The sequence below is a fragment of the Solea solea genome, chromosome 14 (assembly GCF_958295425.1).
Source record: "Solea solea chromosome 14, fSolSol10.1, whole genome shotgun sequence".
NCBI classification, from domain to species: Eukaryota; Metazoa; Chordata; class Actinopteri; order Pleuronectiformes; family Soleidae; genus Solea; species Solea solea.
The window spans coordinates 6,537,810-6,609,898 of NC_081147.1; the positions used below are offsets into that span (position 1 = coordinate 6,537,810).

General features: G+C 40.4%; 2 protein-coding genes across 2 annotated transcripts; one reads left to right on the forward strand and one right to left on the reverse strand.

The window, feature by feature from the left end:
- Positions 1 to 9,715: 9,715 nt before the first annotated feature.
- On the forward strand, positions 9,716 to 11,511 carry LOC131472782 (uncharacterized). The gene is made up of 2 exons (XM_058650234.1): positions 9,716 to 9,802; positions 10,137 to 11,511. Exons 1-2 carry the CDS (start codon positions 9,754 to 9,756, stop codon positions 10,871 to 10,873), a joined length of 786 nt encoding a protein of 261 aa, XP_058506217.1. The 5' UTR covers positions 9,716 to 9,753; the 3' UTR covers positions 10,874 to 11,511.
- A 3,926-nt stretch (positions 11,512 to 15,437) lies between these two features.
- On the reverse strand, positions 15,438 to 20,268 carry LOC131472753 (hypoxanthine-guanine phosphoribosyltransferase-like). The gene is made up of 9 exons (XM_058650193.1): positions 20,236 to 20,268; positions 18,582 to 18,688; positions 16,789 to 16,972; positions 16,408 to 16,473; positions 16,213 to 16,230; positions 16,051 to 16,133; positions 15,882 to 15,925; positions 15,660 to 15,736; positions 15,438 to 15,485 (listed from the first exon to the last, which is right to left on the reverse strand). The coding sequence occupies exons 1-9, from the start codon at positions 20,260 to 20,262 to the stop codon at positions 15,438 to 15,440; spliced, it is 654 nt and encodes a 217-aa protein (XP_058506176.1). The 5' UTR covers positions 20,263 to 20,268.
- Between the last annotated feature and the right edge of the window lie 51,821 nt (positions 20,269 to 72,089).

Below are 72,089 nucleotides of genomic sequence, written 5' to 3' on the forward strand. Positions count from 1 at the left end.
CCCGGGTTCACAAGATGCTGATGACTTTGTCTTGGGGACAGGAACCAGGCATGATGTCTTCCACAGCGCTGGGACCATCCCCTGTTGGAGGCTCAGGTTGAAGAGGTGCTGCAGGATCACAGCCAGCTGGGTAGCACAAGCCCTCAGTAGCCTGGGGCTAAGACCGTCCGGGCCTGCAGCCTTGTTCTGCTGCCGTCTATCCAGCTGTCTTCTGACCTGGGTGGTTGTCACGGAGAGGGGGGGGGGGGGGAGAAGGTGGTGGGGGAAGAGGTGGAGAGGTGGGGGGGAGGTGATAGAGTGTCCAAGCGGTTCTCCAGGGGGGGCAGAGGGGGGAGAGGTAGAGGCAGGGGGGAGGGAGGGAGGGAGGTGTGATGTGTGGGGGAAGCAGCAGGGGGCTGTGTAGAAGACTGGGAGCTGAACCTGTTGAAGAAGAGGTTCAGCTGATTAGCCCACTGTGGTCATTGTGGTAGCTGTTTACATCCCACCAGATGCTAACGTTAGCACAGCCCTCAGCCTTCTGCTTGCCATCATCAACAAACAGCAGCTTGCACACCCTGATGGAGTCTTTGTTGTTGCTGGTGATTTCAACAAAGCATCTTTAAAGACTGTGTTACCCAAATTCGTTCAGTTTGTGAAGTTTGCCACCAGAGGGGATAGTACGTTGGACCATGTTTACTCCAACATAAAACATGCATACAAAGCTACTCCCCTCCCCCACCTGGCTGGATCTGACCACCTCTGCATGTCCCTCACCCCCACTTACACCCCCCTGCTGAGGAAGACAAAGCCTCAAACAAAGACAATAAAAACTTGGCCAGAGGGAGCCCTCTCTCAACTACAGGACTGCTTCTCCACCACTCTTTGGGATTTATTCTCAAGCCACAACCTCCAGGAGTACACAGACACTGTACTCTGCTACATAAAAAACTGTATTGACACTGTCACCGTCAACAAAAGGGTCAGGGTTTTTCCAAATCTAAAACCCTGGATGAACAGCAAAGTGCAGTCCCTCTTAAAAAGCCGAAACGCCGCCTTCAAGTCAGGGGACTGGGCCCTGTACAGCGTTGCCAGGTCAGACCTGAAGAGAGGAATCAGGGAGGCCAAGGCGGCATATAAGAGGAAAATTGAGGACCATTTCGCTGTGAAGGATCCCAGAAGAATGTGGCAGGGAATAAATCACATAACAAACTATAGAAGCAGTAACCAGGCGACTGCTAGGACTGATGCCTCGCTGGCAGAGGAACTAAACAGCTTCTTTGCCCGCTTTGAGACAGACAGGCCCTCAGCAGCCACAGCACTCCCACCCCTCCCCAGCACTGGCATGATGACACTTCAGGAGCATGAAGTGAGACATGTGCTGAGGACTGTGAACCCCAGGAAGGCGGCTGGCCCCGATGGAATACCCGGCAAGGTACTCAAAGCTTGTGCCGACCAACTGACTGGAGTCTTCACAAACATATTCAACCTGTCCCTGGCGCAGGCCATCATCCCACCCTGCCTCAAAACTTCCACATTAATTCCCGTTCCCAAGAAGACAGCAGCGCACAGCCTCAACGACTACAGACCTGTTGCACTTACGCCTGTAGTCATGAAGTGCTTTGAGAGGCTGGTCTCCCAGCACATCAGGGCCTGTCTGTCTCCCACACTAGACCCACACCAGTTTGCCTACAGGGCAAACCGATCCACGGAGGACGCTATCACTATAGCACTCCACGCCGCGCTGAGTCACCTGGAGCACCGGGGGAGCTATGTCAGAATGCTCTTCCTGGACTTCAGCTCAGCCTTCAACCACATCCTACCGGAGATCCTGGTGCAGAAGCTCTCACACCTGGGTCTCTCCAACCAAACCTGCCTTTGGATTAAGGACTTCCTGTCAGATCGTCCTCAGTCAGTCAGACTTGGTCCACACCTCTCCAGCACCATCACACTCAGCACCGGCTCCCCACAAGGATGTGTATTGAGCCCCCTCCTCTTTACTCTCTACACACACGACTGCTCCCCGACCCATCTCTCAAACAGCATCATAAAGTTTGCGGATGATACCACCATAGTCGGGCTCATTTCAGATGGTGACAAGTCTGACTACAGAGATGAGGTCAACAGACTAACAGCGTGGTGTTCAGTTAATAACCTCAAACTGAACACCACTAAAACAAAAGAAATAATACTGGACTTCAGAAAGGGCAGAGCGGCCCCGACCCCACTGCACATAAATGGGGACTTAGTGGAAAGAGTCCACTCCATCAGGTTTCTGGGCGTGCAGATATCTGACGACCTCTCCTGGACTGTCAACACCACGGCGGTGGTAAAGAAGGCCCAGCAGCGTCTCCACTTCCTGAGAGTGCTCAGGAGAAACAACCTGGAGGAGAGGCTGCTTGTAACCTTCTACAATGCCACCATTGAGAGCATCCTGACATACTGCATTACAGCGTGGTTCGCAGGGTGCTCTGCAGCAGACAGGAGAGCGCTACAGAGGATTATAAACACAGCCCAGAGGATCACGGGGTGCTCTCTGCCTAACCTGGAGACTTTTGCCAGCTCTCGCTACCGAATCAGAGCTGGAAACATCATCAAGGACTCCTTCCACCCAGCTAACCACCTGTTCCACCTGTTACCCTCGGGCAGGCGGTACAGATCCCACAGAACCAGGACTAACAGGCTCAGGGATAGCTTCTTTCCCAGAGCCATCACAGAACTAAATAAATAAACGAAAGCAAAAACATTCATAGGGAAACACCACTGGAAAGGGCAATAATCTGATGCTTCAGTCACTTTGTTTACACAAATACAGGACAATCACTTCTCTCTTTTAAAGTGCCTTCTTTTTTCTGTTTTTACACCGGTCTTGCTGCTATATTTGTTATCTTATGTTAATTTATACATAGTCATAGTTTCTGAAAAAAATGTAAACAACATTTCTTATTCTTATTTTATTGTTAATATTTCTATTTTCTCTTTTAAAATTGTTATTTATATATTTGTATTTTGCACCAAGGGAGTGGCACCCAAATTTCGTTGTCCACAAAATAACGCCAATAAAGGCTATTCTATTCTAGGTGTCTTTGCTCTGCCTCAGCTTCACCTTAAGGTCACGCTGTACCTTCCTCAGCTCCTCCTGGTCCCCATGTCTGAAGGCCTCTTTCTTTTTGTTGAGGAGAGTCTTCAGATCTCTGGTAACCCAAGGTTTGTTGTTGGGAAAGCAATGGACAGTCCGGGCAGGGAGAACCGACTACCGACTACAGACCTGTTGCACTTACGCCTGTAGTCATGAAGTGCTTTGAGAGGCTGGTCTCCCAGCACATCAGGGCCTGTCTGTCTCCCACACTAGACCCACACCAGTTTGCCTACAGGGCAAACCGATCCACGGAGGACGCTATCACTATAGCACTCCACGCCGCGCTGAGTCACCTGGAGCACCGGGGGAGCTATGTCAGAATGCTCTTCCTGGACTTCAGCTCAGCCTTCAACCACATCCTACCGGAGATCCTGGTGCAGAAGCTCTCACACCTGGGTCTCTCCAACCAAACCTGCCTTTGGATTAAGGACTTCCTGTCAGATCGTCCTCAGTCAGTCAGACTTGGTCCACACCTCTCCAGCACCATCACACTCAGCACCGGCTCCCCACAAGGATGTGTATTGAGCCCCCTCCTCTTTACTCTCTACACACACGACTGCTCCCCGACCCATCTCTCAAACAGCATCATAAAGTTTGCGGATGATACCACCATAGTCGGGCTCATTTCAGATGGTGACAAGTCTGACTACAGAGATGAGGTCAACAGACTAACAGCGTGGTGTTCAGTTAATAACCTCAAACTGAACACCACTAAAACAAAAGAAATAATACTGGACTTCAGAAAGGGCAGAGCGGCCCCGACCCCACTGCACATAAATGGGGACTTAGTGGAAAGAGTCCACTCCATCAGGTTTCTGGGCGTGCAGATATCTGACATCCTCTCCTGGACTGTCAACACCACGGCGGTGGTAAAGAAGGCCCAGCAGCGTCTCCACTTCCTGAGAGTGCTCAGGAGAAACAACCTGGAGGAGAGGCTGCTTGTAACCTTCTACAATGCCACCATTGAGAGCATCCTGACATACTGCATTACAGCGTGGTTCGCAGGGTGCTCTGCAGCAGACAGGAGAGCGCTACAGAGGATTATAAACACAGCCCAGAGGATCACGGGGTGCTCTCTGCCTAACCTGGAGACTTTTGCCAGCTCTCGCTACCGAATCAGAGCTGGAAACATCATCAAGGACTCCTTCCACCCAGCTAACCACCTGTTCCACCTGTTACCCTCGGGCAGGCGGTACAGATCCCACAGAACCAGGACTAACAGGCTCAGGGATAGCTTCTTTCCCAGAGCCATCACAGAACTAAATAAATAAACGAAAGCAAAAACATTCATAGGGAAACACCACTGGAAAGGGCAATAATCTGATGCTTCAGTCACTTTGTTTACACAAATACAGGACAATCACTTCTCTCTTTTAAAGTGCCTTCTTTTTTCTGTTTTTACACCGGTCTTGCTGCTATATTTGTTATCTTATGTTAATTTATACATAGTCATAGTTTCTGAAAAAAATGTAAACAACATTTCTTATTCTTATTTTATTGTTAATATTTCTATTTTCTCTTTTAAAATTGTTATTTATATATTTGTATTTTGCACCAAGGGAGTGGCACCCAAATTCCGTTGTCCACAAAATAACGCCAATAAAGGCTATTCTATTCTAGGTGTCTTTGCTCTGCCTCAGCTTCACCTTAAGGTCACGCTGTACCTTCCTCAGCTCCTCCTGGTCCCCATGTCTGAAGGCCTCTTTCTTTTTGTTGAGGAGAGTCTTCAGATCTCTGGTAACCCAAGGTTTGTTGTTGGGAAAGCAATGGACAGTCCGGGCAGGGAGAACCGGGTGTTCACAGAACCTAATGTAATCTGTGATGCAGACGCTTCCGCTTCAGTTCCTTCGGAAGTTCGGGCCGTGTTGTGATCAGGAGTGCCGGCTCCCTCAGCGCTATCAGCTGGTCGCGTGTGTGAACAATGCCCCCGCTGCGCTCCGTCCGTCTCGCCACCAAAAAGTAAAAAAAAGTAACAAAAGAGCCACAGAAACCGCACAAAAGTAGCGGAGTACATGGCGCCACTGTTCCGGAAAGTGTCACTCCAGATGCGAAAAATAAAAAGTTAGAAAAAAGTACTTAAATTAAAGAAAGCGCTAATACACAAAGGGAGCTGCTGTGTCAAGCTGCCGCTAGCACGGCGCCACTAGTACGGCGCCTAGAGGATATCTGACCAGAACGAACCAACCCAGCCCTCAGCCTCACCAGAAAGCCACTACGTTTACCCTGGCGGCGGTGACGTTTTCGCCGAGGAAGTGGCGCTGGAGTGCGGCAGAGGTATGACGGAAAGAGTTTTTTGTCCATAACTATCAAAGCTGACCAGAAGCTGACCAGATTTTTGGCGAATACTCTCAGATCTAACAACGTTTGGCAATCATACACCAGCAGAGTGTTGACGGTATATGTAACAAGTGTTATGAGCAAAAGAAACACACACAATAGTCGGAGCAGGTGACGGCACGCCTCGCACACTGGCGCAATTTTCCACTACCCAGATCCCATAAGAAGAAGAACCGTAGAAAAAGAACTACTCTCATTGTAGCTGCTGAGCATATCGGTTGAGAATATGTCGAAAAAAGGTTCAGCGAGTGTTTGCTCTGTTCTGGGTTGTGATAAATGGGCCAAAGACAATCTCAGTGGATATCTTTCATATTTGATGGGAATATCCCTGCTACTTTCCCAAATACCTCCATGTATGCGTCAACCTTCGGGCAATATAAAGCAGGACATAGCACCAAACTTCACCAAAAGGAAGCAGCAGTCACCAATACGTGCTGGATTACCTGAAGCAGAAGTAAGTATCATTTACAAACCGTAAAACTGTCTTTTTGTGCCTGTTCTGTCGTTTAGCATTAGCGATAGCCGGCTACAGGCTAAGCTACACGCGTTCACTTGTGTTTCATTTGCATGTATGTGTGTTTATCATCTCGGTAACCATAACGTTATCCAAGCTACAGGCTAATCGCTAAACGAGTTGGATGGGACCGTGTTTGCACGTATTTCATTTGCGTGTATGTCTCTCTCTCTCACACCGGTAAAAACAGCGTTATTCAGGCTAAGAGCTAATTGTGGTAGCGGTGTGGGAAGTGTGTGTCTATTTGCCTGCATATCTTGAGACACCCAAGACATGCAGGGAAAGATAAAGACTTGTGTTATCTTAGAGTAGGGAAGAACCTTTAGTAAAATTGGTTTGTTTGGTATTGGAATGTTATGCAGGTAATGTAACTTATAATCAACTCTGTAACAGTATTTGACAAAGTAACTTATTGGGCATCATAACATGTGTAACTAAATTTACAAAGCAATACTGTCTCATTGACCATGGCCACTGCAAAGCCAGTCAAAACAGACCCCACATACAGTAAGTCACTAATAATGAAAAAGTAATTACAGCTGGTGTTTTTTTAAATAACAAATTAAAATTTGAATTTTAAACAAAAAAAAAAAAACTAAACTAAAAAAATACCGTCTGAATGTAATGTCATGGTTCTCTGTTATATTTCAAAGGCTATGTGGATGATCTGATGAGGCTGGTGTTCGAGGAGGTGATGGAGGACCCGAGTCTTTTGCCAAGAACGTGACGAAGATCACCATCCCAGTCAGCCCAGTATGACGGATACTCAAAGGAGAAATTGATCTCCTCACATGTGACCCGCTTCAAGTCAAGGGACGGATGGAAGCCAACGTATTGTCCAGCCAGATCAGGAAACTCCTGGCTTATCCGGCACACAACACATTACTCAAATCCTTCCTATCTTATAATGACCTTGAGAAAGTTATCCACGCCTTTATTACAGCACGGCTGGATTACTGCAACTCCCTTTACCTTGGCCTCCCCCAATCCTCACTCTGCAGTTGGTCCAAAATTCAGCTGCACGCCTTCCAACTGGCACCAGGAGGCGTGAGCACATCATGCCCATACTAGCCTCCTTACACTGGCTCCCAGTTCATTTTAGGGTCCAGTTTAAAGTTTTACTATTTGTTTTTAAGGCACTTAATGGGCTGGCTCCAGCACACATCACAAACCTTGTCCAGCTTCACTCTACCCAAAGGTCCCTTCGATCCACTAACAAAGGGCTCCTACATGTGCCGCACACACGGCTCAAACAGCGGGGTGACAGAGCCTTTGCTGTTGCTGCTCCACGTCTGTGGAACCAGTTCCCCCTGGATATTAGATCTGCCCCCTCCATTTCTGCCTTCAAATCCAGGCTAAAAACCCACCTGTACTCCTTGGCCTTTCTTGTTCCCTAATCCTGTATTGCTTTTCTCTATATTTTCTGTGTTGTGTGCCCTGTCTTGAATGTTACTTGTTTCACTATTCATGTTTGATCTTATTTAATGATGACTATTGGTCAAATGTTTTTTGTATTACTTTGTATTATTTTGTGTCTTTTTTAGTATTTCACTGTACAGCACTTTGGTCAGCTTATGCTGTGTGTAAATGTGCTTTATAAATTAAATTTACTTACTTACTTACATTACAGGATGACGACTCATACACTGCCCAAGTAGCCCCAGCACCAGCTGACAAAGCTGTGGTATGCTAAATGCCTGTAACGACTGAAAAGGATAGGAAGGATAACATTTAAAAAAATAAATAATTAAATGCTGTTCTGTACACTTTTTGTAAATAGTTCTTATTAAACATTTCAAAGACTCAATGTCATTATTTTATGAATTATGTGTGTTATTATTTAAACATGCCTTTTATTTGTATGTTAAAACATGATGATATGCACATGTGATTAAAAACATACTCATGTATTGGTCTGCCCCGCAATGGCCCATAGTCTGCCCGGTAGATGTTGTTTGTATTCTGCAGTGTGTTTGGGTTCAAACAGTTAGTCCTGGATGGTGGATCATGTAATTAGGTGTGTCTGGAAGCTCATTCATTATTCTAATAACCTAAGAGGGGGCAGAGCAATACTGTTACAGTAATAGCATTAAGTGATTGTAATCAAGAGGATCACTCAAACAGAGTGGTGGATTATTACAGTAAAAACGATCATAGTTACAGCCAGGATTTGAGAAAATTGAGCTATATTATGGTGGACTGGTGTAATTTCATAATTTCTTTTCTGTGGGCATCGATATGCAGTTCCCACAAGTGCACCTTCCAGAGAGACAGAGAGTAGGGCTTGTTTGCAGCGACTAGGAGGTTTTTGACCATAAAAACTACTTCATGTTTGTAAGTACACCTCTATATCTCACATATAAGTGAGATAGGACCATGCTATAGCCTATTTAAGCTTCTCCTCCTTTGCTACAAGTCTCTCCAGTCACTTGCTCCACATTATCTGTCCGACCTCCTCCATGTGAACCGTTCCTCCTGGAACCTGCAGTCTGCTGACCTTGGTCTCCTCTCGGTTCCCTGCACCTGCAGGCAAAGCTTTGAGAACAGGGCTTTCTGTCACGAAGCGTCAGCTTTGTTAGTGTTTTGTTCTGATTAGTGTAGTTATCGTGTTCGTTTAGGTTTAAAGTCACATTAAGTTCATGTCACTTTTGGTGTGGGTTTGATTTTCACTTCCCCTTTTATTTTGGTAAGTGTCATGTCTTCCTGTCTCGTAGTTTCCTAAGTTGTTTTGACACATCTCCCCTAATTCCCTCATGCGCTTCATCTGGTGATCCTTAATTAATCACTCGCACCTGCCCTCGATTCCCTCTCTCCTATATAGTATTCCCAGTTCCTTTGCCTTTTGCCAGTGTGTCGTTAATGCGCCCAAGTTTGTTTCGCCTTCTTTCGTTGTTTCGAGCAACATGTTGTGATCAACTGTGTCGAATGCAGCACTGAGATCCAGTAGTACCAACACTGAAATTTTTGATGCATCAGTATTAAAACGTATGTCATTTATTAACACCTTAATAAGTGCAGTTTCAGTGCTGTGATGTCGTCGAAAACCTGACTGGAAAGCATTGAAGAGATTGTTTTCGGTTGAGTGAATTTATTGATAAACAACTCTCTCAATAATCTTCGCCAAAAAACGCAAGGTTTGATATTGGTCTGTAGTTACTTATTAATGAAGCATCCAGATAAGGCTTTTTCAGAAGAGGTTTGATCACTGCAGTTTTCAGAGCCTTGGGAAATTGTCCTGATATAATTACTATCTTTAATACATCTGGAGCATCACAATTAAAAACATCTTTCAGCAAGCTTGTTGGCAGCACAGGTCGTGGATTTTAGATTCTGAACCGTTTCTGTCAGAGATGTGCGGTCTACGAGTTGAAATTTTTCTAGATCTGAACTATAGGATCACTAAGATTACTTATAGTTATTAGATTATTAAGAAGTTACAAGCTTTGAAAACTAAAAAAACAGCATAAAATGAAATAGAACTTACAACGGTATGCCCATGGTTACAAGGTTAAGAGAAAAGCACAAGTCCTCTTAATTCCTACTATGCTAGCTTTCTGTTTGCAGATATTGATATCTGGAGGGTAAGCTGTGGAGAAGAAACTTGACGTACTAGAAAAAAACTGCCTGCAATTTTGGAATCAGTATGCCAATTTTAGTTTTAATCAGCATGTGAGAAAGCCCTAAAGGTAAAGCACCATCTACTGGTCAAAGGCAGTAGCACGGTCTGAACACGTCAGGACATGCCCAGTCACACAGACAAGCAGCAGACCAGACTACGTGAAGCTGCATGGACTTTCTGTGTGTTTCTAACATTATGTGTGCGTTCTTGAGGAAATGTAAGTTTGTTCTGCTTACTAGTTGTGGATATTTGATTATTATTCCTGTTTGTGTTGCATGGAACATATTTGTTGAGCTTGAGTAGATAAATCGCTTGTGTCTCAGTAGCAGTTTTGCTCTTGCTTGCATCGATATTGCAACTGAGTTTATTGTGTTTGTGACCATGCTTTAGTAAAAGACGTTTACATGTTCAATTATTCACCGATAATACATTTCTGTTGTTATGCTATTCTTAAGCAGCAATTTGCAGCTGTTAAGAATCGTTTATTGATGTAAGTACAGAATAATATTCTGAGCATTTTGTGACATGTTATTGTTTTTCTCTGATTTCAGACCACACACATGTACATGTACTCCTGTGTGATAATGGTACCAACTTTGTTGGAGGAGAACGGGAGTTACGGGAGGCCTTTGATGCTATGGCACCTGAGCTGCAAGATCAGCTAGCGAAACAGAAGATCTCCTTCCAGTTCAACCCCCCAAGTGCTCCACATTTCGTCGGGGCCTGGGAGCGGGAGTTTGGATCAGTGAAAACAGCGCTTAGGGTCATCCTCCGGGATCAGTCAGTGCCAGAGCCGGTCCTGCACACCGTTCTTGTTGAAGTCGAGGGGATTTTAAACGCTAAACCACTCGGATATGTCTCAGCTGATGCCGCTGACCCTGACCCAATTACGCCGCATGTTTTACTTATGGGACGTCGTGATTCCTCACTGCCACAGGCCTTGTATGACTCCAGCAGTATTTTGGGGACACGACGATGGAGGCATAGTCAGGTGCTAGCAGACAACTTCTGGTCAACCTTCATCCGACGGTACCTACCAAGCCTACAAGGAAGAGCTAAATGGCAGACAGATGGAGGCCAACTTGCTGTGGACCAGGTCGTTCTGATAATTGATCCACAACTCCCACGAGCTCTCTGGCCAGTGGGAAAAGTGGTCAGGATCTACCCTGGACCAGATGGAAACATCAGAACAGCCACTGTCAAGGTTAAGGACAAGACCTACGTCCGGCCTGTCGCCCGACTCATCCAGCTACCCGAGATCAGTGACTCTGAGGATAACGCCAACTGATGGACTTTCTCTGGGAGTTCAAATGTCCTCAAGACAGACTTTTGGGGGCGGCTGTGTGAGAAAGCCCTAAAGGTAAAGCACCATCTACTGGTCAAAGGCAGTAGCACGGTCTGAACACGTCAGGACATGCCCAGTCACACAGACAAGCAGCAGACCAGACTGCGTGAAGCTGCATGGACTTTCTGTGTGTTTCTAACATTATGTGTGCGTTCTTGAGGAAATGTAAGTTTGTTCTGCTTACTAGTTGTGGATATTTGATTATTATTCCTGTTTGTGTTGCATGGAACATATTTGTTGAGCTTGAGTAGATAAATCGCTTGTGTCTCAGTAGCAGTTTTGCTCTTGCTTGCATCGATATTGCAACTGAGTTTATTGTGTTTGTGACCATGCTTTAGTAAAAGACGTTTACATGTTCAATTATTCACCGATAATACATTTCTGTTGTTATGCTATTCTTAAGCAGCAATTTGCAGCTGTTAAGAATCGTTTATTGATGTAAGTACAGAATAATATTCTGAGCATTTTGTGACATGTTATTGTTTTTCTCTGATTTCAGACCACACACATGTACACACATGTATATACACAAACTAAATACACACTACATGTTGCTGTTCAACAATCTTCAATAAAAGAAGACAAAGAAAATCTCTCTGTCCAAGTGCCTTGATTCTCTAATCGGAATCATAGTCCATTATCCACCGCCTCAACCAGCAATCCTTCTTCTTGAGGCTCAGCCCTCAAACACAGCATAAAGATCTAACTCAACAGAATTCTTTTTTCGAATTGTTCCCCAGTGTAATCTGTGTCATAATGTACCTGGAGTTTGGTTTGTCGCCATTTGTGTTCAGCGTGTCTACACTCTTTTTTGAACATTTACCTGAGTGGTGTTCCTCCATGGTGACTTTTTTCTTCCAAAGATAGCTTTGGTCTTAATCGGAGCAATTGCATCCATGAACACAGTAATGATCAGAAAGATCAGTCACCAAAACATCAGAAATGTTTAGACCCTTGGAAATAATTAGATCCAATGTATGGCCGTTATGTGTTGGATCTGTTACATGCTATGAAAGTCCAAAGATATCCAGAATATTTAAGAGTTATTTTGCACATCCATCATTCAAATTATCAACATGAATGTTAAAATCACCTACTAGAACCACACAGTCAAACTCTATGCAGATAATAGACAGTAGTTTGGAAAAGTCATCAAAAAATAGTGCATTATATAGTGGGGGCCTGTAAATGATTAGAAACATTGCACAACAAGAGGCTCTCGACTGAAGCTTCCAGTACACTGGGCCCCGAGTTTTGCTGGGAGTAGTCAGGAGTGACATCTTTAGAGCCTGGACCCAGAACATATCAGCAGTCAGAGATAGAAAAATCTAAGTGTTCTAAGCCCTTTTCAGCTTAGGGAGGACGAGTCTGCCTGTGTGGGAGGGGTGGGGGTGGTGCACGTCTTAACTTTACTGAAGGTTGAGGGTATTGCAGGGGCATGAGTGGAGATAAAATTGCAGTAGAGTGGGGGGTAAGTTGTGTCCCAGCGATGACCAGCTTGTTCATTTGGTCAGAACTCCAGGAGGGGGGACAAGGCGACAACATGCTCACAGTGGATGGTGAACTGGGCGGGGTGTGGGGGGGTATCCCACACAGGCACTGGTGTTGAGGGTAGAGAATCCTCTTCCTGTTCGCCCTGACGTCTTTCATGATTGGAGCTCACTTCAGCTGGGAGCTGTGCTCGGTGTCCTTCATGATGACGTTTATCTTCTGTCTGTTTTGGCTCATCTTGCCTCTTGTCCTTGGTGGAGGCAGCAGATTGGCGAAAAACACGTTAGACATAAACAGTTTGACTCCTGATCTGTTTAGGAACAGTCCATCTTGCTTAAAGGGGACATATTATACCCTATTTCTCCAAGTTAAAATAGTTCCCTGGTGTTCTAATGAACATGTCTGTGACATGCTTTGGTAAAAATACCGTAAGGATGAAGCACCATAGCAGTTCAATAACCCTGCCAAAACCACCCCTTTCCGAACGCTCGGTTTTGTGCCTCGCCACCGGCAAGCGACGAGCTGCATAAACTGCCGCTGTATGTGACTGTATCAGACTGAGTCTGTGCTCCGAAAACTTCCGACACAAGGATCAAGCTGAACAGTGCCAAACTGTAAATCAGTTAAAAAAGACTTAACAATCCTAAAAACTTGGGTTAATCTCCGACAATTACCAGGGAAATGTTTAAAATCTCAATATTTAAGCATCTCACTGCCACTGTATTTCAGTCCAGAGTCTGTGCTCCGGTCATGGAGGACGTAATGAACAAATATTTTTAATTAGGATGTGTCAGAATGGTCAGTTATGAGCTCTATTTGACCTTTTCTTAGAAATGTGTGTGTTTGTACATCGGTGAAACGCTGGCCACAGTCTGATGCGCAGTGGTGTGAACACACATTTGCTGACTTTATCTGGCACATTAGCTTCATATATAAAATGTATCCACTAGACACGCAAATCCTCTGAGGCTGGAAGTTTGTGTAAAACACTGTGCTCCACTGTGCAGCAACGAACAGCACACTTCCCTCTGCGTTGACATAATATCACTCTTCCTCCCTCGCCTGCACTCTCGCATTTTCAAGATCTAACATCCAGGGAGCCGACTGTATTCAACAGATCAGTAAAATCTTGAGTCTTGAATCTTGAATCTTTGAGCGTTTCAGACTGCTGCTTCATCATTAATCCCTGTATGCAAAATGATCTTTCTAACAGTCGGGTTTGCTACAACAATACCAGGGATTCTTATCCCGAGGAACCATCAGGAACCATATCCTTTGGAGAACCTTCGTGTTTTCTCGTTTGTGTGAAAGGAAAAGTGGGGTCATTTCCACACAGTCCATTAATCTCCACATTTACTTCTAACCTATGGATTTTGGTTTCCAAAATGGTTGTACATTGTCTGGAAATTGTCAGTGGAGAAGGGTGGCATCTTGTTGCTACTTATCCTATATCCACTTACTGTAGTGTAGGCTTGAGCTGATGGTGGGTCGCACTCATGCGGTCATGAAAAAGCCATAAAAAACTTTTGAACAATGGCTTTGGTCAACTTAATCCACAAGTTCCAGATGATATATTGGTATCCAGGACCATGATTCCATAAAAGGGAAAAGAAAGCAGTGAAAAAATAGAAAGTAAAGCAGGCAAAGCGGAGAGCAGCTGTGCAGCAAGGAGCATATAGCCAAAACACCTGGAAGACCACAGGAGACAAGTCAAGCCGATGATTGCATAATTTGTCTGATGGTGAAAAGAAACCCCATCACAACATCCACTGACGTCAAGACCACACTTGAGAAGGTAGGCGTGACAAGTCTACAATCAGAGGGTTTACAACAAGGTGCAAACCACTGATAACACTTATGAACAGGATGAACTCAAAGAATAACCAGAATGATGGGAAGAGAAAAGTGTGGAGAAGGAAAGGAACAGCTCATGTTCCAAAGCATACCACATCATCAGTCAAACATGGAGGAGGCAGTGTTATAGCATTGACATCTATGTTTAACTACATCAAATCACAAGAAAATGTCATAGTAACAGAGAAATGTTATTTGTACCCCTATTCCTGCACACTTGTCTCTCGGTTTGGGACATCACACATTTTAAATTTCATCTGAAGTAGAGGGACTGAAGTAAATAACACACAAATGAACACTGAAACATTGACACTGAGCTCCATTTTCTTTCTCTGAGTCCTTTTGTTTCCAGAATGCTATAAAATGTCCCAATTAAAGCATGGGTGACACAAAGTGGGGGGAAAAAACCACCACGGGCACACCAGTTTGGGAATCACAGCTCTGGATCATTAAAGGTGCATCCTCATTGACCCTGACTGCTGAATATTGGTATGAAACAAATGTCATAAAATATAAATAAAATATTCATTGTCATATCTAGAAAGTTGTGTTAAGTTATGTTTAGTTTTGCCTTCTATTTTTTGTCTTGTGACTTCCTGTTTTATTTTGACATCTCTCTTTCCTCTTGTTTTAGCTAACTTGCCCTTCCCCTGTAGTTTTCCCCCCAGTCTGATTATCTTCCCCGCCCTGATTGTTTCCACCTGTTCCCCATTACTTTGAGTTCACATATAGCCTGTGCTTCCCTTTGCCCTGTGCCAGTTCGTCTTGTCTGTCATGCCAGAGAACCCACGCCAATCCATGCCACGTCAATTGTTTGTAAGGTTTTTGCTTTTCTTAGTTGCTACTTTGCTTTGTCCCTTTTTGAGCCATCAGAGTTTTTTCCTCGTGAAGAGTGATTTTGATTTGGCACCTTGCCCAGACCTTTTGTCTCCTCCCAGTGAGTGATTATAATTTGTTACTTTTGCCTTTTGCTTATCTAGTGATTCCTCGATAGAGTGATTTTCTGTTGATACTTTTCCTCCTTTTGAGAGTGATTTTTATTTGTTACTTTGTCCAATAAATTGGAATATTTTTGGAAGTTGTCTCTGAGTCGTGCTATTGGGTTCAAGTCCTTGTTCGGTTGTGACATTCATCCATTCAAGTTATATTGTTTTTGTCCTCTTCATGCCTTGTACTTCTCCTTTGCTGTTTCACTAATAATGCAGATATGCTGAAAGAGAAAAGGAATTATTTAGTATTGCAACATATTGTTGATTTAGATCATTTTTGTTTATAGTGCTTTAACCTGGTCATTGGTAATACAAAAATTGTACAAAGTCAAACGATAAGCATCATTATAGGCTACTCTTCTTATTATGTTTGTTTATCCATCTTAATTACTTACATTTAGATCTCTAAAGTACTCATTGTAGTCTAGTGCATATCCCACCACATACTTGTCAGGGATCTCAAATCCTATAACTACAAAGAAAATGGGTTAATAAATCACTGTTGTTATATTCACAGTGGTGAATTTATAATCCTGAAATAACAGAAAACGCAAAGTTTTAACAAAGAGCACATTGTGGCAAACCTTTTTTACAAACAAACACAGTCTTCCACTCACAGTCTGGTCTGTAGCCATCACTTCTTGTTCTTTTCACCAACAAACTGAGGACAGAAACCAGGTTGATTATCAGTCTTAGCTTAGCTACAAGAATATCTATTACAAGATCCATATTTTTGAACAGGACATAGTCGTGTTTATTTGAAAAGCAGGCATAAAATGACGTTACCTTGCTACTTTAATCATGTTGGGATTGTACTGTTTCACAAGTTGCAATAATGTCTTTATTGACCTCCCTGTTTCGATAATGTCCTTAAAAACAGCATAAGAAAAAAAGCATTTTAGTGATGCTGGAATTGAGATTTTCCTACGTCAATATAGTACTACATACCTCCACAACCAAGACGTTCTGTGTGAAAACAAAAGAGAAAAACATTCTTTTAGAAAGACAGTTGAACTTCAGCATTATTTATAATCCTCGATAAACTTGTTTTCAAAATGATGATGGATCTCATTTGATCATGTTAAATGCTTTGAGCTATTGTAATCATTAATAATATTTATCATGGTGTGAACAAGGACTTACCTTGTTTGTCAGAGTAGAAAGGTCATCTCCACCAATGACTTTGATTTCACTTATTGACTGGCCATTCTGTAGAGACATGTTGGGAAAATAAGTTGCACATAAAGGCATCAAGGAACAATTCAACACAAGTCATCATTTGAATATTGTACTTTATATACTTTGTACTTTATGATGGCCTATTGCTGAATGTCTTGTCAGCGTAACATGTTGATCAGTGGAAAAGCATAACCCCCCCTTTAGAATCTTTAAGTGCAGAAGTATACAAATCTGTAAATATTTTTGAAAAAGGGAATAGAGTTGTTAGAATTGTTTTAAAAAATTATGAGAATTAACAGAAAATATCTTGATCAATACAATAAAAATGTATGAAGGTTTGTTTACGCTGTAGCTTTTGATGCGAATGAAGTCCACTGTCATTGGGATGGATTGGTCACTGTTTCTGTTCAGGACCTTGATGTAGTCCAGCAGGTCTGCAAAGAACTTGAAGCCTCCTTTGAGCACACAGAGGGCCACAATTTGCTGTCCCACCATTTCCTTCATGATTTCTCTGGCTAGTCTCTCTGTCCTGGGTCATGTAGGAGAGGGAACACATAAAATAATATAATAAATATTTTTTGAACATGTGACATCTGCTGTGTAATTTTGCCGTGCGAAATTGCGACTGTTATTTTTTTGGATCATGGTCAATTTCCGACAAATCCACAGCTTACCAATCAGAATGAGTGTTGATGACGGACAGTCCAAACAGTTAATGTGGCATCGGACTGATTGATTGTGTTTGTTCCCCAAAACCCAGTTTTTAAAAAACAAGAAAAAACTGTAAAAACTATTTGACGTGTGGAGGGGGGTGGTACTGGAGTTTCAGTGGGACGGTGCGTGTAAGCTTCAAAATAGTTTTCACTGATGTTCGCTCTGAGCTGCTGTCTCCAGCTGTAAGTGTGCATGTGTGTGTGTGTGTGAAGCCTGCTCTGGTCGTTTTGTTTATTTGCATGGTGTCTGGTGTGCAAAGACCTTTAGAATAAGTCTTTTACCGGTATGTAAAGTTAGTTAGTTGCTGTTTCTAATATAGCTCAAAAGAACATGAATGTCATATTTGAAGAGGAAAGTAGCTAATTGGTAGTGGTTTTATGGTATGCAACAAATTTTCTTCATGCATGAGCATGAGTGAGTGATTGGGCAGGAGAGAAGTAGGGGTGTGTTAGTGTGTGTGTGAATGTAACTGCATACTTTCTTGGTAATCCAAGACGTGTTTTCTGCTAAGATGGTGAAGTAAATTGCTCGTGTTGCTGCCTCCAGCAGCTTAACTTTAGCCTGACCACATTTGCAGTAAATTGTTGTTTGGACCACCTAAGACTTTTTGAACCCAACAAACACCAGAGGCAGCTTCTCTTATTGGTAAAAATGTCCTGTGTCATCCTATTCTACCTATTCTCTAAGTTTTGGAAACCTTTCCATTAATGCCACTCAATTTTTGTCTAAGCATTCTCTGAAGTAGGATGAGAGAAAGTTAATCCGAAAGATGAAGATGTCAGAATAATGCAGGCCTAGAATACTGTCCTCTACGGCTGATATCATACACAGAAAAGCACTCAGGACGTTATAAGAGCCAGTCATATTTAGTCTGTTTGTCAACTTCTGTGATATATATTGCTCAATCTCTGTGGGTTTAATGTGTGCAGTGAACACATAAGGCTTGAAATTGGCAATGGGATTTTTCATTTTAGTCACATGACATCCAGAGCCCTATAAGCAGGTATTTACTTGTCACCTGGGAATACTTACGAGAATGGAATGTACAATATATTGCAAAAATTGTTTGCTTTACAACATTGATTCCTTCGGATTTAGTTAAACTTGGTAAAAATCTCAATATAACTGTGTGAAGTGTACCCCTAAAAAAATCTCCATTTGAAGGACCAGTTAGGCCTTACACTTTACCTTACCCCTCTACCGCAACAAGAACCATGAGACCCTATGCCTACACATGAACACACAAATTGGAGGGGTGCAGGTGCAATGGTACTGAGCCCAAAGCTTTGAGTTAATGAACATGTTTGCAGCCTGTAGGGTTGGCATTTCTTATCCCGTCATTCCAATAAGCAATTTAGTTGACCTTACCATCTAATCCCATGGTCACACCTATGCAACAAGCCACGAAAAATGCTACAACCCACCTGTCCAGGATAAGTCCATGCGGGATGTAGACTCTCTCCAGGTCATCAGCATAGTGCTTTGGTATGCAGAATAGGTCCAGGTCATACCCCTGCTCCTCATCACTGATCTGAAATAAAATGTGACATAAACCATCAGGAGTATTGCATAACATAATTTACAGAGCATTCAGATAAAACAGGGCACAAAGTTGTCAGTGGATGGGGACAGGGGTAGTCTACAAGGGAACTTCAAAAATACCTCAGTCTGATTCACTAAAAGGATACAGGAGAAAGATTCATTTATTCATAAATTATTTTATTAATTTTCTACCAATTTATTCTACACATGAGTGTCATGGGGGCTGTAGCCAATCCCTGCTGACATAGAGTGAAAGGCAGGGTATACACTGGACAGGTCGCTATAGTCCAATTTAGGATACAGAGACAAACAACCTAATCTGCATGTTTTTGGACTGTGGGGGGAAACCAGAATACCCAGAGAACCCACACACACGGAGAGAACATGCAAACTCCAGTCAACTCCAGTCAAACCTAGTCAACGGGTGATCACTGCACAGCTGCGTGAAACTGCGGTGACTTTTACACGCGACACATATACATGAGTGAGTGACTAGTGATTTGTACAGCAGTTGTTTTCAGTGTAACTGAATCAAATCACTAGAATCAGTTAATTAAAAATATTTGTTCAGTACTTCCTCCATGACCGGAGCACAGACTCCGTCTGACACGGTCACTGGACCGAAACACAGTGGCAGGGTCTGCAGTGCTGTGCCTAAATACACCAGACTCCTGCTACTTTTTGGAGATTAACCCACATTTTAAGGGTTTTGTTAAGTAGTTTTAACTGATCTACAGTTCGGCACTGTTCAGCTTGATTTCTGTGTCGGACATCTCTTCCTGTGACGGCACTCTGACCAATCAGTAGCTGGCAGTCTGACCAAACATCACATATTACCTATTCAGCACGATTGGAACCTCACCAGAGCAGGTACTAAAATTAGTACCTGGAATCAGGTACTATGCTAGTGGGAACGCTACTTAAACCGTGCTGTGGTGAGGCGAGGTGAGTAGAGGCGGTGAAACATGCCTTAAGATAGAGCCCTTCACTATGTTACTGCAAATCCTGCTTTCTTTTTTAAGTCAAATGGTGCTCTTTTGTAAAAGATGGTTCTTGTGTAGCACCCATTTTTTTCTTACAATTTACATTTGCATTTAATAAATGCGTGTTGCATCTTAACAAGAGACTAAAATTTAATAGAACATGATATCTATATGGTCATTGCATACTTAACTATGGGCCACATAAAATTTTAAGATTTTGCTGTAATTCAATATGTGGCCCTTTGCTTCCTTAGTATGGCTCTCTGTAGAATGTAGTCAAATGTTGACCAAACCTGCCACAATATAGACGATAAAGAAAAAAAATTACTGCATTTACCAGATCTTACACATCAAGGTTTATAGCCTAATGTCACCAAATTCCCCTTGTGAAGCTCTACTGCTGTCATTTTTATTAGTAACTAATAACCATAATTCTGTCTCCAAGGTGACAGTCCACCACATGAATGTTCATCAACAGATTTATTCTTTGTGTCTTGTTGAGTTTGAATTTGTTGCAGTAGTGGTAGGTGCAGAGGGTGTAGGGAATTCTTACCACAATACACGGGCTGGATGTTTCCATGATGTCATTCCCTGGCTTTGATCTGTAGTGTTTTTTCTTTTTTAGTTCTTCTTGGGGTTTTTACAATGATGCATTATTTCCTTCTGAGGCAGATTTCTGCATTGAATAAATTGAGAGAAATCACAAAATCAGAGGGAATTCCTTACCCAAACACAAGTTAAAAAAGATGAAAGGATGTAATCCCATGACACTTCAGTAACATCACAATTTATTTTTATGACTCTATCAAATAACTTTGAACTTTGAATAACAACTTTGGAGAGCACCACTATATCTCTCAGTTATTATTAGAAAAAGCAAAAAAAGAAACACAATGAGCAGTACGTCAATACTCCATATTGATGTGCACCTAAAAGCAGGTACATTCAAAATTTTGTATCTCAGGTGTGACTGATTATTAGTTCCCTCAGATTTTCTATTTCCTATCCTCCCTTCTTGTTACACTCTTCCTCCCTTCAACAAGACCATGTTAAGTGGTTGCACAAATGTATTTGTTTTATATTTATATTAGTCAAAAAAACAAACAAACAATGAAATGTTTTTTTTATTTCCCAATTCGCCAAGTCTTAAGCACTTCAAGAAGTGTAGGGTGAATATACAATATTCTGTATAGATTGATGGATATTTTTTTCATCAAATCACTGGATTTTATAAGCACAATCATGAATGCGTTTCATTTTTATTCCTCTGTGTTTGTTGTAGATGTCTTCTTAAAATCGTTATTGAAAAAACATACAAACCATTGGATGACAGAGCGGTTTTAGAGTCATTTCCTGTGTGCCACGTTGGTTTACTGTAGCCAATGCCAGTGCCGTTAAATATGAGTATGAATATGTTAAATATGAATATTTAATGTCGATGCCACTCCCCTTTAGGAGCCATGTAGCATCATGATTATGTTTCCTGTAGTGTTGTACCGATACCGATACTAGTATCCGATATGGCACTAAAATGCTGGTATTGGTATCAGCAAGTACTAACGAATAACGTGCCGATGCCATTTACCGATGCTAGTATGGAACTTTGAATGTGTCTTCTCTCGCCCGACACTTAGTGCTGTGTGATCACACGTGTTCAGTGCGGCAGCTATCGCTATTGGCCCGCTTCGGGCCAATGGGAGCGGGCCAATAGCCGCTCTTTACCAATGGCGGGGCAGCTTTTTCATGTTGAGGAAAAACAAACCAGCGTGCCACGGAAGAGAAAATGTCGGCGATTTGGAAATATTTCAACATAGAAACTCCAGCGAGTACAACAGTTACATCCAAGATTTGCGGTCTGAAAGGTGCGAGAGGTGGATCTAAAGCGGTCATTTTCAATATCTCGAACCTGATAAAACATTTGAGAACATTTCACTTGTCTTTTACTGAAAAAAAATACTGCAGCAATTTGAGACCTGTTTCAAAAGCGCTGTACAAAATACACATTTTATAATGTATTATTATTTTAATATTATTTCTTATTTTAATTTAATTTTACTTCTTGTTGCACTACTATTATACATATTGTAATTACATGGATATTGCACTATTTTGGCCTTTGAAACCCAAAACTCTCAGGTTTTAGAAGAGTTTATTCAATTATTGTCACCCATACCAGGTAGGCAATAAAAAAGTTCTACTGGATTCACTCTGTATTAGCCTTTTTTCCTGTTTCACAAAGGTTTTTTAAGCAGTGCCTGACCAAGCCATGATAGCAATGATTTTACATCCAAGTGAGTATGCAGTTCTTTAGTATTAGAAGAAAGAAAGCTCTTATATTATCTTATAAAGGACTTCTTTTGGAGAAAAAAATCAGAAAACAGCCGTATCCCTGCTGAATGCGCACAAAAACAGACACCTATAGGAAAACACATCCAAACAGTGAAATTATTGCAAAATCAAAAACTGAGGGTACAGAAGTATATCTTATAAGATTTAAACTTTATTTGTGAGGTTTATGTTATGGGACAGTAGAAAAAATCGAAAAAATCAGAAAACAGCCGTATCCCAGCTGAATGCGCACAAAAACAAACACAAATAGAAAAACACATCCAAACAGTGAAATCATTGCAAAATCAAACACTGAGGGTACAGAAGTATATCTTATAAGATGTTAACTTTATTTGGGAGGTTTATGTTATGGGACAGTAGAAAAATGAAAAAAATCAGAAAACAGCTGTATCCCTGCTGAATGCGCACAAAAACATACACAAATAGAAAAACACATCCAAACAGTGAAATCATTGCAAAATCAAACACTGAGGGTATATAACTATATCTCAAGAGATGTTAACTTTATTTGTGAGGTTTATGTTATGGGACAGTAGAAAAATCCAAACAGTGAAATCATTGCAAAATCAAACACTGAAGGTATATAACTATATCTCATGAGATGTTAACTTTATTTGTGAGGTTTATGTTATGGGACAGTAGAAAAATGAAAAAAAATCAGAAAACAGCTGTATTCCGGCTGAATGCGCACAAAAACAGACACAAATAGAAAAACACATCCAAACAGTGAAATCATTGCAAAATCAAACACTGAGGGTACAGAAGTATATCTCATGAGATGTTAACTTTATTTGTGAGGTTTATGTTATGGGACAGTAGAAAAATGAAAAAAATCAGAAAACAGCCCTGTCCATGCTGAATGCGCACAAAAACAGACACAAATAGAAAAACACATCCAAACAGTGAAATCATTGCAAAATCAAACACTGAGGGTACAGAAGTATATTTTATAAGATGTTTACTTTATTTGTGAGGTTTATGTTATGGGACAGTAGAAAAATGAAAAAAATCAGAAAACAGCCGTATCCCAGCTGAATGCACACAAAAACAGACACAAATAGAAAAACACATCCAAACAGTGAAATCATTGCAAAATCAATCACTGAAGGTATATAACTATATCTTATAAGATTTTAAATTTATTTGTTAGGTTTATGTTATGGGACAGTAGAAAAAGGAAAAACATCAGAAAACAGCTGTATTCCTGCTGAATGCGCACAAAAACAGACACAAATAGAAAAACACATCCAAACAGTGAAATCATTGAAAAATCAAACACTGAGGGTACAGAAGTATATCTCATGAGAAGTTAACTTTATTTGTGAGGTTTATGTTATGGGACAGTAGAAAAAATCAAAAAAATCAGAAAACAGATGTATCCCAGCTGAATGCGCACAAAAACAAACACAAATAGAAAAACACATCCAAACAGTGAAATCATTGCAAAATCAAACACTGAGGGTACAGAAGTATATCTTATAAGATGTTAACTTTATTTGGGAGGTTTATGTTATGGGACAGTAGAAAAATTAAAAAAAATCAGAAAACAGCTGTATCCCTGCTGAATGCGCACAAAAACATACACAAATAGAAAAACACATCCAAACAGTGAAATCATTGCAAAATCAAACACTGAAGGTATATAACTATATCTCATGAGATGTTAACTTTATTTGTGAGGTTTATGTTATGGGACAGTAGAAAAATGAAAAAAATCAGAAAACAGCTGTATTCCTGCTGAATGCGCACAAAAACAGACACAAGATGGCGCCGCGGGTGGTTGCCTCGGTGTGTTTGTGCGCGTTGTTTTGTCTTGTTTTGTGTTTTAACTCCGTTTTTTGCGATTATACCCGGAGCTCTTTCACCAGAGAAGAGCTCATGAACATCGGGGTAAGAACACCAGCGGACTTATTTCCTACTTTTCTTCTCCCCACACTGGAAATTTTGGACATTAAGGTCAAAGGTGTGCTCACCTTTGTCCACGCAGTGAAACGCCGGAGGAGAGGGAAACGGGCCGGTGCGCTTGTGCGTCTTCGCCAGCGCGGATTACACACATCGCTACCGAGAATATTTCTCTCTAATGTGCGTTCACTGGCCAATAAACTGGATGAATTACAACTGCTGTTGGGGAAAAACAGGGACTTCTACTCATCGGCTGTTTTGTGCTTCACGGAGACTTGGCTGTGTGGATTAATACCGGACTCTGCGCTGCGGACAGAGACACGGAACTTTTAGGGAAAACCAAAGGTGGAGGAATCTGTTTTTACATCAACAGTGGCTGGTGCAACAATGTGACAGTGATCCAGCCGCACTGTTCTCCTGACCTGGAATCTCTCATCATAAACTGCAAGCCTTTTTATTCACCCCGTGAGTTTGCTTCATTCATTCTGGTCGGTGTTTACATCCCACCGCACGCCAGCGTGCAGGACGCACAGCGCATGCTCGCCGATCAGATACTGTGTGTGGAGCGGATCAAACCGGACTCTTTAGTTATTGTCCTAGGTGACTTTAACAAAGGAAACCTCACTCGCAAACTCCCCAAGTACAGACAGTTTATTAAATGCCCGACCAGAGAGGAGAACATTCTGGATCACTGTTACACCATAGTCAGGGATGCTTATCACGCCGTCCCCCGTGCTGCACTGGGACTCTCTGACCACGTCATGGTCCACCTGATTCCTGCTTACAGGCAGAAACTGAAGCTCTGCAAACCTGTAGTGAGGACATCAAAGAAGTGGACCAGTGAGGCTGTGGAGGATCTACAGGCGTGTTTGGACTCTACTGACTGGGATGTATTCAGGACTGCTACCAACAGTCTGGATGAGTACACAGAGGCTGTGACGTCATACATCAGCTTCTGTGAGGACTGCTGTGTTCCATTCCATCATGCACCAGGGTGAGTTACTGTCGTTTTTGTCAGGCTTCCTTCTTCTTACGAATGATAGGTGATGAGTTGATGGTGTAGAAAGAACCCCTCAGACACAAGACTCGTACTGAACAAAAGGGATTTTATTTGGTAAGTCAAGCATCAGACCGAGCGCTGCAGCAGCTCGGGAGAATGTTCTTGCCGAATCTCCGAACAATTCTGCCTCAGAAAAGCAAAACCAACCTTATATAGATTCTCTAGCATTCCTATTTGCAGGCATCACATGTTTTGACCCCCGCCTTTCTCCTGTTTCCATAATGCAACAACTTGAAAAACAAGTCGGGTCCAGGTATACCATGCTGTCCCATGATCTTTAAATTGGACAATATCACCATTTAGTCAAACAAGAGACATCTGTATTTCCTAACTGACCATATATCCAAGACAGACCCTCAAGCTTCTTGTCCTCTACAGGATGCCTATTGTACAACGTATGGTCTGACTTGTCATGTGTCCAAGAGACCCTCTTGTCTCATGTTTACTTATTAATGTCAATCATCAATACATTTAAGTATTAAACATTAGCTGTGTTAATGTGTTCTTCTTAGTTCATATGCTTCATCAGATACTACATTTCTCCCCTTCGGGACTCCATAGAGTCCCAAAATGCGACACGGCCAATTTTCTGTCACAGTATGTTGACATGCGTGCCTGCTTGCTTCAACAAAATCCACTTCATTCAGTTTTATGTCTAATGTAAGAAACTTTATTTAAAAACTTAAATTTTGGGATCAGCTAATTAAGTAATTTCCTATTTGGTGTCCTAGTAGCACAATATTTTAACTATTTTAGACTAGTTAAACTAATCACCTATCTTAATCAGATCAAATTCGGCTACACTTAGCCACATCCGTTGATCTCCCTCCAGCCACATTCCTTTAAGATTCAGATTCAAAGATTCAAAGTGTTTATTGTCATATGCACAGTAAAGAAACACGTTTCCCTGTACAATGAAATTCTTACTTTGCTGTCCACTCAAAAACACCAGCATAAAGTAGAAAAGAAATGCTTTTGTAAAATAGTACAAATATACATAAGGAAAATATAAATATAAATTTTACCAAAAAAAACTAAATATATATATGCATGAAATAAGTGTAAACGTATGCATATATACAAGAAGAAGAACTGAACATAAAGTGAACACTGGTTGTGCAATTTGATGCTGTGCAAACAGATTTAACAGATTTAAAGTGACATGTGTCAGGTTTAAAGTGACGGTAACAGATTAAGTGACAGTGTAACCAGGTGACAAGATTATTGTAGTCCTGTTCAGCTGTTAAGGATTCTGATGGCAGTGGGGTAAAAAGAGTTCCTTAGACGTGTGGTCCTGCATTTGGCACTCCTGTACCTCCGTCCTGAGGGCAGGAGTGTAAACAGTCCATGTTGTGGGTGGGTGCTGTCCTTTATGATGGTGGCAGCTCTCCTGTGGACTCTGCGGTGATAGATGCTGTGCAGAGAGGGCAGTGGGGACCTGGTGATCCTAACGGCTGTCTTTACCACTCTCTGCAGGCGTTTGCGGTCCATGGCCGTAGTGCTGCCGTACCACGCGCTGATGCAGTTGGTCAGACTGCTCTCCACGACACAGCTGTAGAAGTTGCTGAGGATCTTTGTCGACATGCCAAACTTCCTCAGCCTCCTCAGAAAATACAGCCGTTGCTGTGCTTTCTTGACCAGCTGTGTTGTGTTGGTGGTCCATGTGAAGTCCTCAGTGATGTGGACCCCGAGGTACTTAAAGCTGCTCACCCTCTCCTCTTCAAGATCCCGGATAAACAGTGGTTGGTGAGGTCTCCTCTCCTTCCTCATGTCCACTATCATCTCCTTCGTCTTGTCTGTGTTTAGGGTGAGGTTGTTGTCCTCGCACCAAGAAACCAGACTGTCCACCCCCGTCCTGTAGGCCGCTTCGTCCGCCGCAGTGATGCATCCTATCACTGCAGTGTCGTCAGCAAACTTCAGGATGGTGTTGTCTTTGTGGGAGGCGACACAGTCATGTGTGAACAGGGTGTAGAGGATGGGGCTGAGGACACATCCTTGTGGAGTGCCAATGTTTGTGATGATGCTGGCTGATGTTCTATTGCCAATCCTGACAGTCTGGGGTCTGCCAGTCAGGAAGTCAAGGAGCCAGTCGCAGAGGGTGGGGTGAATACCAAGTGTGGACATCTTGTGGGTGAGTTTATAGGGGATGACTGTGTTGAAGGCGGAGCTGTAGTCTACAAAGAGTATCCTGATGTAGGACTCTTTGTTTTCCAGGTGGGACAGGGAATGGTGGAGGACAGCTGTGATGGCGTCGGTGGTGGACCTGTTGGGTCGGTAGGCGTACTGCAAGGGGTCCACTTCATTATGATTGGAGTGAGTGCTACTGGTCTGTAGTCATTCAGGCAGGTGGGTGGGCTCTTCTTAGGGAGGGGGACGATGGTTGTGGTTTTGAAGCAGGAGGGAACGGTGCTCTGGCTTAGGGAGAGGTTGAATATGGAGGTGAAGACGTCAGCCAGCTCGTTAGCACATGCTCTGAGTGCACGGCCAGGGATGTTGTCTGGTCCTGCTGCCTTGTGGGGGTTGATTTTCTTCAGGACTTTGTGTACTTGACCTGAAGAGACTGTTGGTGGTGGTGAGGGGGGTCCAGTGGTCCAGGTATGTGTGTGTGTCGCTGTGTTGTTTATTGTAGCCTCAAAGCGGGTGTAGAAGGTGTTGAGGTCGTCTGGCAGGTTGTCTGTAGAACTGATGGTGCTGGTGGTGGTCTTGTAGTCTGTGATGTGCTGCAAGCCCCTCCACATCCGCCCAGAGTCAGCAGTGGAATAGAAGCTGTCCAACTTCTCTCTGTACTGCCTCTTTGCTGCTGTGATGGCATGTCTCAGTCTGTACTTAGCAGTTTTGTACTCAGCTTCGTTGCCTGATTTAAATGCAGTGGAGCGAGCACGCAGCATGCTTCGTACCTGAGTGTTTACCCAGAGCTTCTGGTTGGGGAACTTCCTGACATGTATGGTGGGCACGATGTTGTCAACACACGTGCTGATGTACCCAGTCACATACTCAGCGTAGTCCTGCACGCTGACAGAGGAGTCCTCCAGAGTGGCTGCAGCTTTAAAAACATCCCAGTTTGTCGTAGCAAAACAGTCCTGCAGGATGCTTTCTGTGTCTGGGTTCCAGAGTTTGATGTCTTTTATGGCTGGGTTTGCTTGTTTTAGTCTTTGTCTGTAGGCAGGGTACATAAACAGTGAGATGTGGTCAGATTGTCCGAAGTGGGGGCGGGGTGCAGCCCTGTATGCACCACGGATGTTACTGTAAACATGGTCCAGAGTGTTCTTTTCACGGGTGGGAATGTCTACATGCTGGCGGTATTTGGGGAATACAGTCCGTAAATTGCACTGGTTGAAGTCTCCAGCAGTGATGAAAACAGCATCGGGATGAGCCGTCTCCAGCGCGCTGATGACGTCATGGAGTGTGCCGAGTGCTGCGGTGGAGTTGACCTGGGGGGGGATGTAAACAGCGGCCAAAAACACAGCAGTAAATTCCCTCGGTAGATAGTAGGGACGGCATTTCAGTAATAAAAACTCCACGTCAGGTGAACAGTGCTTATGAACAGTCTGTATGTCTCCACACCATGCGTTGTGTGTAAACACACACACCCCCTCCTTTTGCCTTACCAGAGGCTGCAGTCCGGTCTCCTCGGTGCACGGAGTGAGTAGTTAGCTGAATGGCACACTCCGGGATTTCGTCCGAAAGCCAAGTCTCTGTGAAAATGAGAGCACAGCATTCTCTCATTTCCCGTTGTGTTGAGATCCTGGCTCGTAGCTCGTCCAGTTTGTTGTCCAGTGACCGCACGTTAGCGAGCAGGAGGCTGGGTAGCGATGGTCTGCTAGCGCGAGCTTTTAGCCTAGCGTGTAGCCCAGCCCGCTTCCCCCGCTTACGTCGCCGTCTCCGGAGCACCTTCCTGGGTTCAGCGTACTCACTCGAGCTCGGGGCTTCAGGGCCTGCATGGGGGTGGTGGTGGCGGCTGCGAGAGCGAACAAGCTCCGGTAGCTCCGGTGGAATGTTAAGAGTTAAATCCAGATGGTTATGTAAACTACCGATGTCCAGAAGTGCCTGCCTGCTGTAGGTTACCAGTGCATGGCATTTTGGAGAGAAAGAAAAAAGAAAACACACTAAAACACTAAAAAAAAGCCGGCATACAAGAGCGGAGCGAGCAAACACGTCTGCCACGGGGGGCGCCATCTTTAGCGTTAAAGCAAATACTCTTCATGTGTGGGTGTAAGGGAACCCATGGATCAGCTGTTATCGCCCAATCAGAAAAACCACCCCTCCTAAAAGGTGGGAAAAAGACTAGGAGACCTTTTCCGGAATAAAATTGGAGAAACCCCCATCCTTGATCCAATCAGGACAAGAAGTCTCCATTAAAATTTTAACAATTACCATCTAATTTTATGACCCTTTGCCAATTGGTCAGATAATTCACATTTTCTCTATCAATGTTATCAAACAGTAATATTGATGTGCAACAAAAAGATTTCAAACATCTATATCAGTGTCAGAGATTATGTCACAAAAACAAAATTCAGGTTTCTGTAGGTAAACCATTCACAATCATATCATTCCATGTGTTATTTGAACTTCAAACTTCAGTAGTGTTGCCTCCTAATACAATGTAATATAATGTAATGTCCAGAGTACTTTGAATCAGTGTATCCATACTGTCGTGTTCAGGGCCCCCAGTCCATTCTTTCCTTTGCTGCTGTTTTGAGCCGTAGCTCCCTTGTACTTGAAGATGTTTCCTGAAAAAACATTCAAACCAGTTTGTTCGATTGACACAACGGCATGCTTCTTTAGCCTGGATTGCTGATGATGTTGGTCTCATCGCAGTACAGGATTCTTCTTTCACTGGCTCATTCCACTTCTCTTTGGACCCCCTTCTGGTGCTTGGGTTCACAGACATCATGAGTCACTCAACTTCCTTGTCTCGAGCAAGGAAACCACCATCTTTTCTGAAAGTAAACAGATCTACAGACAAGACTATGGATGGCAGTCAGCTAATGTGGGATATTTGATTAAAACAATGCAATTGTGGGTCCTTTCAGCAGCAGTATTAGCATAGGTCGACCTGTTAGCATTTCATGCAGCATTAGCACTGGTGTGAATTAGCATGCAGTGACTCAACATACGTTCAATTCAGTGAAGTGTTAGTACACATTTCATTTAACTTAGTTGTCAACATTGCATCAATTCTCTTAAACCAAACCTTGACTTTGAATATGATATCTCTTCTGATTTTCTCCGTTTTATTTTTATTTATTCATTTATTTATTTATATATTTTTGTACATCCAGCACTATTCTCATATCATTTCTGTATTGTTGGCCCTCTGTCTTGAAGAAACCTATTATTACTAATTCTAGTCATCTTTTCTTTTGTTGTTTTCTACTTTTGGCCTATGTTTGCTGATCTCTAATTCGGACTGTACACCCATACACATTTAAATCAAACATTCCTCTTGTTGACCAGGCATTCTAATCCTGTATCTCTGTTTTCCCATTTCACTGACATCTTTTGAATGCCCTTCATAAGGTCAGGATGCTTACTCCCCACACCAATGTCTGATGTCATATACATTGTTAATTTTTTCCAATATTTTTTATATAAATCTTGAGATTTGTTACTTTGAACTTTTATTCATTATATTTTTCAATTTTAATGCTACAGCAAAATACAATTTCAGAAACCGCCTAAATATCTGAATTCATCTACCAAATTTCAAATTTCTTTAGCCAAATCTTATTAGTAACTATCCACTTTTGAATTGTATGTGTGCAGTTTACATACAGTGGCTTTAATCCTGTTTCCTCCTACTCAGAGGAACCGGGGGAGGTGACTGCATGTCAGAGAAAAAGATGATAGGGTTACATAGATAGCCCCACCTACTTCACACAGACTTCTCCAGTCTCATTTCTATCTCAGACAGCGAGGAGAACACTGCTCCAGGCCACGCCCAAAATCACAGAAATTGTGACTTTTGTGATGTTTGTATGTTTTCAGGAGATATTCAATTTGGGCAGTGCTTGTGTTTACTTAAGGCCTGAGAAGAAACAGAGCGTCCCCCATTTCCTCTCTGCCATGGGATCCCTAAAGAAGAACACAGCGTCCTATGTCTCTCCTTACGACTTCTGATATCTCCTGAGGCTAATTCATGTGTCAAAATGTTGCTCCATACAGTCAAATGCACTTTTAAAGAAGTCTATGAAGACATAAATGATTATTGATCACCCAGATTATTTCAGCCCTATAGTCACTGGAATATACATGATACAGATTTATGTGTTAGTTAATGACCACTTCAGTAATGTTCTCATCACATCAACCACATCCACACAGCACACTCCTCTTCTCCTATTATGAAATTAAACCATTTCTAATGAAACATATTCATCTTAAATACATGATTTCCCATGTATTTATTTAACTGTTTTCTCCAGGAAGGTGTGTTCCAGAGCAGATTTCACTGTTCATGAAATAAACCATTCACATACATGTACCCAACATCTCACAGACGATAACAGAATCCAAAAAGCGCTTCGTATAATTTATCAGCTGGGGCTGTTAAAAGCACTCTTGAATAGCTCAAACAAACAATAGCCCATTCATTCTTTCACATGCACACTCCAATAAAACAATCAACCACTTAGAACAAACTAACCATTTTTTTTCTTTTTTTTTTTTTTTTGGTGTTGCCAAAGACTTAGTGTCTTGATCAGGGACACTTCGTCATCAACAATTCCCATAAACGCATCGACTATCTCATGCATTATTACACAGCAAGACACAGAAACAAATTAAGATTTCACAACTAACTCTGCCCAACCAATACATCATCATCTCCATAGTGACAGGAAATCCTGCTCTTTTCAAAGAATAAAATCTCTCGGCTTGGCTTTTTCAGAAAAGCAGGCTCCTCCTCCTCTTGATCAGAACCTTTCTATTTAGCCTAATTTAATAATTATGAATCATTTGTGTGTTGGTAGGTAATTTTGGTTACAAAGCACCCAGTTACCATTATTTACTTTAATAAATGCGTTCATTTATTAGTACTGTTGCTTTCCTGTAGTCATTTATTTATCTATCGAATTTTTTTTATTTTATTTCAAAACATACTAATCAAACCTTCAACCTATTCTTTTAATTCCCGCTTATCTCTTAAATTTTTCCTGACTAATTTGACAATGTGTGCGTGTGTGTGTGAATCTAGCCTGTAAAAGATTCAGCTCTCCCCAGCAGAGCAACTGTGCTCTCTTACCACAATGAATCAACTCTTAGAACCCGTTGTTCACTATTTCTTAATCCTATTATATCACTAGTTATAACCTAACCCACGATATAATAAATTAAAGCCAAAATACAAGCTCTGACTTACTAACTTATTTTCCTTTATTTATATAAGTCTCTCCAACTCTTCAAGGGTCATCCACACCTAATATGTCTCATGCAAACTACCAAACCCTTTTTCTCTACATTCATTTTTACCCTCTACGATCAGACATTAAATGAGATAATGCTCCAAACATGGTTTATCTTTTTATCACAAATGCATTCTTTCTTCTTTCCTCTACGTTTCTTCTTTGAGACTAAACTAAATTACCTCCTTTGACTCTATTTTATTCAACTTTCTTTTGTTCTCATCAATGTCAGTCAGTCATCATCTACCGCTTTATCCTCTGCCAGAGGGTCGCGGGGGGTGCAGTGCCAATCTCAGCTACATCGGGCGATAGGCGGGGTACACCCTGGACAGTTCGCCAGTCCATCGCAGGGCCACACACAGATAGAGACGAACAACCATTCGCTCTCACACTCACTCCTATGGTCAATTTAGAGTGTCCAATTTACCTATCCCCACATTGCATGTTTTTGGACTGTGGGAGGAAGCCGGAGAACCCGGAGAGAACCCACGCACACACGGGGAGAACATGCAAACTCCATGCAGAAAGGCCCTTGTTCCAACCGGGGCTCGAACCCAGGTCTTCTCGCTGCAAGGCGAGAGTGCTAACCACTACACCACCGTGTGGCCCTTCTCATCAATGTTGTTATTATTATTATTCCCCCAAATTCAATCTGGATTAATCTGGATTTTTCCTCATTTTATTTTTATTTTCTCCAATATTCTACCTACAATGTCTGCTAGCCAGACCATACTTTAAAACAAATTTTATTTACCAATGGATCCAATATAACAATCAAATCCCTAATAAATTTCAGTAATCGCTCATGAGATTGACACCATCTCTCCCCCGCAGCCCTTCTGGCTTCAATGACCACATGTCAAAAATAGCTTTTCCTCCTCACACAAACTCTGAAGCAAGTTATGACCAGGCCTAGGGGAAAACCTGATCACAACATTCATAATGAGACTCCCTCTTCTCAATTCCCAATAAACCACCAGCAACAAGTCAAACAAACCATTTTACAGGTTTATTAAAATCAAGCACAACACGTCTACTGGCAGTCTGGCTGTGAGTGGTTTGAGGAAGTCTCCTGCAGCTGGGATGTTCAGGCCTCTTAATCAGATTCCTTCCGGGCAGGACCAATCAGCTCCCAGGCTCCACCTAGACTCACTCACACAGGTCAATCACTCAAAACATGCACACCTGCAACCCATCTCACACTCACATGCAGACACATACACACAGGGAAAAAGCAGTCACGACCCTGGGGTCATAACAACGAGCTTATGTCCACACACACATTTCAACACTTTCTTTTTATCTTTGTAAAACGTTTTCTCTTCCTCTGCGCGCAGTCATCTACGATCGATCCATTTATATACCGTTTTTTTCCTCCCAAATTTTGTTTCCACGATTATCTATCCTTGATAAACTTCTTCTCCATGCGTGCACGCTATTAACCTCAACTTTCATCATCTATTTTCATCTGCAGTCTCACTTCTTTGATTAAATAAACCCATGCATGGGATTTCACTTCTTTCCTTTAGAGATTTTCCTTTTCTTTTTCTCTTTAACTTAAGTCTTACAACTTCTATGCTCAATTTTGACTTAGTAGAAGAATACCATGTCTTACAGTTTCTTTCGAAATCTGGCACCGCATATTCAATTTACTGTGTTGTCACTCATTAGCTGAATTTTCACGCTTTCCGCCCAAAGTACATGACTTACAGGTATTTCCTTGCAGTATACAAATAGTCTAGTCATCGCTACTCATTATTCTAACTTTTTTAATCTCTTTCTCTTTGACTATTATATAAAATGTTCACGCTTTCCGCCCAAAGTACATGACTTACAGGGACTTTATTCCCTTGCAGTATACAAATAGTCTAGTCATCGCTACTCATTATTCTAACTTTTTTTAATCTCTTTCTCTTTGACTATTATATAAAATGTTCACGCTTTCCGCCCAAAGTACATGACTTACAGGTATTTCCTTGCAGTATACAAATAGTCTAGTCATCGCTACTCATTATTCTTACTTTTTTAATCTCTTTCTCTTTGACTATTATATAAAATGTTCATGCTTTCCGCCCAAAGTACATGACTTACAGGGACTTTATTCCCTTGCAGTATACAAATAGTCTAGTCTGCACAACTCATTATTCTAACTTTTTAATCTCTTTAACTCTTCGTAGAGGGGACCTACCTCCCCCCTTTGTTTTATTTTACACCTAAATAAAAACAAATTTAGACGAGGCTTCTGCACCATCAACACACCGCAGCCTGTCCCCACACAAATGATTCTTTTCAGTGTGCCCACAGGACCGCCGCAAACCAACAGCCAAATCAACAAACCCCCACTGGCTCCCACTGTGAGAAAAACACTCACCTTTTTAAATGCCGGCTGGGAGCGAGAGTGGGTCCACCTGAAGAGGCCGCTGGCGCCGCTGACCAGGAACAAAAATACCCCCCCCCCGTTTGTGACACCAAAATGTCGTTTTTGTCAGGCTTCCTTCTTCTTACGAATGATAGGTGATGAGTTGATGGTGTAGAAAGAACCCCTCAGACACAAGACTCGTACCGAACAAAAGGGATTTTATTTGGTAAGTCAAGCATCAGACCGAGCGCTTGCAGCATCTCGGGAGAATGTTCTTGCCAAATCTCCGAACAATTCTGCCTCAGAAAAGCAAAACCAACCTTATATAGATTCTCTAGCATTCCTATTTGCAGGCATCACATGTTTTGACCCCCGCCTTTCTCCTGTTTCCATAATGCAACAACTTGAAAAACAAGTCGGGTCCAGGTATACCATGCTGTCCCATGATCTTTAAATTGGACAATATCACCATTTAGTCAAACAAGAGACATCTGTATTTCCTAACTGACCATATATCCAAGACAGACCCTCAAGCTTCTTGTCCTATACAGGATGCCTATTGTACAACGTATGGTCTGACTTGTCATGTGTCCAAGAGACCCTCTTGTCTCATGTTTACTTATTAATGTCAATCATCAATACATTTAAGTATTAAACATTAGCTGTGTTAATGTGTTCTTCTTAGTTCATATACTTCATCAGATACTACATTACAACAATGACAAACCCTGGTTCACAGCCAAGCTCAGAAGGTTAAGGTTGGATAAGGAAGAGGCCTTCAGGAGTGGAGACAAAGACAGATTTAAAGAGGCAAAGTACAAGTTTAGCAAGGCGAAAGAAGCTAAACGACTGTACTCTGAGAAGCTCCAACACCAATTCTCAGCCAACGACTCTGCGTCTGTCTGGAAAGGGCTTAGGCAGATCACCAACTACAAGCCTAAAGCCCCCCACTCCTTTAACGACCAACGCCTAGCCAACGACCTGAACGAGTTCTACTGCCGCTTTGAAAGACAGAGGGACAGTCCTGCAACCATCCCCCACAACACCTCCCAACACCCCCAGCTCCAGTGTTTCACCTACACCTCCCCCACCTCAGCAGGGGCCTGGGCATCTCCACCAATGCCCACCTTAAAGGTCCCCCCCTCCACCTCCCCACCCACCTCAGTGTTGACTCTTTCCATCCACGAGAGGGACGTCAACAAACTCTTCAGGAAACAGAATCCCAGGAAAGTAGCTGGTCCGGATTCTGTCTCCCCATCCAGCTTGAAGCACTGCGCTGATCAGCTGTCCCCAGTGTTCACAGACATTTTCAACACCTCATTGGAGACATGTCATGTGCCAGCCTGCTTCAAGACCTCGACAATAATCCCTGTTCCCAAAAAGCCAAGGACCACATGACTCAATGACTACAGACCCGTCGCCCTGACCTCTGTGGTTATGAAGTCCTTTGAGCGTCTTGTGCTTTCACACCTGAAAGCCATCACCAACCCCCTCCTGGACCCACTGCAGTTTGCCTACAGAGCCAACAGGTCTGTAGACGATGCAATTAATCTGGCCCTCCACCACATCCTCCAGCACCTGGACTCTGCAGGAACCTACACCAGGATCCTGTTTGTGGATTTCAGCTCTGCCTTCAACACCATCATCCCGGCTCTGCTTCAGGAGAAGCTCTCCCAGCTGAGCGTGCCTGACTCCATCTGCAGGTGGATCACTGACTTCCTGTCTGACAGGAAGCAGCATGTGAAGCTGGGAAAACATGTCTCCGACTCACAGGTCATCAGCACCAGATCCCCCCAGGGCTGCGTTCTTTCTCCTCTGCTCTTCTCCCTGTACACAAACAGCTGCACCTCCAGTCACCAGTCCGTCAAGCTCCTGAAGTTCGTGGATGACACCACCCTCATCGGACTCATCTCTGATGGTGACGAGTCCGCCTACAGGTGGGAGGTTGACCAGCTGGTCACTTGGTTCAACCGAAACAACCTAGAGCTCAACGCTCTAAAGACAGTGGAGATGGTCGTGGACTTCAGGAAGAACTCAGCCTCACCTGCACCCATTAACCTCTGTGACTCCACAGTTGACACTGTGGACTCCTTTCGCTTCCTGGGAACTATCATCACCCAGGACCTCAAGTGGGAGCTGAACATCAGCTCTCTCATCAAAAAAGCCCAGCAGAGGATGTACTTCCTGCGGCAGCTGAAGAAATTCAACCTGCCAAAGACAATGATGGTGCACTTCTATTCCTCCATCATTGAGTCCAACCTCACCTCCTCCATCACCATTTGGTACGCTGCTGCCACGGCCAAGGACAAGGGCAGACTGCAGTGTGTCATTCGGTCTGCAGAGAAGGTGATTGGCTGCAATCTTCCATCTCTCCAGGACCTGTTCGCCTCCAGAACTCTGAGGTGTGCAGGAAAGATTATGGCTGATCCCTCCCACCCTGGACAGAAACTCTTTGAGTCACTCCCCTCTGGCAGGAGGCTGCGGTCCATCAGGACCAGAACCTCACGCCACAAGAACAGTTTTTTCCCGTCTGCTACTAGCCTTATCAACAAGGCCCGGAGACCCCCCCCGACACTCTGACTCCTCACACTCCTCCTCTGCCTCTACATGTCACATTATCATTACATCCTTTTTATGCGTTATATTAACGTCATGACTGTGAACTTTGCACCTGGTGAATATTTCAATGTTACTCACTTCTGCCCAGCTGTACTGCTCTTTACTGCTCTTTCTGTAGTGCTCTTTTTCATCTTTTTTTAAAAAAAAAATCAACAAAAAACATTTATATACTGTGTATATATACGTATACTGTTCACTTAACTTTTTAAAATTTTGTATGCTTGTTATGCACCAATGACACCAGAACAAATTCCTTGTATGTGCAAATCGTAGATGGCAATAAAGCTATTCTGATTCTGATTCTGATTCTGACAAATAGAAAAACACATCCAAACAGTGAAATCATTGCAAAATCAAACACTGAGGGTATATAACTATATCTCAAGAGATGTTAACTTTATTTGTGAGGTTTATGTTATGGGACAGTAGAAACATCCAAACAGTGAAATCATTGCAAAATCAAACACTGAAGGTATATAACTATATCTCATGAGATGTTAACTTTATTTGTGAGGTTTATGTTATGGGACAGTAGAAAAATGAAAAAAATCAGAAAACAGTTGTATTCCTGCTGAATGCCCACAAAAACAGACACAAATAGAAAAACACATCCAAACAGTGAAATCATTGCAAAATCAAACACTGAGGGTAAAGAAGTATATCTCATGAGATGTTAACTTCATTTGTGAGGTTTATGTTATGGGACAGTAGAAAAATTAAAAAAATCAGAAAACAGCCGTGTCCATGCTGAATGCGCACAAAAACAGACACAAATAGAAAAACACATCCAAACAGTGAAATCATTGCAAAATCAAACACTGAAGGTATATAACTATATCTCATGAGATGATAACTTTATTTGTGAGGTTTATGTTATGGGACAGTAGAAAAATGAAAAAAATCAGAAAACAGCTGTATTCCTGCTGAATGTGCACAAAAACAGACACAAATAGAAAAACACATCCAAACAGTGAAAACATTGCAAAATCAAACACGGAGGATACAGAAGTATATCTCATGAGATGTTAACTTTATTTGTGAGGTTTATGTTATGGGACAGTAGAAAAATGAAAAAAAATCAGAAAACAGCCGTATCCCAGCTGAAGGCGCAAAAAAACAAACACAAATAGAAAAACACATCCAAACAGTGAAATCATTGCAAAATCAAACACTGAGGGTACAGAAGTATATCTTATAAGATGTTAACATTATTTGGGAGGTTTATGTTATGGGACAGTAGAAAAATGAAAAAAAATCAGAAAACAGACGTATCCCTGCTGAATGCGCACAAAAACATACACAAATAGAAAAACACGTCCAAACAGTGAAATCATTGCAAAATCAAACACTGAAGGTATACAGCTATATCTTATAAGATGTTAACTTTATTTGTGAGGTTTATGTTATGGGACAATAGAAAAATGAAAAAAATCAGAAAACAGCCGTTTCCTTGCTGAATGCGCACAAAAACAGACACAAATAGAAAAACACATCCAAACAGTGAAATCATTGCAAAATCAAACACTGAAGGAATGTAACTATATCTTATAAGATTTAAACTTTATTTGTGAGGTTTATGTTATGGGACAGTAGAAAAATGAAAGAAATCAGAAAACAGCTGTATCCTTGCTGAATGCGCACAAAAACAGACACCTATAGGAAAACACATCCAAACAGTGAAATTATTGCAAAATCAAAAACTGAGGGTACAGAAGTATATCTTATAAGATGTTAACTTTATTTGTGAGGTTTATGTTATGGGACAGTAGAAAAATGAAAAAAATCAGAAAACAGCCGTATCCTTGCTGAATGCGAACGAAAACAGACACAAATAGAAAAACACATCCAAACAGTGAAATCATTGCAAAATCAAACACTGAAGGAATGTAACTATATCTTATAAGATTTAAACTTTATTTGTGAGGTTTATGTTATGGGACAGTAGAAAAATGAAAGAAATCAGAAAACAGCTGTATCCTTGCTGAATGCGCACAAAAACAGACACCTATAGGAAAACACATCCAAACAGTGAAATTATTGCAAAATCAAAAACTGAGGGTACAGAAGTATATCTTATAAGATGTTAACTTTATTTGTGAGGTTTATGTTATGGGACAGTAGAAAAATGAAAAAAATCAGAAAACAGCCGTATCCCAGCTGAATGCGCACAAAAACAGACACAAATAGAAAAACACGTCCAAAAAGTGAACGTGTTTCAAACATTGAGGGTACAGAAGTATATCTTATAAGATGTTAACTTTATTTGTGAGGTTTATGTTATGGGTAGTAGAAAAAATGAAAAAAATCAGAAAACAGCCGTATCCTTGCTGAATGAGCACATAAACACACACAAATAGAAAAACACATCCAAACAGTGAAATCATTGCAAAATCAAACACTGAAGGAATATAACTATATCTTATAAGATTTTAACTTTATTTGTGAGGTTTATGTTATGGGACAGTAGAAAAATGAAAGAAATCAGAAAACAGCTGTATCCTTGCTGAATGCGCACAAAAACAGACACAAATAGAAAAACACATCCAAACGGTGAAATCCTTGCAAAATCAAACACTGAGGGTACAGACGTATATCTTATAAGATGTTAACTTTATTTGGGAGGTTTATGTTATGGGATGGTAGAAAAATGAAAAAAATCAGAAAACAGCGGTATTCCTGCTGAATGCGCACAAAAACAGACACAAATCGAAAAACACATCCAAACATTGAAATCATTGCAAAATCAAACACTGAGGGTACAGAAGTATATCTTTTAAGATGCTAACTTTATTTGTGAGGTTTATGTTATGGGACAGTAGAAAAATGAAAAAAATCAGAAAAACAGCCGTTTCCTTGCTGAATGCGCACAAAAACAGACACAAATAGAAAAACACATCCAAACAGTGAAATCATTGCAAAATCAAACACTGAAGGAATGTAACTATATCTTATAAGATTTAAACTTTATTTGTGAGGTTTATGTGATGGGACAGTAGAAAAATGAAAAAAATCAGAAAACAGCCGTATTCCTGCTGAATGCGCACAAAAACAGACACAAATAGAAAAACACATCCAAACATTGAAATCATTGCAAAGTCAAACACTGAGGGTACAGAAGAATATCTTATAAGATGTTAACTTTATTTGTGAGGTTTATGTTATGGGACAGTAGAATAATGAAAAAAATCAGAAAAACAGCCGTTTCCTTGCTGAATGCGCACAAAAACAGACACAAATAGAAAAACACATCCAAACAGTGAAATCATTGCAAAATCAAACACTGAAGGTATATAACTATATCTTATAAGATGTTAACTTTATTTGTGAGGTTTATGTTATGGGACAGTAGAAAAATGAAAAAAATCAGAAAACAGCTGTATCCTTGCTGAATGCGCACAAAAACAGACACAAATAGAAAAACACATCCAAAGAGTGAAATCATTGCAAAATCAAACACTGAGGGTACAGACGTATATCTTATAAGATGTTAACTTTATTTGTGAGGTTTATGTTATGGGACAGTAGAAAAAATGAAAAAAATCAGAAAACAGCCGTATTCCTGCTGAATGCGCACAAAAACAGACACAAGTAGAAAAACACATCCAAACAGTGAAATCATTGCAAAATCAAACACTGAGGGTACAGAAGTATATCTTATAAGATGTTAACTTTATTTGTGAGGTTTATGTTATGGGACAGTAGAAAAATGAAAAAAATCAGAAAACAGCCGTTTCCTTGCTGAATGCGCACAAAAACAGACACAAATAGAAAAACACATCCAAACAGTGAAATCATTGCAAAATCAAACACTGAGGGTACAGAAGTATATCTTATAAGATGTTAACTTTATTTGTGAGGTTTATGTTATGGGACAGTAGAAAAATGAAAAAAATCAGAAAACAGCCGTATCCTTGCTGAATGCGCACATAAACACACACAAATAGATAAACACATCCAAAGAGTGAAATCATTGCAAAATCAAACACTGAAGGAATATAACTATATCTTATAAGATTTTAACTTTATTTGTGAGGTTTATGTTATGGGACAGTAGAAAAATTAAAAAAATCTGAAAACAGCCAGTTCCTGCTGAATGCGCACAAAAACAGACACAAATAGAAAAACACATCCAAACAGTGAAATCATTGCAAAATCAAAAACTGAAGGAATATAACTATATCTTATAAGATTTAAACTTTATTTGTGAGGTTTATGTTATGGGACAGTAGAAAAATAAAAAATAAATCAGAAAACAGTGTATTCCTGCTGAATGCGCACGAAAACAGACACAAATAGGAAAACACATCCAAACAGTGAAATCCTTGCAAAATCAAACACTGAGGGTACAGACGTATATCTTATAAGATGTTAACTTTATTTGGGAGGTTTATGTTATGGGACGGTAGAAAAATTAAAAAAATCAGAAAACAGTGTATTCCTGCTGAATGCGCACGAAAACAGACACAAATAGAAAAACACATCCAAACAGTGAAATCATTGCAAAATCAAACACTGAGGGTACAGAAGTATATCTTATAAGATGTTAACTTTATTTGTGAGGTTTATGTTATGGGACAGTAGAAAAATGAAAAAAATCAGAAAACAGCCGTTTCCTTGCTGAATGCGCACAAAAACAGACACAAATAGAAAAACACATCCAAACAGTGATATCATTGCAAAATCAAACACTGAGGGTACAGAAGTATATCTTATAAGATGTTAACTTTATTTGTGAGGTTTATGTTATGGGACAGTAGAAAAATGAAAAAAATCAGAAAACAGCCGTTTCCTTGCTGAATGCGCACAAAAACAGAAAACAAATAGAAAAACACATCCAAACAGTGAAATCATTGCAAAATCAAACACTGAAGGAATGTAACTATATCTTATAAGATTTAAACTTTATTTGTGAGGTTTATGTTATGGGACAGTAGAAAAATGAAAGAAATCAGAAAACAGCTGTATCCTTGCTGAATGCGCACAAAAACAGACACAAATAGAAAAACACATCCAAAGAGTGAAATCATTGCAAAATCAAACACTGAGGGTACAGAAGTATATCTTATAAGATGTTAACTTTATTTGTGAGGTGTATGTTATGGGACAGCAGAAAAATAAAAAAATCCGGAAACAGCCTTATCTCAGCTGAATGCGCACACAAACAGACACCAATAGAAAAACACATCCCCACAGTGAAATCATTGCAAAATCAAACACTGAGGGTACAGAACTAAATCTTTTAAGATGTTAACATCATTTGTGAGGTTTATGTTATGGGAAAGTAGAAAAATGAAAAAAATCCGGAAACAGCCTTATCTCAGCTGAATGCGAACACAAACAGACACCAATAGAAAAACACATCCAAACAGTGAAATCTTTGCAAAATTAAACACTGAGGGTAAAGAAGTATATCTTATAAGATTTTAAGTTCATTTGTTAGGTTTATATTATGGGAAAGTAGAAAAATGAAAAAAATCCGAAAACAGCCGTTTCCCAGTTGAATGCGCTCAAAAAACAGACACAAATAGAAAAACACATCCAAACAGTGAAATCATTGCAAAATCAAACACTGAAGGAATATGACTTTATCTTATAAGATTTTAACTTTATTTGTGAGGTTTATATTGTGGGACAGTAGAAACATTTAAAAAATCCGAAAACAGCCTTATCTCAGCTGAATGCGCACACAAACAGACACCAATAGAAAAACACATCCCAACAGTGAAATCATTGCAAAATCAAACACTGAGGGTACAGAAATAAATCTTTTAAGATGTTAACTTCATTTGTGAGGTTTATGTTATGGGACAGCAGAAAAATAAAAAAAATCCGGAAACAGCCGTATTCCTGCTGAATGCGCACACAAACAGACACCAATAGAAAAACACATCTAAACAGTGAAATCATTGCAAAATCAAACACTGAGGATACAGAACTAAATCTTTTAAGATGTTAACTTCATTTGTGAGGTTTATGTTATGGGAAAGTAGAAAAATGAAAAAAATCCGGAAACAGCCTTATCTCAGCTGAATGCGCAAACAAACAGACACTTATAGAAAAACACATCCCAACAGTGAAATCATTGCAAAATCAAACACTGAGGGTACAGAACTAAATCTTTTAAGATGTTAACTTCATTTGTGAGGTTTATGTTATGGAACAGCAGAAAAATGAAAAAAAATCAGAAAACAGCCTTATCTCAGCTGAATGCGCACACAGAGACCAATAGAAAAACACATCCAAACAGTGAAATCATTGCAAAATCAAACACTGAGGGTACAGAACTAAATCTTTTAAGATGTGAACTTCATTGGTGAGGTTTATGTTATGGGAAAGTAGAAAAATGAAAAAAATCCGGAAACAGCCTCATCTCAGCTGAATGCGCACACAAACAGACACCAATAGAAAAACACATCCAAACAGTAAAATCATTGCAAAATCAAACACTGAGGGTACAGAACTAAATCTTTTAAGATGTTAACTTCATTTGTGAGGTTTATATTATGGGACAGTAGAAAAATTTAAAAAATCCGGAAACACTGAAAATCAAACACTGAGAGTACAGAAGTATATCTTATAAGATGTACATTTCATTTGTTCAGTTAACTGTATGGTTATTTGTCATAATCAAACTTCATAAAAATATTTCTACAATGTTTTTTCAACAAATGTTGCTTTCACAGCACACATTATTGTTGTAATCATATCATTATTATTAATATTATTATTATTATTGCTGTTAATATTATTATTGTTATCATCACCATCATTATATTTATATCATAAATACATTGACATTATATTAACATAAAAAAACAAAAACTCGCGCACTCATTCTATTGGGAACAATGACATGATGATGCTGAAGGTGGCTCCACATTCGCTTCCGATTTTCATTAAGTTTCGATTCCACCTTAAATAAATGCACGTTTCGGCCAGTAGGGAGAAGTGCAATTCAGGAATGGTTGCAATAGAATTCAGTCAGCATTCATATTTGAGATGGACTTTCTCCTATAGTCCAAAGTAGATATGGCCATATAGGGGATCACTGGAAAAATAAGGAGCTGTAGTATGCAAAGCAGGTGACATATTTCATGGGAAATCATATTAGGCCACTAGAGGGCAGTGCAAAGTCACAAATTGTCAAAATCTTGACTTTTGAGCTTGATTTTCTCCAAAATTCTCAAACCAGGAAAATTCATCACAAATACCCGATCACGATATGACAATATCAAAATTCTAAGATCATATCTTGTCTCATGTCATGATATAGCTATTGTCATGCCTTCCTCATCATTCCATTTGTCAGAGATAAAATATGAATCCATAACCCATTTTGAGAGGCAGGTTCTCATAAGGTTTGGAAGTGTCAACTATTTGGGTTGCCACTGATGGGTAGACTCCCCTGTTTAAATGTTGGAATTTAGTATTTTGGGCAACACCATGTTAGTTTTTGAAACCAGAAACAACCATAGTTATAAGAGAAGGGATGGATACTGATAGCTTGTCCACTACAAATCCACCTATAACTGCAACTTTGCAAACATGAAATGCAGAGCTGTCAATCACACACGGTGGGACTGACAGCTCTGCATTTAAATGTAAAATTAAATTTACATTGTGGACATGCAGCTCTACTGAAGAGGAACTAAGACCATAAACCCTTTAGAACAATGTATGCAGGGCACCAGACTAACTTTTTACTAGGAGCACAGTAGCCCCCCCTATAACTGAATGTTTTAGGAGAGCAAGCAGAACATTTAGGGGCGCACACCTTAAACATTTCCTCTCATTTTCACTGTATTACTGATCAATACTTCGATAATAATTGAATAAATTGCAATGTGCTGTTTAGAATTCCCAGTGAATTTTTATTGTGCACTTGTTTGTTAAAGAATAAGATCACATAAGAGACATTTAGTGTACATAAAATACCATCACTGTCACTACAGTACAATTATTAACTAGAAGTGGCCCGGTACTGTCCAGTACACAGAACCGACACTTTTATTTGTGTACTGGCACATTTCACAAGATGCCGGTAATCTCTTATCAGTCCACTTGATTATGGTCCAGAGCAATAACGTCTCAGGGTACACTATGTGACGTTCACCTGTTCTCGCAAAAGTCAAGTGTTTATTCCTTGAGTTTGGAGTTTTTATTTTCTATCTAATCTCTATCTGGAAGACGACCGCTGTGGCGACCATCATCATGCTTCAAAAGCATGAGTTAGCTCATCCACACACTCATACTTTCTGATATAATAAAAATAAACATGGAGCTGGCAAGTTGAGGCTTGAAAATATCAGAGGACGATGCACAGAAGGGATTAAGCTGGGATATTGCCCGGTATCCTGGACTCTTGCTCAAAAATTAATAAATTGATAAAGTTGAACCTGAATTTTCCTTAACACTAAAACAAGTGTTAAGTTATTGCTCTGGTCCAGAGCAATAACGTCTCAGGGTGCACTATGTGAGGTTCACCTGTTCTCGCAAAAGTCAAGTGTTTATTCCTTGAGTTTGGAGTTTTTATTTTCTATCTAATCTCTATCTGGAAGACGACCGCTGTGGCGACCATCATCATGCTTCAAAAGCATGAGTTAGCTCATCCACACACTCATACGTTCTGCTTTAATAAAAATAAACATGGAGCTGGCAAGTTGAGGCTTGAAAATATCAGAGGACGATGCACAGAAGGGATTAAGCTGGGATATTGCCCGGTATCCTGGACTCTTGCTCAAAAATTAATAAATTGATAAAGTTGAACCTGAATTTTCCTTAACACTAAAACAAGTGTTAAGTTATTGCTCTGGTCCAGAGCAATAACGTCTCAGGGTACACTATGTGAGGTTCACCTGTTCTCGCAAAAGTCAAGTGTTTATTCCTTGAGTTTGGAGTTTTTATTTTCTATCTAATCTCTATCTGGAAGACGAACGCTGTGGCGACCATCATCATGCTTTAAAAGCATGAGTTAGCTCATCCACACACTCATACTTTCTGCTTTAATAAAAATAAACATGGAGCTGCAAGTTGAGGCTTGAAAATATCAGAGGACGATGCACAGAAGGGATTAAGCTGGGATATTGCCCGGTATCCTGGACTCTTGCTCAAAAATTAATAAATTGATAAAGTTGAACCTGAATTTTCCTTAACACTAAAACAAGGCCAGACCAAAAGTTTCACTCCCAGGGCTGGAGTATGCCAGGTGTAATATTATTAGATATTAATGTAGATGTTATGCTAGAATTTGATGCACAAGCCTGTTTTCTTTGTGTATTACCTTAATGACTCTGTCCTGGCAGTGCTGGATGATCTTACACAGCTCCTCTGTACCCTGAGACTCGAGACTCTGATGAAGGAACATCTAGTAAAACACAATTTGTAGTTTTGTACCTAACTTTGTGACATACATGCATGTAACACCAGACAAACTGACTCATATAGGAATATCCCATGAAATAATGTGATAATGTACTACACCCAGTTCCACAGTCTGTATTGTGGCATGTCTGTAGACAACTATATCTATTTAACTGTCCACTGAGTTATCAAACCACCAAACAATGTTCGCCTTTAGTTCTACTATGTCCTTGATCAATGCCACAGTCAGAACCTCATCATTCAACTATTTGACAAACTCTAGTCAAACAGGAGCTACAGTGTAGGAAAATGATCAAGAAATAAAATGAGTGTCAATAAAATGATTAGCTCTCATAGAAACTTCCCATTGTGTTAACCAGTTAACCAATAACCTATATTAGACTGGTTAGTCAGTAGTTGAGGTTTCACCTCTCTCATGGGGATCTGGGCCCTTTGGACAAACACTGACGGGCTGCTCACGTCAAACTGTTGCTGCAGACCCTCAAGGCTCAGGTTCACCACCTTCTCATAGCAGCTGTGCATCTTAACTGGATGGAAAGCCAGCATGGAGATCTTCTCCATGTGCTGAGGAGGAAGACAAGAAGGGAGAGGAAGAGATGGATGAGGCATGGACAGATTTGGGAAAAATTTATAATTGTGTCTCACAATAAATATACTACTGCAAAAGTATCACTAATGTTACACTAGACAAATGCTGTTTAAATCACAAACATATTTGGAATAGGAGTATAGGAATTGCGGATAGATAACATTTGTTTTGTAAAGATCCAGATTCTTGTGCTTCAACTGCGAAAATCAGAGTGCATTTTCTATACATAATCATTATATATTGTGCTTCAATTTATTTTCTCATGTTATGGGTTTTATTTAAAGCGACACAATTTTCAACCTTCACGTAATGTCTCTAAGCAGGGATGGGAAGTATTTCTGATACATGTATTAAAAAAAATACATATTTAAAATACAAAATATGCTCTTTTCTGGAGATGATGAAAAATTCCTTCAGATTTTGTACCAATATATTTCCATTATGTGTATTTTATTTAAAATACTGTAACATACATCCTATGAAAAAAAGTTATGACATAAGAAGACAAATTGCAGGATGCTGCTTCAGATTGGACGTCATGGTGCTTGTGCCTACTTTAATTTGCCAGGACTTGTAAAGATCACAATTAGTTTACATAAGAATTGAATTGAGTCAAGCGATTACCATCAGAGCTGAGTTGCAAGACTTTAGAGCTCACGCTGTCATTTACATCGATGACAGTGTTAAAGTCGCCACAGAAAATAAATTTGTATCCGACCAATAGCGGTTCTTTAAGTCTTTTAAAAAGTTGAAAAATGTTTGTTCTCTCATGAGAGGTGTACACGTGTATCGTTCGTATTTTTTCTCCTCTGTAAAAACAATCCAACATGAGCAATCTACAAGGAATTAAATTAGGAAATCATTCGTTTTACGAATAATAGTGACATCACCAGTTTTAGAAAAAAGATCCCACCATCAGCTTTACTTTCGCCAATAGAAATTACACTTAGACCTTTGTTCCACATGCTGGATACCTTTACTCTTTACTTGTGTTCAGTCTCAGTTCTTGACAACATAATATGTCAAAGTCAGTTTTCAACAAGAATTTAATTTGTTGGGCTCTAAAAGAATTTGATTGGATGCCATGGGCATTCCAAGATGAAACTTTGGGGAAGGTCATAAATGTTTGGGGGGAAGCTATGGTGTGGGTTTGTCGTCATTTTATAATATATATATATATTTATATATATTTATATATATTTATTTTATAACAAGCTTTTCTTTTCTTTTTCTCTACCTCTACAAAAGGTGTTTCATGATCATCATCAGGCTCTGGAGCGGGGAATTCAGGAGTGAAAGAGCCAAAGTTGTTGCTGTAAGGGGGGCTCTCTGCTACAGCCTGCGGGTAAAGCGGGGGTGCTGCCGACTTGCTGACTCTGACCCTTATACCTATTCCAAGCCCTACCAGTAGAGGTCCCCCAAACCCCAATTTATGAGCTGGAATAAAATGATATCAAAGTTTAGTTGGGGTGGCAAAAGACCCACGATAAGACTGGAAACTCTCCAGCTGCCAAAAGAAGAAGGAGGGATGAGACTTCCAAAATTAAAGGAATACTACCATGCGGCCCAATTGAGATATATTGTAGGTTGGTGCAAACCAGACACAGTGAAATGAAATAGAAAAAGAGTTTGGAGAAAACCCAGTACAGAATATAATTGGGGATAAAGAAACATACAAGAAGATTCAAAACCAAATAGACACAATCACGATGTTCACATACAAAATATGGTTCAGCATAATAAAAAAATATAAGATACAGAAAGTTACACTAATACACTAATTTATTGAATATGATAATTTTACACCGACTAGGTACAATATAGGATTTAAACAGTGGACAACCAAGGGAATCACAGCATGGTGTGTTTTGGTGAAAGATGACAGCTTGAGAGTTTCCAAAATATGACAGAAAAAAAGGATTTAGATAATCAACCATGAATTCTGTGGATTCCTGCAACTTAGAGACTACTATATGAAAGAGATCAGGATGGACCCCTCCTGAGAAGTGAATAGTGTGATCCAGATCATCATAATCAACGCATACAAAGAAACCACAATTAGAATTATATTGGGACTATATAAAAAAATGCTACAAAATACATAAAAAAAAAGATGTGAATCAGGATTTAACATAAAACTTAGTGATGAAGATTGGCTAAGATTGGTATAATCTGCCAGACATTAACCTCATGTATGAAACAAAGTGATTTTGAAGCAGAAACATATTTAGGTTACAAGGTCAGAGCTGCAGTGACTTCCTGACAAGTACAAATTAGCATTTCATGGGTTGTACTGGCAACAGACATGACAAATGTTGGGTGGGTTAGGGTTAGGGTTATTTTTTTTTTAATCAGTCTTGAATATGTCAAAGATTACCCACAATATTAACTTTGAAGCATTGTTAGTTTTGTGTAGCATCAGATAAAACATGTACTCCCTCCCCTCTTAATTTGAAAAGAGGACATTTGTAATATGGAAATAATTGAATATTTGGTGGTTTTGAGGAGGACTGATGCAGGACAAAAGTATTAATCTTTTATGATAACAATTCTTGGGAGTGAACATTCCTGCCACATACTCAAGTGTATGGTGAAAACAATGTTCAGTGTTCTATTGATCTATTAATAAAATGTTTTCATTTGAATTCCAATTTGCCAAGAGACCTTCTTACAAGAAAGTGTGCCATATGCACTAACACAGTGGAAATGAATCATAATGAAGCCTGAGGGTTAAGGAAACAGTTTGTCATCAACTAAATACTGTAGGTGTCCAAAGCCTGAGGGTCAACCTCTTTCCCCGGATGAAGCAGAATCCAGTCACGTTAACTGTGCGTTGTAAGAATGGAAAAGACTGTCATAAAAAAATAATAATAATTACAACACCCACACTGTATCAACATTCAGAGTGGACCTAATTTTTAAGAATAGAGGGATAGATTTAGTGTATAGCCTACTTGTTAAATAGACAGGATACCTGCAGCAGCAGCACCAGCGAAGCTCTCTGAACAGATCAGCAATGTGACCCACAGTCCTCACAACCGAAGACGCAGCCGAAACACAGCAAGCGGTTCCGCGAAAACGGGAGCTTTGCAGCTGCGGGTCCGGGTGAGAGGACATCGGTTCTCACAGTGGAACTGTTCAGACAGAAAGTCTGGCTCCCGTGTAACGTCGCAGACAACACCATCTCAGAGATAGGATACTGACTGCATTTAAACACTAAACTTTCGCAAAAAACAGCAAAGCGAAAAAGAAAAAAAAGAGCATGGAACATTTACATGTGCATATATTATTATTAACTATATTTCGATTAATGCGTGTGTGTTTAAATACATGTGTATGTATGTATTTTCAATGAGTGAAAAGACGTAGTTACTGTAATTAACGAACACATTTTAGCAATGGCCTGCTGTTTAGCTCATTATAATAATGTAAAATTTCACTTACCTCTACATTTTTGAGCATCTTCCTGTGACATGTCAATAGCCTCCCTCTACCACCAACTTCCCCAGTAATTCCTTGGTCAGCGACTGATGCTGCAACTCCATTACATGTTCATCCACCTGCTGAGCAGAAAAAAAAGAGCATGGAACATTTACATGTGCATATATTATTATTAACTATATTTCGATTAATGCGTGTGTGTTTAAATACATGTGTATGTATGTATTTTCAATGAGTGAAAAGACGTAGTTACTGTAATTAACGAACACATTTTAGCAATGGCCTGCTGTTTAGCTCATTATAATAATGTAAAATTTCACTTACCTCTACATTTTTGAGCATCTTCCTGTGACATGTCAATAGCCTCCCTCTACCACCAACTTCCCCAGTAATTCCTTGGTCAGCGACTGATGCTGCAACTCCATTACATGTTCATCCACCTGCTGAGCAGACACTAACCTGTTCACGTTTTGGATATTAATCCGCTGCTGCTGTGGTGGGGAACTACGTTGCGTTGGAGTGTGATGATGGTCGATAATTATCTTAAAGCTACAGTAGTAGTTGAAATAAACTGCCCCTTTGTTTCACCATGCATGCATGGCAGAAATGTTCGCTTCCAAGATTTTTTGTAATAAAAACATTACAGATTAATCCTCTGCATTCTTTGTGCTTTTGGATTTTTTTTTGAGGATATCTTTGGCTGTGTTGATGCAAATTGCTTCAAATTTGGTGTAGGTGAAGTTATTTTCCACTGTCAGGGAATATCAACATTTTTCATTATCATATAACACACTATTCAATCAATATCTGAAGCTAAAATGATGTGGGTGTATTTTAGGGATATCATAGTATGGTGTGAATGTGGGTTTAGGAATAAATGTGTGTGTGTGTGTGTGTGTGTGTGTGTGTGTCTGTGTGTATGTGCAACTCCAGGCACTTCTTGTTCTCACATCAAGTTCAAATCGACATGATACACAGGCACCTACACCTACAAAGAGGCTCATACACACATTCACTCCTTTGAGTAAAAAAAAAACCCAGGCATCTTGAGGGACTTCAAAGACTTGCCCTCTACGTGAACCCAAACAAAAGTCTGGTTTTGTTTACACAGGTGCAATTACAGGTAAACACAATGTTTCACTTTGTTTGGGCCTCAATTCATCCTGACTGTCAAAGACACAGCCTCAGACGCTGAAGACCTCGACCTCATCAACATCAGTCACAATGTACTGAAAAAGAAAAAGGTTAAATAATTTATCAAAACTAACCCTAACCCTATCATATTATAGTGATTACATGTAAAATAATTACATCAAATCAAACATAAGCTAGATGTTTTGTATGACCTGTGTGAATATCCGTTTTTGATGAAGTTTAAAATCCATAATTTGTGTTAGTAGTGTATGATTTTACTTTCACTGGACGTATTCAGCTGAGGTAAGGCTGTTTTCGGATTTTTTTTCTTTTTTCTATTGTCCCATAATATAAACCTCACTAATGAAGTTAACATCATATAAGATATACTTCTGTCCCCTCAGTGTTTGAATATAAAATGATTTCACTGTTTGGATGTGTTTTTCTATTTGTGTCTGTTTTTGTGCGCATTGAGCTGGAATACGGCTGTTTTCTGATTTTTTTTCATTTTTCTACTGTCCCATAACATAAACCTCACAAATAAAGTTAAAATCTTATAAGATATTCTCCGGTACCCTCAGTGTTTGATTTTGCAATGATTTCACTGTTTGGATGTGTTTTTCTATTTGTCTCTGTTTTTGTGTGCATTCAGCAAGGATACGGCTGTTTTCTGATTTTTTTCATTTTTTTACTGTCCCATAACATAAATCTCACAAATAAAGTTAACATCTCATAAGATATAGTTATCTACCTTCAGTGTTTGATTTTGCAATGATTTCACTGTTTGAATGTGTTTTTCTATTTGTCTCTGTTTTTGTGCGCATTCAGCAGGGATACGGCTGTTTTCTGATTTTTTTTCATTTTTCTACTGTCCCATAACATAAACCTCACAAATAAAGTTAACATCTAATAAGACATACTAATGTACCCTCGTAGTTCCGCTCGTCTTGGGAGCCCAAACGACAAATTAAATATTCACACTCCTGCGACCTGTAGAAATGTAGTTCCTCCAAAACTTCCACTCTGGCCAAAGGGTCTAAGACTGTATCGAGTCTGACATGACCTGATTTTCAGTTTTTGGACACAGGACTTTGGGCTTTTTTCCCCCTGGCCAAAAAAAACTGCCAAAAACACAGTCTGTAAAATTCAAACGTAAGAAAGGTGGGAAACTGTCTTTTCTTCAATAATTCCTAAAGGCAATGAACCCGGATGCTGATTTCTCCGTATGTGTATCAGGGACTCCTGGCTGATCCAGGGTGCCGAGTTTCAGACCTGTGCAACCTTCGGAAAGGTCAAAGGTCAGCCGTTCGGGTGTGTTTTTTGTAATAATTCCTAAAGGCATTGAGCCAGGAGTCTGATTTTTCCGTATGTGTATCAGGGACTAAGGCTGATGCAGGGTGCCAAGTTTCAGACCTGTGCAACCTTCGGAAAGGTCAATGGTCAGCCTTTCGGGTGTGTTTTTTGTAATAATTCCTAAAGGCATTGAGTCAGGAGTCTGTTTTTCCGTATGTATATCAGGGACTAAAGCTTATCCCGGTTGCCGAGTTTCAGACCTGTGCAACCTTCGAAAAGGTCAATGGTCAGCCGTTCTGGTGTGTTTTTTGTAATAATTCCTAAAGGCATTGAGCCAGGAGTCTGATTTTTCCGTATGTGTATCAGGGACTAAGGCTAATCCAGGGTGCCGAGTTTTAGACCTGTGCAACCTTCAAAAAGGTCAATGGTCAGCCGTTCGGGTGTGTTTTTTGTAATAATTCCTAAAGGCATTGAGCCAGGAGTCTGATTTTTTGGTATGTGTATCAGGGACTAAGGCTAATCCAGGGTGCCGAGTTTCAGACCTGTGCAACCTTTGGAAAGGTCAAAGGTCAGCCGTTCGGGATTGTTTTTTGTAATAATTCCTAAAGGCATTAAGCCAGGAGTCTGATTTTTCCGTATGTGTATCAGGGACTAAGGCTAATCCAGGGTGCCGAGTTTCAGACCTGTGCAACTTTTGGAAAGGTCAAAGGTCAGCCGTTCGAGTGTGTTTTTTGTAATAATTCCTAAAGGCATTGAGCCAGGAGTCTAATTTTTCCTTATGTGTATCAGGGACTAAGGCTGATCTAGGGTGCCGAGTTTCAGACCTGTGCAACCTTCGGAAAGGTCAAAGGTCAGCCGTTCGGGTGTGTTTTTTGTAATAATTCCTAAAGGCATTAAGCCAGGAGTCTGATTTTTCCGTATGTGTATCAGGGACTAAGGCTAATCCAGGGTGCCGAGTTTCAGACCTGTGCAACCTTTGGAAAGGTCAAAGGTCAGCCGTTCGGGATTGTTTTTTGTAATAATTCCTAAAGGCATTAAGCCAGGAGTCTGATTTTTCCGTATGTGTATCAGGGACCAAGGCCGATTGAGGGTATTTTAATCTTTTTTCTACTGTCCTATAATATGAAGTTAACATCTTATAAGGTATATTGATGTACCCTCAGTGTTTGAATTTATAATGATTTCACTGTTTGGATGTGTTTTTCTATTTGTGTCTGTTTTTGTGCGCATTCAGCTGGAATACGGCTGTTTTCTGATTTTTTTTTATTTTTCTACTGTCCCATAACATAAACCTCACAAATAAAGTTCAAATCTTATAAGATATTCTTCGGTACCCTCAGTGTTTGATTTTGCAATGATTTCACTGTTTGAATGTGTTTTTCTATTTTTGTCTGTTTTTGTGCGCATTCAGCTGGAATACGACTGTTTTCTGATTTTTTTTTTCATTTTTCTACTGTCCCATAACATAAACCTCACAAATAAAGTTAAAATCTTATAAGATATTCTTCGGTACCCTCAGTGTTTGATTTTGCAATGATTTCACTGTTTGGATGTGTTTTTCTATTTGTCTCTGTTTTTGTGCGCATTCAGCAGGGATACGGCTGTTTTCTGATTTTTTTTCATTTTTCTACTGTCCCATAACATAAACCTCACAAATAAACTTAACATCTAATAAGACATACTAATGTACCCTCGTCGTTCCGCTCGTCTTGGGAGCCCAAACGACAAATGAAATATTCACACTCCTGCGACCTGTAGAAATGTAGTTCCTCCAAAACTTCCACTCTGGCCAAAGGGTCTAAGACTGTATAGAGTCTGACATGACCTGATTTTCAGTTTTTGGACACAGGACTTTGGGCTTTTTTCCCACGGCCAAAAAAAACTGCCAAAAACACAGTCTGTAAAATTCAAACGTAAGAAAGGTGGGAAACTGTCTTTTCTTCAATAATTCCTAAAGGCAATGAGCCCGGATGCTGATTTCTCCGTATGTGTATCAGGGACTCCTGGCTGATCCAGGGTGCCGAGTTTCAGACCTGTGCAACCTTCGGAAAGGTCAAAGGTCAGCCGTTCGGGTGTGTTTCTTGTAATAATTCCTAAAGGCATTGAGCCAGGAGTCTGATTTTTCCGTATGTGTATCAGATATTTAGGCTTATCCCGGGTGTCTCGAGTTTCAGACCTGTGCAACCTTCGGAAAGGTCAATGGTCAGCCGTTCTGGTGTGTTTTTTGTAATAATTCCTAAAGGCATTAAGCCAGGAGTCTGATTTTTCCGTATGTGTATCAGGGACTAAGGCTAATCCAGGGTGCCGAGTTTCAGACCCGTGCAACTTTTGGAAAGGTCAAAGGTCAGCCGTTCGAGTGTGTTTTTTGTAATAATTCCTAAAGGCATTGAGCCAGGAGTCTAATTTTTCCTTATGTGTATCAGGGACTAAGGCTGATCTAGGGTGCCGAGTTTCAGACCTGTGCAACCTTCGGAAAGGTCAAAGGTCAGCCGTTCGGGTGTGTTTTTTGTAATAATTCCTAAAGGCATTAAGCCAGGAGTCTGATTTTTCCGTATGTGTATCAGGGACTAAGGCTAATCCAGGGTGCCAAGTTTCAGACCTGTGCAACCTTTGGAAAGGTCAAAGGTCAGCCGTTCGGGATTGTTTTTTGTAATAATTCCTAAAGGCATTAAGCCAGGAGTCTGATTTTTCCGTATGTGTATCAGGGACTAAGGCTGATTGAGGGTATTTTAATCTTTTTTCTACTGTCCTATAATATGAAGTTAACATCTTATAAGGTATATTGATGTACCCTCAGTGTTTGAATTTATAATGATTTCACTGTTTGGATGTGTTTTTCTATTTGTGTCTGTTTTTGTGCGCATTCAGCTGGAATACGGCTGTTTTCTGATTTTTTTTCATTTTTCTTCTGTCCCATAACATAAACCTCACAAATAAAGTTCAAATCTTATAAGATATTCTTCGGTACCCTCAGTGTTTGATTTTGCAATGATTTCACTGTTTGAATGTGTTTTTCTATTTTTGTCTGTTTTTGTGCGCATTCAGCTGGAATACGACTGTTTTCTGATTTTTTTTTTCATTTTTCTACTGTCCCATAACATAAACCTCACAAATAAAGTTAAAATCTTATAAGATATTCTTCGGTACCCTCAGTGTTTGATTTTGCAATGATTTCACTGTTTGGATGTGTTTTTCTATTTGTCTCTGTTTTTGTGCGCATTCAGCAGGGATACGGCTGTTTTCTGATTTTTTTTCATTTTTCTACTGTCCCATAACATAAACCTCACAAATAAACTTAACATCTAATAAGACATACTAATGTACCCTCGTCGTTCCGCTCGTCTTGGGAGCCCAAACGACAAATGAAATATTCACACTCCTGCGACCTGTAGAAATGTAGTTCCTCCAAAACTTCCACTCTGGCCAAAGGGTCTAAGACTGTATAGAGTCTGACATGACCTGATTTTCAGTTTTTGGACACAGGACTTTGGGCTTTTTTCCCACGGCCAAAAAAAACTGCCAAAAACACAGTCTGTAAAATTCAAACGTAAGAAAGGTGGGAAACTGTCTTTTCTTCAATAATTCCTAAAGGCAATGAGCCCGGATGCTGATTTCTCCGTATGTGTATCAGGGACTCCTGGCTGATCCAGGGTGCCGAGTTTCAGACCTGTGCAACCTTCGGAAAGGTCAAAGGTCAGCCGTTCGGGTGTGTTTCTTGTAATAATTCCTAAAGGCATTGAGCCAGGAGTCTGATTTTTCCGTATGTGTATCAGATATTTAGGCTTATCCCGGGTGTCTCGAGTTTCAGACCTGTGCAACCTTCGGAAAGGTCAATGGTCAGCCGTTCGGTTTGTTTTTTGTAATAATTCCTAAAGGCATTAAGCCAGGAGTCTGATTTTTCCGTATGTGTATCAGGGACTAAGGCTAATCCAGGGTGCCGAGTTTCAGACCCGTGCAACTTTTGGAAAGGTCAAAGGTCAGCCGTTCGAGTGTGTTTTTTGTAATAATTCCTAAAGGCATTGAGCCAGGAGTCTAATTTTTCCTTATGTGTATCAGGGACTAAGGCTGATCTAGGGTGCCGAGTTTCAGACCTGTGCAACCTTCGGAAAGGTCAAAGGTCAGCCGTTCGGGTGTGTTTTTTGTAATAATTCCTAAAGGCATTAAGCCAGGAGTCTGATTTTTCCGTATGTGTATCAGGGACTAAGGCTAATCCAGGGTGCCAAGTTTCAGACCTGTGCAACCTTTGGAAAGGTCAAAGGTCAGCCGTTCGGGATTGTTTTTTGTAATAATTCCTAAAGGCATTAAGCCAGGAGTCTGATTTTTCCGTATGTGTATCAGGGACTAAGGCTGATTGAGGGTATTTTAATCTTTTTTCTACTGTCCTATAATATGAAGTTAACATCTTATAAGGTATATTGATGTACCCTCAGTGTTTGAATTTATAATGATTTCACTGTTTGGATGTGTTTTTCTATTTGTGTCTGTTTTTGTGCGCATTCAGCTGGAATACGGCTGTTTTCTGATTTTTTTTCATTTTTCTACTGTCCCATAACATAAACCTCACAAATAAAGTTCAAATCTTATAAGATATTCTTCGGTACCCTCAGTGTTTGATTTTGCAATGATTTCACTGTTTGAATGTGTTTTTCTATTTTTGTCTGTTTTTGTGCGCATTCAGCTGGAATACGACTGTTTTCTGATTTTTTTTTATTTTTCTACTGTCCCATAACATAAACCTCACAAATAAAGTTAAAATCTTATAAGATATTCTTCGGTACCCTCAGTGTTTGATTTTGCAATGATTTCACTGTTTGGATGTGTTTTTCTATTTGTCTCTGTTTTTGTGCGCATTCAGCAGGGATACGGCTGTTTTCTGATTTTTTTTCATTTTTCTACTGTCCCATAACATAAACCTCACAAATAAACTTAACATCTAATAAGACATACTAATGTACCCTCGTCGTTCCGCTCGTCTTGGGAGCCCAAACGACAAATGAAATATTCACACTCCTGCGACCTGTAGAAATGTAGTTCCTCCAAAACTTCCACTCTGGCCAAAGGGTCTAAGACTGTATAGAGTCTGACATGACCTGATTTTCAGTTTTTGGACACAGGACTTTGGGATTTTTCCCCACGGCCAAAAAAAACTGCCCAAAACACAGTCTGTAAAATTCAAACGTAAGAAAGGTGGGAAACTGTCTTTTCTTCAATAATTCCTAAAGGCAATGAGCCCGGATGCTGATTTCTCCGTATGTGTCTCAGGGACTCCTGGCTGATCCAGGGTGCCGAGTTTCAGACCTGTGCAACCTTCGGAAAGGTCAAAGGTCAGCCGTTCGGGTGTGTTTCTTGTAATAATTCCTAAAGGCATTGAGCCAGGAGTCTGATTTTTCCGTATGTGTATCAGGGATTTAGGCTTATCCCGGGTGCAGAGTTTCAGACCTGTGCAACCTTCGGAAAGGTCAATGGTCAGCCGTTCGGGTTTGTTTTTTGTAATAATTCCTAAAGGCATTAAGCCAGGAGTCTGATTTTTCCGTATGTGTATCAGGGACTAAGGCTAATCCAGGGTGCCGAGTTTCAGACCCGTGCAACTTTTGGAAAGGTCAAAGGTCAGCCGTTCGGGATTGTTTTTTGTAATAATTCCTAAAGGCATTAAGCCAGGAGTCTGATTTTTCCGTATGTGTATCAGGGACTAAGGCTGATTGAGGGTATTTTAATCTTTTTTCTACTGTCCTATAATATGAAGTTAACATCTTATAAGGTATATTGATGTACCCTCAGTGTTTGAACTTATAATGATTTCACTGTTTGGATGTGTTTTTCTATTTGTGTCTGTTTTTGTGCGCATTCAGCTGGAATACGGCTGTTTTCTGATTTTTTTTCATTTTTCTACTGTCCCATAACATAAACCTCACAAATAAAGTTCAAATCTTATAAGATATTCTTCGGTACCCTCAGTGTTTGATTTTGCAATGATTTCACTGTTTGGATGTGTTTTTCTATTTGTCTCTGTTTTTGTGTGCATTCAGCAAGGATACGGCTGTTTTCTGATTTTTTTAATTTTTTTACTGTCCCATAACATAAACCTCACAAATAAAGTTAACATCTCATAAGATATAGTTTCTACCTTCAGTGTTTGATTTTGCAATGATTTCACTGTTTGAATGTGTTTTTCTATTTTTGTCTGTTTTTGTGCGCATTCAGCTGGAATACGACTGTTTTCTGACTTTTCTTTCATTTTTCTACTGTCCCATAACATAAACCTCACAAATAAAGTTAAAATCTTATAAGATATTCTTCGGTACCCTCAGTGTTTGATTTTGCAATGATTTCACTGTTTGGATGTGTTTTTCTATTTGTCTCTGTTTTTGTGCGCATTCAGCAGGGATACGGCTGTTTTCTGATTTTTCTACTGTCCCATAACATAAACCTCACAAATAAACTTAACATCTAATAAGACATACTAATGTACCCTCGTCGTTCCGCTCGTCTTGGGAGCCCAAACGACAAATGAAATATTCACACTCCTGCGACCTGTAGAAATGTAGTTCCTCCAAAACTTCCACTCTGGCCAAAGGGTCTAAGACTGTATAGAGTCTGACATGACCTGATTTTCAGTTTTTGGACACAGGACTTTGGGCTTTTTTCCCACGGCCAAAAAAAACTGCCAAAAACACAGTCTGTAAAATTCAAACGTAAGAAAGGTGGGAAACTGTCTTTTCTTCAATAATTCCTAAAGGCAATGAGCCCGGATGCTGATTTCTCCGTATGTGTCTCAGGGACTCCTGGCTGATCCAGGGTGCCGAGTTTCAGACCTGTGCAACCTTCGGAAAGGTCAAAGGTCAGCCGTTCGGGTGTGTTTCTTGTAATAATTCCTAAAGGCATTGAGCCAGGAGTCTGATTTTTCCGTATGTGTATCAGGGACTAAGGCTGATGCAGGGTGGCAAGTTTCAGACCTGTGCAACCTTCGGAAAGGTCAATGGTCAGCCTTTCGGGTGTGTTTTTTGTAATAATTCCTAAAGGCATTGAGTCAGGAGTCTGATTTTTCCGTATGTGTATCAGGGACTAAGGCTAATGCAGGGTGCCAAGTTTCAGACCTGTGCAACCTTTGGAAAGGTCAAAGGTCAGCCGTTCGGGTGTGTTTTTTGTAATAATTCCTAAAGGCATTAAGCCAGGAGTCTGATTTTTCCGTATGTGTATCAGGGACTAAGGCTGATCGAGGGTATTTTAATCTTTTTTCTACTGTCCTATAATATGAAGTTAACATCTTATAAGGTATATTGATGTACCCTCAGTGTTTGAATTTATAATGATTTCACTGTTTGGATGTGTTTTTCTATTTGTGTCTGTTTTTGTGCGCATTCAGCTGGAATACGGCTGTTTTCTGATTTTTTTTCATTTTTCTACTGTCCCATAACATAAACCTCACAAATAAAGTTAAAATCTTATAAGATATTCTTCGGTACCCTCAGTGTTTGATTTTGCAATGATTTCACTGTTTGGATGTGTTTTTCTATTTGTCTCTGTTTTTGTGTGCATTCAGCAAGGATACGGCTGTTTTCTGATTTTTTTCATTTTTTTACTGTCCCATAACATAAACCTCACAAATAAAGTTAACATCTAATAAGACATACTAATGTACCCTCGTCGTTCCGCTCGTCTTGGGAGCCCAAACGACAAATGAAATATTCACACTCCTGCGACCTGTAGAAATGTAGTTCCTCCAAAACTTCCACTCTGGCCAAAGGGTCTAAGACTGTATAGAGTCTGACATGACCTGATTTTCAGGTTTTGGACACAGGACTTTGGGCTTTTTTCCCCCTGGCCAAAAAAAACTGCCAAAAACACAGTCTGTAAAATTCAAACGTAAGAAAGGTGGGAAACTGTCTTTTCTTCAATAATTCCTAAAGGCAATGAGCCCGGATGCTGATTTCTCTGTATGTGTATCAGGGACTCCTGGCTGATCCAGGGTGCCGAGTTTCAGACCTGTGCAACCTTCGGAAAGGTCAAAGGTCAGCCGTTCGGGTGTGTTTTTTGTAATAATTCCTAAAGGCATTGAGCCAGGAATCTGATTTTTCTGTATGTGTATCAGGGATTCAGGCTTATCCCGGGTGCAGAGTTTCAGACCTGTGCAACCTTCGGAAAGGTCAATGGTCAGCCGTTCGGGTGTGTTTTTTGTAATAATTCCTAAAGGCATTAAGCCAGGAGTCTGATTTTTCCGTATGTGTATCAAGGACTAAGGCTAATCCAGGGTGCCGAGTTTTAGACCTGTGCAACCTTCAAAAAGGTCAATGGTCAGCCGTTCGGGTGTGTTTTTTGTAATAATTCCTAAAGGCATTGAGCCAGGAGTCTGATTTTTTGGTATGTGTATCAGGGACTAAGGTTAATCTAGGGTGCCGAGTTTCAGACCTGTGTAACCTTCGGAAAAGTCAAAGGTCAGCCGTTTAGGTGTGTTTTTTGTAATAATTCCTAAAGGCATTAAGCCAGGAGTCTGATTTTTCCTTATGTGTATCAGGGACTAAGGCTGATCTAGGGTGCCGAGTTTCAGACCTGTGCAACCTTCGGAAAGGTCAAAGGTCAGCCGTTCGGGTGTGTCTTTTGTAATAATTCCTAAAGGCATTAAGCCAGGAGTCTGATTTTTCCGTATGTGTATCAGGGACTAAGGCTGATCGAGGGTATTTTAATCTTTTTTCTACTGTCCTATAATATGAAGTTAACATCTTATAAGGTATATTGATGTACCCTCAGTGTTTGAATTTATAATGATTTCACTGTTTGGATGTGTTTTTCTATTTGTGTCTGTTTTTGTGCGCATTCAGCTGGAATACGGCTGTTTTCTGATTTTTTTTCATTTTTCTACTGTCCCATAACATAAACCTCAGAAATAAACTTAACATCTAATAAGACATACTAATGTACCCTCGTCGTTCCGCTCGTCTTGGGAGCCCAAACGACAAATGAAATATTCACACTCCTGCGACCTGTAGAAATGTAGTTCCTCCAAAACTTCCACTCTGGCCAAAGGGTCTAAGACTGTATAGAGTCTGACATGACCTGATTTTCAGTTTTTGGACACAGGACTTTGGGCTTTTTTCCCACGGCCAATAAAAACTGCCAAAAACACAGTCTGTAAAATTCAAACGTAAGAAAGGTGGGAAACTGTCTTTTCTTCAATAATTCCTAAAGGCAATGAGCCCGGATGCTGATTTCTCCGTATGTGTATCAGGGACTCCTGGCTGATCCAGGGTGCCGAGTTTCAGACCTGTGCAACCTTCGGAAAGGTCAAAGGTCAGCCGTTCGGGTGTGTTTCTTGTAATAATTCCTAAAGGCATTGAGCCAGGAGTCTGATTTTTCCGTATGTGTATCAGGGATTTAGGCTTATCCCGGGTGCAGAGTTTCAGACCTGTGCAACCTTCGGAAAGGTCAATGGTCAGCCGTTCGGGTTTGTTTTTTGTAATAATTCCTAAAGGCATTAAGCCAGGAGTCTGATTTTTCCGTATGTGTATCAGGGGCTAAGGCTAATCCAGGGTGCCGAGTTTCAGACCCGTGCAACTTTTGAAAAGGTCAAAGGTCAGCCGTTCGGGATTGTTTTTTGTAATAATTCCTAAAGGCATTAAGCCAGGAGTCTGATTTTTCCGTATGTGTATCAGGGACTAAGGCTAATCCAGGGTGCCGAGTTTCAGACCCGTGCAACTTTTGGAAAGGTCAAAGGTCAGCCGTTCGGGATTGTTTTTTGTAATAATTCCTAAAGGCATTAAGCCAGGAGTCTGATTTTTCCGTATGTGTATCAGGGACTAAGGCTGATCGAGGGTATTTTAATCTTTTTTCTACTGTCCTATAATATGAAGTTAACATCTTATAAGGTATATTGATGTACCCTCAGTGTTTGAATTTATAATGATTTCACTGTTTGGATGTGTTTTTCTATTTGTCTCTGTTTTTGTGTGCATTCAGCAAGGATACGGCTGTTTTCTGATTTTTTTTCATTTTTCTACTGTCCCATAACATAAACCTCACAAATAAACTTAACATCTAATAAGACATACTAATGTACCCTCGTCGTTCCGCTCGTCTTGGGAGCCCAAACGACAAATGAAATATTCACACTCCTGCGACCTGTAGAAATGTAGTTCCTCCAAAACTTCCACTCTGGCCAAAGGGTCTAAGACTGTATAGAGTCTGACATGACCTGATTTTCAGTTTTTGGACACAGGACTTTGGGCTTTTTTCCCACGGCCAAAAAAAACTGCCAAAAACACAGTCTGTAAAATTCAAACGTAAGAAAGGTGGGAAACTGTCTTTTCTTCAATAATTCCTAAAGGGAATGAGCCCGGATGCTGATTTCTCCGTATGTGTATCAGGGACTCCTGGCTGATCCAGGGTGCAGAGTTTCAGACCTGTGCAACCTTCGGAAAGGTCAATGGTCAGCCGTTCGGGTTTGTTTTTTGTAATAATTCCTAAAGGCATTAAGCCAGGAGTCTGATTTTTCCGTATGTGTATCAGGGACTAAGGCTAATCCAGGGTGCCGAGTTTCAGACCCGTGCAACTTTTGAAAAGGTCAAAGGTCAGCCGTTCGGGATTGTTTTTTGTAATAATTCCTAAAGGCATTAAGCCAGGAGTCTGATTTTTCCGTATGTGTATCAGGGACTAAGGCTAATCCAGGGTGCCGAGTTTCAGACCCGTGCAACTTTTGGAAAGGTCAAAGGTCAGCCGTTCGGGATTGTTTTTTGTAATAATTCCTAAAGGCATTAAGCCAGGAGTCTGATTTTTCCGTATGTGTATCAGGGACTAAGGCTGATTGAGGGTATTTTAATCTTTTTTCTACTGTCCTATAATATGAAGTTAACATCTTATAAGGTATATTGATGTACCCTCAGTGTTTGAATTTATAATGATTTCACTGTTTGGATGTGTTTTTCTATTTGTGTCTGTTTTTGTGCGCATTCAGCTGGAATACGGCTGTTTTCTGATTTTTTTTCATTTTTCTACTGTCCCATAACATAAACCTCACAAATAAAGTTCAAATCTTATAAGATATTCTTCGGTACCCTCAGTGTTTGATTTTGCAATGATTTCACTGTTTGAATGTGTTTTTCTATTTTTGTCTGTTTTTGTGCGCATTCAGCTGGAATACGACTGTTTTCTGATTTTTTTTTTCATTTTTCTACTGTCCCATAACATAAACCTCACAAATAAAGTTAAAATCTTATAAGATATTCTTCGGTACCCTCAGTGTTTGATTTTGCAATGATTTCACTGTTTGGATGTGTTTTTCTATTTGTCTCTGTTTTTGTGCGCATTCAGCAGGGATACGGCTGTTTTCTGATTTTTTTTCATTTTTCTACTGTCCCATAACATAAACCTCACAAATAAACTTAACATCTAATAAGACATACTAATGTACCCTCGTCGTTCCGCTCGTCTTGGGAGCCCAAACGACAAATGAAATATTCACACTCCTGCGACCTGTAGAAATGTAGTTCCTCCAAAACTTCCACTCTGGCCAAAGGGTCTAAGACTGTATAGAGTCTGACATGACCTGATTTTCAGTTTTTGGACACAGGACTTTGGGATTTTTCCCCACGGCCAAAAAAAACTGCCCAAAACACAGTCTGTAAAATTCAAACGTAAGAAAGGTGGGAAACTGTCTTTTCTTCAATAATTCCTAAAGGCAATGAGCCCGGATGCTGATTTCTCCGTATGTGTATCAGGGACTCCTGGCTGATCCAGGGTGCCGAGTTTCAGACCTGTGCAACCTTCGGAAAGGTCAAAGGTCAGCCGTTCGGGATTGTTTTTTGTAATAATTCCTAAAGGCATTAAGCCAGGAGTCTGATTTTTCCGTATGTGTATCAGGGACTAAGGCTGATCGAGGGTATTTTAATCTTTTTTCTACTGTCCTATAATATGAAGTTAACATCTTATAAGGTATATTGATGTACCCTCAGTGTTTGAATTTATAATGATTTCACTGTTTGGATGTGTTTTTCTATTTGTCTCTGTTTTTGTGTGCATTCAGCAAGGATACGGCTGTTTTCTGATTTTTTTAATTTTTTTACTGTCCCATAACATAAACCTCACAAATAAAGTTAACATCTCAAAAGATATAGTTTTCTACCTTCAGTGTTTGATTTTGCAATGATTTCACTGTTTGAATGTGTTTTTCTATTTTTGTCTGTTTTTGTGCGCATTCAGCTGGAATACGACTGTTTTCTGATTTTTCTTTCATTTTTCTACTGTCCCATAACATAAACCTCACAAATAAAGTTAAAATCTTATAAGATATTCTTCGGTACCCTCAGTGTTTGATTTTGCAATGATTTCACTGTTTGGATGTGTTTTTCTATTTGTCTCTGTTTTTGTGCGCATTCAGCAGGGATACGGCTGTTTTCTGATTTTTTTTCATTTTTCTACTGTCCCATAACATAAACCTCACAAATAAACTTAACATCTAATAAGACATACTAATGTACCCTCGTCGTTCCGCTCGTCTTGGGAGCCCAAACGACAAATGAAATATTCACACTCCTGCGACCTGTAGAAATGTAGTTCCTCCAAAACTTCCACTCTGGCCAAAGGGTCTAAGACTGTATAGAGTCTGACATGACCTGATTTTCAGTTTTTGGACACAGGACTTTGGGATTTTTTCCCACGGCCAAAAAAAACTGCCAAAAACACAGTCTGTAAAATTCAAACGTAAGAAAGGTGGGAAACTGTCTTTTCTTCAATAATTCCTAAAGGTAATGAGCCCGGATGCTGATTTCTCCGTATGTGTATCAGGGACTCCTGGCTGATCCAGGGTGCCGAGTTTCAGACCTGTGCAACCTTCGGAAAGGTCAAAGGTCAGCCGTTCGGGTGTGTTTCTTGTAATAATTCCTAAAGGCATTGAGCCAGGAGTCTGATTTTTCCGTATGTGTATCAGGGATTCAGGCTTATCCCGGGTGCAGAGTTTCAGACCTGTGCAACCTTCGGAAAGGTCAATGGTCAGCCGTTCGGGTGTGTTTTTTGTAATAATTCCTAAAGGCATTAAGCCAGGAGTCTGATTTTTCCGTATGTGTATCAGGGACTAAGGCTGATCGAGGGTATTTTAATCTTTTTTCTACTGTCCTATAATATGAAGTTAACATCTTATAAGGTATATTGATGTACCCTCAGTGTTTGAATTTATAATGATTTCACTGTTTGGATGTGTTTTTCTATTTGTCTCTGTTTTTGTGTGCATTCAGCAAGGATACGGCTGTTTTCTGATTTTTTTAATTTTTTTACTGTCCCATAACATAAACCTCACAAATAAAGTTAACATCTCAAAAGATATAGTTTTCTACCTTCAGTGTTTGATTTTGCAATGATTTCACTGTTTGAATGTGTTTTTCTATTTTTGTCTGTTTTTGTGCGCATTCAGCTGGAATACGACTGTTTTCTGATTTTTCTTTCATTTTTCTACTGTCCCATAACATAAACCTCACAAATAAAGTTAAAATCTTATAAGATATTCTTCGGTACCCTCAGTGTTTGATTTTGCAATGATTTCACTGTTTGGATGTGTTTTTCTATTTGTCTCTGTTTTTGTGCGCATTCAGCAGGGATACGGCTGTTTTCTGATTTTTTTTCATTTTTCTACTGTCCCATAACATAAACCTCACAAATAAAGTTAACATCTAATAAGACATACTAATGTACCCTCGTCGTTCCGCTCGTCTTGGGAGCCCAAACGACAAATGAAATATTCACACTCCTGCGACCTGTAGAAATGTAGTTCCTCCAAAACTTCCACTCTAGCCAAAGGGTCTAAGACTGTATAGAGTCTGACATGACCTGATTTTCAGTTTTTGGACACAGGACTTTGGGATTTTTTCCCACGGCCAAAAAAAACCGCCAAAAACACAGTCTGTAAAATTCAAACGTAAGAAAGGTGGGAAACTGTCTTTTCTTCAATAATTCCTAAAGGTAATGAGCCCGGATGCTGATTTCTCCGTATGTGTATCAGGGACTCCTGGCTGATCCAGGGTGCCGAGTTTCAGACCTGTGCAACCTTCGGAAAGGTCAAAGGTCAGCCGTTCGGGTGTGTTTCTTGTAATAATTCCTAAAGGCATTGAGCCAGGAGTCTGATTCTTCCGTATGTGTATCAGGGACTAAGGCTAATCCAGGGTGCCGAGTTTCAGACCCGTGCAACTTTTGGAAAGGTCAATGGTCAGCCGTTCGGGTGTGTTTCTTGTAATAATTCCTAAAGGCATTGAGCCAGGAGTCTGATTTTTCCGTATGTGTATCAGGGACTAAGGCTGATGCAGGGTGGCAAGTTTCAGACCTGTGCAACCTTCGGAAAGGTCAATGGTCAGCCTTTCGGGTGTGTTTTTTGTAATAATTCCTAAAGGCATTGAGTCAGGAGTCTGATTTTTCCGTATGTGTATCAGGGACTAAGGCTAATGCAGGGTGCCAAGTTTCAGACCTGTGCAACCTTTGGAAAGGTCAAAGGTCAGCCGTTCGGGTGTGTTTTTTGTAATAATTCCTAAAGGCATTAAGCCAGGAGTCTGATTTTTCCGTATGTGTATCAGGGACTAAGGCTGATCGAGGGTATTTTAATCTTTTTTCTACTGTCCTATAATATGAAGTTAACATCTTATAAGGTATATTGATGTACCCTCAGTGTTTGAATTTATAATGATTTCACTGTTTGGATGTGTTTTTCTATTTGTGTCTATTTTTGTGCGCATTCAGCTGGAATACGGCTGTTTTCTGATTTTTTTTCATTTTTCTACTGTCCCATAACATAAACCTCACAAATAAAGTTAAAATCTTATAAGATATTCCTCGGTACCCTCAGTGTTTGATTTTGCAATGATTTCACTGTTTGGATGTGTTTTTCTATTTGTCTCTGTTTTTGTGTGCATTCAGCAAGGATACGGCTGTTTTCTGATTTTTTTCATTTTTTTACTGTCCCATAACATAAACCTCACAAATAAAGTTAACATCTAATAAGACATACTAATGTACCCTCGTCGTTCCGCTCGTCTTGGGAGCCCAAACGACAAATGAAATATTCACACTCCTGCGACCTGTAGAAATGTAGTTCCTCCAAAACTTCCACTCTGGCCAAAGGGTCTAAGACTGTATAGAGTCTGACATGACCTGATTTTCAGTTTTTGGACACAGGACTTTGGGATTTTTTCCCACGGCCAAAAAAAACTGCCAAAAACACAGTCTGTAAAATTCAAACGTAAGAAAGGTGGGAAACTGTCTTTTCTTTAATAATTCCTAAAGGCATTGAGCCAGGAGTCTGATTTTTCCGTATGTGTATCAGGGACTAAGGCTGATGCAGGGTGGCAAGTTTCAGACCTGTGCAACCTTCGGAAAGGTCAATGGTCAGCCTTTCGGGTGTGTTTTTTGTAATAATTCCTAAAGGCATTGAGTCAGGAGTCTGATTTTTCCGTATGTGTATCAGGGACTAAGGCTAATGCAGGGTGCCAAGTTTCAGACCTGTGCAACCTTTGGAAAGGTCAAAGGTCAGCCGTTCGGGTGTGTTTTTTGTAATAATTCCTAAAGGCATTAAGCCAGGAGTCTGATTTTTCCGTATGTGTATCAGGGACTAAGGCTGATCGAGGGTATTTTAATCTTTTTTCTACTGTCCTATAATATGAAGTTAACATCTTATAAGGTATATTGATGTACCCTCAGTGTTTGAATTTATAATGATTTCACTGTTTGGATGTGTTTTTCTATTTGTGTCTGTTTTTGTGCGCATTCAGCTGGAATACGGCTGTTTTCTGATTTTTTTTCATTTTTCTACTGTCCCATAACATAAACCTCACAAATAAAGTTAAAATCTTATAAGATATTCTTCGGTACCCTCAGTGTTTGATTTTGCAATGATTTCACTGTTTGGATGTGTTTTTCTATTTGTCTCTGTTTTTGTGTGCATTCAGCAAGGATACGGCTGTTTTCTGATTTTTTTCATTTTTTTACTGTCCCATAACATAAACCTCACAAATAAAGTTAACATCTAATAAGACATACTAATGTACCCTCGTCGTTCCGCTCGTCTTGGGAGCCCAAACGACAAATGAAATATTCACACTCCTGCGACCTGTAGAAATGTAGTTCCTCCAAAACTTCCACTCTGGCCAAAGGGTCTAAGACTGTATAGAGTCTGACATGACCTGATTTTCAGGTTTTGGACACAGGACTTTGGGCTTTTTTCCCCCTGGCCAAAAAAAACTGCCAAAAACACAGTCTGTAAAATTCAAACGTAAGAAAGGTGGGAAACTGTCTTTTCTTCAATAATTCCTAAAGGCAATGAGCCCGGATGCTGATTTCTCTGTATGTGTATCAGGGACTCCTGGCTGATCCAGGGTGCCGAGTTTCAGACCTGTGCAACCTTCGGAAAGGTCAAAGGTCAGCCGTTCGGGTGTGTTTTTTGTAATAATTCCTAAAGGCATTGAGCCAGGAGTCTGATTTTTCTGTATGTGTATCAGGGATTCAGGCTTATCCCGGGTGCAGAGTTTCAGACCTGTGCAACCTTCGGAAAGGTCAATGGTCAGCCGTTCGGGTGTGTTTTTTGTAATAATTCCTAAAGGCATTAAGCCAGGAGTCTGATTTTTCCGTGTGTGTATCAGGGACTAAGGCTAATCCAGGGTGCCGAGTTTTAGACCTGTGCAACCTTCAAAAAGGTCAATGGTCAGCCGTTCGGGTGTGTTTTTTGTAATAATTCCTAAAGGCATTGAGCCAGGAGTCTGATTTTTTGGTATGTGTATCAGGGACTAAGGTTAATCTAGGGTGCCGAGTTTCAGACCTGTGTAACCTTCGGAAAAGTCAAAGGTCAGCCGTTTAGGTGTGTTTTTTGTAATAATTCCTAAAGGCATTAAGCCAGGAGTCTGATTTTTCCGTATGTGTATCAGGGACTAAGGCTAATCCAGGGTGCCGAGTTTCAGACCCGTGCAACTTTTGGAAAGGTCAAAGGTCAGCCGTTCGGGATTGTTTTTTGTAATAATTCCTAAAGGCATTAAGCCAGGAGTCTGATTTTTCCGTATGTGTATCAGGGACTAAGGCTGATCGAGGGTATTTTAATCTTTTTTCTACTGTCCTATAATATGAAGTTAACATCTTATAAGGTATATTGATGTACCCTCAGTGTTTGAATTTATAATGATTTCACTGTTTGGATGTGTTTTTCTATTTGTCTCTGTTTTTGTGTGCATTCAGCAAGGATACGGCTGTTTTCTGATTTTTTTTCATTTTTCTACTGTCCCATAACATAAACCTCAGAAATAAACTTAACATCTAATAAGACATACTAATGTACCCTCGTCGTTCCGCTCGTCTTGGGAGCCCAAACGACAAATGAAATATTCACACTCCTGCGACCTGTAGAAATGTAGTTCCTCCAAAACTTCCACTCAGGCCAAAGGGTCTACGACTGTATAGAGTCTGACATGACCTGATTTTGAGTTTTTGGACACAGGACTTTGGGCTTTTTTCCCACGGCCAATAAAAACTGCCAAAAACACAGTCTGTAAAATTCAAACGTAAGAAAGGTGGGAAACTGTCTTTTCTTCAATAATTCCTAAAGGCAATGAGCCCGGATGCTGATTTCTCCGTATGTGTATCAGGGACTCCTGGCTGATCCAGGGTGCCGAGTTTCAGACCTATGCAACCTTCGGAAAGGTCAAAGGTCAGCCGTTCGGGTGTGTTTCTTGTAATAATTCCTAAAGGCATTGAGCCAGGAGTCTGATTTTTCCGTATGTGTATCAGGGATTTAGGCTTATCCCGGGTGCAGAGTTTCAGACCTGTGCAACCTTCGGAAAGGTCAATGGTCAGCCGTTCGGGTTTGTTTTTTGTAATAATTCCTAAAGGCATTAAGCCAGGAGTCTGATTTTTCCGTATGTGTATCAGGGACTAAGGCTAATCCAGGGTGCCGAGTTTCAGACCCGTGCAACTTTTGAAAAGGTCAAAGGTCAGCCGTTCGGGATTGTTTTTTGTAATAATTCCTAAAGGCATTAAGCCAGGAGTCTGATTTTTCCGTATGTGTATCAGGGACTAAGGCTAATCCAGGGTGCCGAGTTTCAGACCCGTGCAACTTTTGGAAAGGTCAAAGGTCAGCCGTTCGGGATTGTTTTTTGTAATAATTCCTAAAGGCATTAAGCCAGGAGTCTGATTTTTCCGTATGTGTATCAGGGACTAAGGCTGATCGAGGGTATTTTAATCTTTTTTCTACTGTCCTATAATATGAAGTTAACATCTTATAAGGTATATTGATGTACCCTCAGTGTTTGAATTTATAATGATTTCACTGTTTGGATGTGTTTTTCTATTTGTGTCTGTTTTTGTGCGCATTCAGCTGGAATACGGCTGTTTTCTGATTTTTTTTCATTTTTCTACTGTCCCATAACATAAACCTCACAAATAAAGTTCAAATCTTATAAGATATTCTTCGGTACCCTCAGTGTTTGATTTTGCAATGATTTCACTGTTTGAATGTGTTTTTCTATTTTTGTCTGTTTTTGTGCGCATTCAGCTGGAATACGACTGTTTTCTGATTTTTTTTTCATTTTTCTACTGTCCCATAACATAAACCTCACAAATAAAGTTAAAATCTTATAAGATATTCTTCGGTACCCTCAGTGTTTGATTTTGCAATGATTTCACTGTTTGGATGTGTTTTTCTATTTGTCTCTGTTTTTGTGCGCATTCAGCAGGGATACGGCTGTTTTCGGATTTTTTTTCATTTTTCTACTGTCCCATAACATAAACCTCACAAATAAACTTAACATCTAATAAGACATACTAATGTACCCTCGTCGTTCGCTCGTCTTGGGAGCCCAAACGACAAATGAAATATTCACACTCCTGCGACCTGTAGAAATGTAGTTCCTCCAAAACTTCCACT

Coding starts and splice junctions, on each gene's coding strand:
- LOC131472782 (XM_058650234.1), top strand. CDS start 9,754: ATGGACTTTCTGTGTGTTTCTAACATTATGTGTGCGTTCTTGAGGAAA. Junction 9,803..10,136: donor GTGTGCGTTCTTGAGGAAAT/GTAAGTTTGTTC, acceptor CTCTGATTTCAG/ACCACACACATGTACATGTA.
- LOC131472753 (XM_058650193.1), bottom strand. CDS start 20,262: ATGGAAACATCCAGCCCGTGTATTGTG. Junction 16,474..16,788: donor TTCGCATCAAAAGCTACAGC/GTAAACAAACCT, acceptor ATGTCTCTACAG/AATGGCCAGTCAATAAGTGA. Junction 15,926..16,050: donor AACATGATTAAAGTAGCAAG/GTAACGTCATTT, acceptor TTCTGTCCTCAG/TTTGTTGGTGAAAAGAACAA.